At 55.6% G+C, this 68,995-nt stretch overlaps 4 protein-coding genes and 1 long non-coding RNA gene across 8 annotated transcripts; 2 read left to right on the forward strand and 3 right to left on the reverse strand.

Annotated features, from left to right (window-relative positions):
- The first annotated feature begins 2,551 nt into the window (after window positions 1-2,551).
- On the forward strand, window positions 2,552-16,202 carry TTYH1 (tweety family member 1). Of its 2 annotated transcripts, XM_059905731.1 has the most exons (14): window positions 2,552-2,746; window positions 5,064-5,242; window positions 7,133-7,244; window positions 8,058-8,278; window positions 10,659-10,754; window positions 12,028-12,100; window positions 12,428-12,503; window positions 13,011-13,066; window positions 13,209-13,301; window positions 13,546-13,638; window positions 14,938-15,080; window positions 15,208-15,253; window positions 15,665-15,745; window positions 15,869-16,202. In XM_059905731.1, the coding sequence occupies exons 1-13, from the start codon at window positions 2,621-2,623 to the stop codon at window positions 15,701-15,703; spliced, it is 1,353 nt and encodes a 450-aa protein (XP_059761714.1). In that variant the 5' UTR covers window positions 2,552-2,620; the 3' UTR covers window positions 15,704-15,745; window positions 15,869-16,202. The 2 variants fall into 2 exon arrangements, with proteins under 2 accessions (XP_059761714.1, XP_059761712.1); XM_059905729.1 differs by lacking the exon at window positions 15,208-15,253.
- Window positions 16,179-20,270, reverse strand: LOC132354143 (uncharacterized). Its single transcript, XR_009499188.1, has 3 exons — window positions 19,820-20,270; window positions 18,407-18,450; window positions 16,179-18,041 (listed from the first exon to the last, which is right to left on the reverse strand). It is a non-coding gene; the product is annotated as an uncharacterized LOC132354143 (long non-coding RNA).
- LENG8 (leukocyte receptor cluster member 8) lies at window positions 20,001-30,652 on the forward strand. Of its 3 annotated transcripts, XM_059905662.1 has the most exons (16): window positions 20,002-20,130; window positions 21,811-21,903; window positions 22,525-22,699; window positions 23,055-23,156; window positions 23,895-24,005; window positions 24,773-25,025; window positions 25,187-25,328; window positions 25,541-25,729; window positions 26,045-26,323; window positions 26,398-26,538; window positions 26,654-26,939; window positions 27,526-27,627; window positions 27,715-27,783; window positions 27,877-28,006; window positions 28,086-28,293; window positions 30,103-30,652. In XM_059905662.1, the coding sequence occupies exons 2-16, from the start codon at window positions 21,866-21,868 to the stop codon at window positions 30,263-30,265; spliced, it is 2,388 nt and encodes a 795-aa protein (XP_059761645.1). In that variant the 5' UTR covers window positions 20,002-20,130; window positions 21,811-21,865; the 3' UTR covers window positions 30,266-30,652. The 3 variants fall into 3 exon arrangements, with proteins under 3 accessions (XP_059761643.1, XP_059761644.1, XP_059761645.1); XM_059905660.1 differs by having other exon boundaries at window positions 20,001-20,130; window positions 28,086-30,196; XM_059905661.1 differs by having other exon boundaries at window positions 20,001-20,130; window positions 26,461-26,538; window positions 28,086-30,196.
- Window positions 30,653-31,429: 777 nt separating this feature from the next.
- LENG9 (leukocyte receptor cluster member 9) lies at window positions 31,430-33,959 on the reverse strand. The gene has a single exon (XM_059905704.1). It carries the CDS (start codon window positions 33,167-33,169, stop codon window positions 31,451-31,453), a length of 1,719 nt encoding a protein of 572 aa, XP_059761687.1. The 5' UTR covers window positions 33,170-33,959; the 3' UTR covers window positions 31,430-31,450.
- A 262-nt stretch (window positions 33,960-34,221) lies between these two features.
- On the reverse strand, window positions 34,222-38,745 carry CDC42EP5 (CDC42 effector protein 5). Its single transcript, XM_059905791.1, is given in 2 exon segments — window positions 34,222-34,753; window positions 38,584-38,745. Coding segments are annotated over 2 exon segments (624 nt in total). The 3' UTR covers window positions 34,222-34,291.
- Between the last annotated feature and the right edge of the window lie 30,250 nt (window positions 38,746-68,995).

The raw sequence follows: 68,995 nt of genomic DNA on the forward strand, positions 1-68,995 counted from the left end.
ACATATATAATCATTAGTGTACACCTTAAACCTACACAGTGTTATATATCAATTATATCTCAATAAAGATGGAAAAAATAAAGAATATTACAGTGAATACCTAGACACCCACCACCTAATGCTACCATTAATATTTTGCTTTATTACATATCTATCCCCCTGTCAACCCACCTTATTTCTTTTTTGATCCATTTCAAAGGAAACTGCAGACACCACTAAATTCCCCCCCATACTTAAGCATGCATATCATTAAATAGAGTTCTTTTTTCCCCCGAGGCAAAATTTGCAGTGAAATGCAAAATTTGCACAAATCTTAAGTGTACCACAAGTGCCACCCAAAACCTTATCAAGATACAGAACAATGCCATCACTCCTGAAAGTCCCCTTGGCCCCCTTCCCAGTCAGCCCTGTCCCCACCCTCCCAGAGGCAACCACTGTTTTGATTACTGTTGCCACCATAGATTAGTTTTGTCTGTTCTTGAACATCACCTAAATGGACTCATACCATATATACTCACAATCACCTCGTGAACCTGATGAGTCTCCCAGAATTTACGTCATGGGGAGCACATGTGAGTTCTTTAGCTGGGACCTGCCCTTGTCTTTTGTCAAGAGGGGCTGGTCAGGAGGCCTTCCTGGAAGAGGCGGCATTGCTGCCTCTCTCTGGCTTCCTTCCTGCCTCTCTGGGCTGCTCCTTCTCAGCTTCTTTGTGGGCCCATTTCCCTCCGCTTGCCCCTTCCACGGCAGTGCTGCTCAGCGTCTGGCTAGACCAGAGCTTACAAAACAGCCAGCACCAACCCACGGACAGGTTTTATTTGGCCCACACAGTATTTTTTTTGTATTTGAATTAGCTTTAACATTTAAAAGCTGAGGGATTTTGCTTTTAAAAATATCCAGATTTCTGTCGTCTCTTGGAAATTTGGAACATCTGGCGATGCTGTGTCCCTCTCCCCACATGGCAAGAATTGGCTGAAACAAAATATCAATAGCAACAACCTGTGCTCTGAGCCCTCCCCCACGCTGGGGGTGGGGGTCCTAACGCACCCAAGCCCTGAATTAACACCTATAGAGTTTGGGATGGTATTGGAACGGTATTCAGCCAAGAACCCTGGAAATGCTCAGGGACCACCCTGGAATAGCCATTCGTCTTCCCCAGGAGAAGCAGACCCAGGAAACAATGGCAGGAGGTCAAGGAGAACAAATCTCTAACAGACAGCATCTCAGATCTCCCATTCATCAACATAATCCCTGTCGTCACCATCATCACCTTCATCCTCCTCCTCCTCATCCACACCGTCGACATAATCACTCTCATCACCACCCTCATCATCACCTTCATCATACCATTGTCACCATCCACAGCACCATAATCTTCATCATTGTCATGACCATCATTATCCCTAGGACCATCACTACCACCATTATTTTTCTCCCTAGTAATGAGATGGGCAACTACCCCCAGCCCTTTCTCACCAATCGGGAGCAAAATATTGGGATGAGATGGGCGGAGCACTGTCTCCCCTTTCTCCCCCCTGCCCATCACATCCCCCCCCCAAGGGAGGCCATGTGTGGGGACGCCAGGTGGCGAAGTCTAGCCCAGCTCCACAGGGGTGGGGGAACCCCTGGGGCAGATTCCTGGGGACCTTAGTTTGAACTTCAGCAGTGACTGGCCGGGTGGTGACGCTGGAACAGCCAGGTCCCCTCTACTTCCTCCACTACCAGTGCGGTATCAGTGGGTTCCTGTGAGACTCAGCAGAGGTAGCGGCTGGAAAAACACTTTGTAAACCGTAAAGTGAATGACAAGGGCAGGTGGATCCTTGTATACATTGAAGTCTTTCTTAATCAGTTTAGAGAGGTTCTTTAACACATGGGAGGCATCCTTATAAAGATGGGAGGGGGTCCCCCGAATAGATGAGCAAGTTCTTCTTGGAGTGGGAAGAACCCTTCTGCACGTGCCAGGGGTCCTTACTGCAGACATGCGGGTGTACATTCTGGAGTGGTCTATACACATAGGGAGGTTTGTGTCTAGAAGCTGTGTCCTTATACAGATTTTTTTTTTTTTTTTAAGTGGGAGAAGGCTTTTAACCCACATGGAGGCGTCCTTTACAGGTGAGAGTACGCTTACAGAAGTGAGGGGTTTTTATTGATGCAACTGACCATGATTTGTAACTGATCATTATTTGTAAAATGCTGCGCAAACACTAGCGACCTCTGCACAGACACGAAGGTTCTTCCTAAAGATAAAGGGATCGTTATGCTGTGGGGTGATATAACACTATGAGCGGCCTTCTACTGGATGTCGCTGTTCAGCCGAGCTCTGTTGGGCCGCCTATGCGAGCAGCGCGGTACCTGCGCGGGGGCCGCAGGTGGGAGCCGCCACCGAGGGGGCTCGGGGAGCCCGACTCGCGGTGCGGCAGTCCCCCCCTCGGCCGCCAGGGGCAGCACCATCCCTGCCCTGCCCGCGCCTCCCCCCTCCTCCCCCAATCTCCGCCCCCCACACCCTCCCTCCCCCCGCTCGCTCCCCTGAGCCCCGCCAGACCCCGCTCAGCCCGCGCCCCGCTCCGCTGCCGAGGCTTTCGCAGCCCCGGCGTCCGCCCCGCTGAGCCCTCCCCCGGGGGCCATGGGGGCGCCCCCGGGCTACCGACCTTCGGCTTGGGTGCATCTGCTGCACCAGCTGCCCCGCGCCGACTTCCAGCTCCGCCCGGTGCCCAGCGGTTTCGCGCCCCAAGAACAAGAATACCAGCAGGTGGGCGCGGGCACGGGGTCCTGGGGGCGGGGGCTGGGAGCTGGGTGACAGATTCCTGTGTTCTCTGGGGGTGGGAGCCGGGCCGGGACTTTGGGGTACCTGAGGGAGCAGGAGCCTGGCGTTCCCGTACCTGGAGGTTCCCCTGGGACAGGCGCTGGGGAACCAGACCCCTTGCTCCTTAAATAAGGGAGGGCTGGGGCCTGGACCCCTGGATCTCAGAGGAGGGAGGGGACTGGGGGCCCTTGGATTCCCGGGTCTCTGAGAGCTGCGCGGGAAGCTAGGGTCATCAGGGGGATAGGTCCATCGTGTCCTAAAAGACGACCCCTTCCCTCATGGGATCAGGGCAATCCAGTTAAATACGTCCCAGTTCAGGTGGGACCCAGGAGATAGAGGAGCTGACATGGAGAGGAAAAAAGCTGGGGGATGCCCTGATTCTGGGACGGGATTGAGACCTGAAATGGGGAGCGGGGTGAGGGGTTTTAGGGCTGGAGCTGGGAAAACAGAGGAGGCGCTGGGAGAGACTTCCAGCCTGTCCCAGGACGGAAGGGGCAGGCAGGCAGGTCGATGGAGAGGGGTGAGGATGAGGTAAGGTGTGGGGACTGGAGAATGACAGAAACGGGGCCAGAGGGTGGGGCTGGGTGGGAACCTTAAGGAAGCCGGGGTCCCTGGGGAAGGGGGCCCAGCCTGGGTCAGCTCCAATAGGGGCGAAAGAACTGTCCCCTGACCCAGTTTAATTCAAGTCCTTGACTTTGAGATTAATGAGCAAGGCTTGGCTGAGCTGGGGATGGGGTAGGGGGTGGGGAGGATGGTGGAGCCCTGGGATGGGTCCTGGGCCCTGCCTGTAAGGTCTGAGCCCCTCGGATCTGTCCTGGGGGGCTCCCGGGACAGGGGGCTGGGGATTGGCAAGCTGAGAAGGAGGGGTTCCCAGGAAGGCAGAGAGGGGGACGTGTGCTGTATTCTGAGCTATTTGGGTCATGGCTGGGCTGAGCCAGCCGTAAGAAGCTCCTCCCTGCCTACTCCACGCCGCTCTGTCCCCGCCAAACGGGGACTGCCAGCCCCTCTACCACAGCCTGCGGGTTACACAGTCCCAGCCTCCAGAGCCAGTACTCGGCCACCTGCTCTCGGCCAAGGAGACCTCCCCACACGGATGCCACGCGCGGGGCCCCCACCCCAGCCACCGCCAGAGGCACCCAGGGAGGCTCGCTCTGCCCCCGTCGACAATAGTCAGGGTGACAGTGCTGGGACACACACCCAGGAGGGGACAGCTGGGAAAATAATCAGGGACTGGGTGCCTCCGTGCTGGGGGGACACGCTCACACACAATTAGACACACACTCTCACACGTGCATTCACACTCACGCACATATACACGCTCACATATGCACACATACACACCCACATACAGATACACGTGTACACACCCATATACTCACACTCACATGTATACACCCACACCTTCACATTTACACACACATTCTTGCACTCAAACGCTCACACACATGCATCAAGTATACACACATTCACACACTCATATGTTCACATACACACATTCACACATACATTCACACACTACCTCTTTCCCTCTCTCTCTCTCTCTCTCTTTCTTTCCCCCCCCCCATCCTCCTCTCGCCCCTGCTCGGTCTTCACTCTCCCAGCCTCCTGGTCCCCATCTCTGAGTTGCGCGCACGCACACACACACGCGCGCGCGCACACACTGTCACGGAGGCTGTCACGCCCCCTCCCCCTGAGTCCCTGGGTGACAGACTCACGCTGCGGTGGGTGTGCAGAGCTCAGCATCAGGGGAGAGGAAGCAAACAGTGAGTGGGGAGGACCAGCGCGGGGGAGGGGGGTGGGAGTAGGAAGCCTGCCACCCCCAACCTGGCACACATCGCCAGGAACAGGTGCCCCCTCCCGACCCCTGATCCCACAAGGGTCTGGGGTCCAGGTCTTGGCATGTCCTTGGATGGTGCTTCATTCCAACCAGCTGGTTTTGGTGAGGAGAAAACCGAGGCTCAGAGAGGGGAGGGCCCCTGCCAAAGGTCACACAGCCTTTGGAGGGCAGAGCAGAAGTTGAACCCAAGACTTGGGCCTCCTAGTTGGAAGCTCCCTCCAGCCCCAAGTCCCAGAGCCCTGGCTGCCAGCCTGGGAGGGGCTGGGAATGCCGTCTTTGCTCACAAACCTGAAAACCATGGCTTGGGCTCGGCCCCCCAGCTAGCCAGGGATGCCTTCCACCCAGAGATCCCAAACCCAGAACCTCCAGCCACACAGGGAGGGAGCCCGGAACCCCTGTGATGCCTGATGTCACCCCCTTCCCCAGGCCCTGTTGCTGGTGGTGGCCTTGGCAGGCCTGGGCTTGGGCCTGAGCCTCATTTTCATTGCTGTCTACCTCATCCGCTTCTGCTGCTGCCGGCCCCCAGAGCCGCCCGGGGCCAAGAGCCCTCCGCCTGGGGGAGGCTGTGTCACTTGGAGCTGCATTGCTGCCCTTCTCGTCGGCTGGTAATGGGGCCCCAGGGTGGGTGGACACTGGGGATGGGGCTCCCCAAGCTCTCTATCAATCATTCTTCCTGGTGGTGTCCCAGCAGGGGAGAATTGCTCCCATTTGATGGATGGAGAAACCAAGGTCAAGAGGAGAAGTGACTTCCGAAGGGCAGCCAGCCTGGCAGGATGGCCTAGGGGTTAAAGGCTGGGCAGTCAGACTGCCTGGGTTTGGTTGCTCTGCCGTGGAACAGCTGTGTGACCTAGGCGAGTGGTATAGTTTCTCCAGGCCTCGGTTTCCACATCTCTAAAATGGGCACTGTAGTCACACCCACCTCCTAGTTGTGTGATTAAATGCAATGTACAGTGCCTGGTTCACAGCTGGACTCCATAAATGTGAACTAGGGATGTCATTCATTAACTCATTCATTCATTCAGCAACTATTTCCTGAGTACCTACTATGTGCCAGGAAATACCAAGCCAGACGAGGTCCCTGCCCTCATGAAGCTGATGTCCCGGTCAGGCACAGTAAAGGGATATTTACAATCCAGGAGCAGCCCTGAGTTGGTCTAACTCCTTCCCACGGTAACCCTGCTGGATTCAGAGTTGTCACAATCAGTTTTCAAGAGGGAGGCTCAGGGAGAGGCAACTTTTCAAGGCCAGGTGGGCCAAGTGGAGATTCAGACCCCAAAACCCCTAGGAGCCCAGGGGCCACCACCTGGGACACCCTCAGGGGTGGGAGGAGCAGGGCACGTGAGGGCGCACCATTTACCAAGAGCCAGCTCTGAGCGCTGCCCTTCCCCGGCAGGGCAGCACCCACCCCTCAGGGCAGATCTGGGCACTCAGGACCTGGGGCTTGGGGGCGGGGAGGGCGGGCAGCAGCCGGAAAGCCGCTGGTGCCCCCCCACCCCCGCCAGACCGGGCTCCGCCACTGCGGGGAAGCAGCAGTGTGGGGGGGTGTGGGGGTGGGGGAGGGGGACCGGGAGTCCCAGGACGCTTCCTCGTCGGGCTCTCCTGAGCGGAGGGGGGCGGGGAGGCGGACAGAGGCCCTGTGCGGGAGAGACACGGCCAGCCCCCGTGGCCAGGGAACAAGAGCAGCTTTGTAGCCCTGTGAACAATGGGTACGGGCCCTGGAGCCGGCGCCGTCGGATCCCAGGGCAGGGGGTGGGGGCCTGCGGAGCGCGGGGCTGGGAACTGCGAGGGCGTCCGGGCGTCCGCCGCCCCGCTCCAGGCCTGGCCCCCTCCGCGGAGGGACCCAGTGTGTTGCGGAGGGAGAGGGAGGGGGCCCGTATTCAGGCCCCACAATGGAGCTCTGTGTGCCGGCAACCGAGGGGCGGGGGCGCCCGGCTTCTGGCCCGTCGGGCCCACATTCCCTTGCTTCCCTCCCAGCCGTCCAGAAGCTTGGGTCCTGTGGGTGGGGGGAGGCTGGGAGCTCCAGGCTTGGGGTCCCCCAGGAGTTGGTGGAACCAACTCCGTGGAACCCCCCAGGAGGCGGGGGAGGGGACGGCTGCATCCTGAAGGGACAGGTGCTGAGGACCCCGGATGCTTGGGGAAAGGATGGAGAGCCTGGGTGTGGGGTGGCAGTCACTAGGGGGGAGGACTTCCCGTCCTGGGGCTGGGCATGGCAGGGTTTCACTCCGGGGAGGTGCGAGTTAAATCTGGGGGCCTGTTCCCCTCCACCTCTCCACCCACCATTAGCATCACAATGACGTCCCTGGGCCGGGGGAGTGAGACCTTCCCGTTACCTTGGCAACTGGTGGGGGCCAGGCTGGAGACGTTCCTTTCCCACGATGGGCTGGACCAATGGGATGGGGTGGGAGATGGGATTGGGTGTGTGAGGAGGTGGGGGGAGCGTGGCGGCCCCCAGGGTCCCAGGACCGGTTGTGATTTCCCTTCCCTCCTCCTCTTAGCGCTGGCATTGGCATCGGTTTCTATGGCAACAGCGAGACCAGTGATGGGGTGTCCCAGCTCAGCTCTGCACTGCTGCATGCCAACCACACACTCACTGCCATTGACCACCTGGTGAGGGGCCAGGCACTGGCCAGACCCCAGATCCACACCCAGACTGGTTCCCCACACCTGGGCAAAGGGCCCCCTCCCAGGGAAACAGGGTCTAAACTCAGAGCCAAGACCCCAGACCCAGAATGTCAGGTTCCAACATGCAGATCTCAGACTGTATGCCCAACCCCCAACCCTGACTGCAGATTAGGGCCTCACACATGGCACCATCAGAACCTTAGCCCAGATCTGGGATTCGAGCCTAAATCACACGCAGCCCCAGCCTTGGACTTCAGCTCACAGCCCAAACCATTCAGAGACCAAACACCAAAACCCAGCCCCTGCCCTCAGGTCAGATCCAGGACGGGAGACCTGATCCTTGGCCCGGGTGCAAGGTTAGAGACCTCAGGGCTCAGACCCAGGACTCAGACGAGAAGCCTCACTCTGATCCGCAGCCCCAGGGTTCCAGACCCGGGGCTGAGACCCAGCCTGACCTCAGACCTTAGATTTCATGTCCAGTTGCAACCCTGGAACCCAGACGTGAGACCCCAGACTCAGGAAGGCAGATGCCAGCGTCAGACCTAGGATTCCAGACTTAATCTCAGTCCTGGGGCTCCAGCCACGGACCTCTCCGAGCTCCTGACAGAAGCCACAGGACTGCATGAGCTGGACCGCAGAGCCCCTTCCTTCCCTTCCTCAATCCTCAGATGCCCTAGCGCCCAGATCTCAGATACCCGCCCCTGCTCGCTCCTACTTCGCCCCCCCAGCCCTGTCGCCCAACCCCTGGCCACCCCAGAGAACGCCCTCCCCCGACTCCAGGCCCACCCCTGTGCGCAGGTGTTGGAGATGGTGGAGAGGTTGGATGAGGCCGTGAGGACAGAGCTGACCACTCTGGAGGAGGTGCTGACGCAGCGCACGGAGCTGGTGGCGGCCACCCGGGGGGCTCGGCGGCAGGCAGAAGCCGTGGCCCAGCAGCTCCAGGGGCTGGCCTTCTGGCGGGGAGTGCCCCTGAGCCCCCTGCAAGTAGCCGAAGATGTGTCCTTTGTGGAGGAGTACAGGTAGGTGACCGCTCTTCTGCTCCGTGTGGCAGGGAACCTTGCCTGGGTGATTGTGCCCCCAGGGGACCTTGGGAGACATATCTGGGTGTCACAGCTTGGGGAGGGGCATGCTACTGGCACCAGGTGGGCAGAGACCAGAGATGCTACTGAATATCCTACAATGCACAGGACAGCCCCCGACGGTAAAGGATTATCTGTGCTAAGTGCCAGTAAGTGGCAGCAACCCTGGCGTAGAGAGAAGGACCCAGTGATCCCGTGCCCACTCAAGTATTCATCCATTTACTCCCTCCCTCAATGTACTCACTCCTTCATTCATTCATCCTTGACTCAGCCATTCATCAAGTCACTCTTGCACTTCACTCATTGAATCTCAGACTAACTAGTTCACTTCCTCGGTTGTCCATCTGACGCGTGTATCCACCCAACAGATATTTATTTACACCTTCTGGTGAGAGAGGTGTACCCAAATGGTCAGGACCATGAGCTCAGACGGCCACTCCCTAACCACGTGATCTTAAACAAGTTACATGCCAGCTCTGTGCCTCAGTGTTCCCATCTGGTACCCGTGGCAATAATGGGTAGCAGTACCCTCATTGGATTGTGGAGGATCTGTTGGGTCATTATCTGTCAAGTGCTTACAGGGGCGACCAGCACACGTTATATAGGTGTCTGTAAAATATGGGTTTTTTTAAGATAGAGCGATGAACAAAACAGAGGGATTCCTGCCTGCCTCACAGTGGGCGGACCAATAAGAAACAAATGCATGAATGAGATATTGTCTGTAAGGTGGTGAGTGTTAAGAGCTCTGGAGAAAATTAGGTGGGAGATGGGAATGGGATGGTCTGGGGACAGAGGATGGCAGTTTTGGGAGTGGGGGGTCATCCGGAAGGCCAGACTGAGAAGGTGACATTTGAAGGACATCTGGGACGGCCATCTTTCCCAGCAGCCAACATGACGGAGTCCTCACTGCTTCGTCCGCGAGGAATTATTTCTTTTGTTCATCCGACAACTGAGGGTCCCAGCCAGACATGGGAGCAGAGACAGGGAAGACTTGGTCCTGGATTCTGTGCTCCAGGGGGAAGGCAGACCTGGGCTGAAGCAGTCCGCAATGAGGATGCCCCCTGCAGGGCATCAGACAGGCCTGGGTCCCAGTGAGTTCAAGTTCTGGGTTCTGGCCAAGCTCAGGGGTGCAGGCCCTGGGCCTCAGCCCTGTTTCAGGGGGGCTGGGGGGTGACTACACCCGAGTGAGGCAGACCCATCATTAACAGGAAGTAGCTTCTGGATGCACCAATACGAGAGTGCCTGGCACTTGGGAGTCCTTCAAGGAACATGGCCGGTTTCCTGGAAGGAAATCGGGGCCCCCAGCGGGAGAGCTTTGCTGGGGGAGTTCTTGGTGGCTGAGGGCAGAAGTGCTACCTGCCCCTGACGGAAGTGAAGTGAAGCTGGGGCACAAGAGCTGGCGGTGGGGACATGGGGAGCAAAGGCCTGGAGGTCAGCTGGAGCAGTGGGCCCAGCTTCTCCTTCCCGGGGAGAGCCTGACCCTCCAGCAGTCCGGGAAAGAAGGGCACAGTGAGTCCCCACAGGGGTCTGCGCAGAGGCTGCCACGGAGCGGGGTGGCGGTTCCCTTGGCGCTCTGGCGACGTGGGGACCGCTGAGAGCGATGCTATTTATTGATCATCTCCGAAGTGCCAGGCGCTGTGCTGTGGTCTCATGTACGTCTTCCTCTCCCACCAGAGTGAACTGATCGTTAACTAATACTGAATTCTTAAATGACATTAAAAGTTTCCTGACGCGTGTTCAAGCTAATATTCAAGCGCGTCCATGTTGGCACTCTTCTCGGTGCTTTATGGTTTAGCCTCACGACAACCTTTGGAAGTAGGTGCTGCTGTTCTCCCCGAGTCACTGGCGGGGAAGCCGAGACACAGGAGGCGAGGTTACTGAGACCAAGTTGCAGGCAGGCAGGAAGTGCAGGGGCTGGCATTGCGACCCAGGCCGTCTGCCTGCAGACCCTGAGCCCTTGGGTCGTGCCCTGTGTTGCTGAGTACATGCCTGGGAATGAGTCCCTCTGCTTTCCAGGCTGGGGTGGAGGGGCCGGGGCCCTGAGAGCGTGCCACTCACAGGGCTCATGCGTGGTTCGGTCAGGGTACAGTCCTGGGACCTGTGCTCTAAATGGCTACAGTGGCCGGCCTCCCAATGCACCCATTTCACAGATGAGCCTGGCTGTGGCCTGGAGACTGGGCATCAGGGAGATCACATGTCCAGGCAGAGCCGGGAGAACGTGCAGGTGCTGTCACCCTCTGCCGAGTCCCGGTCTGGGAGCCTGGGCACGTGAAAGGCTGGAGTTGCTGCTTCAGCCTCACCCCTGTCACCCCCTCCCCAGGTGGCTGGCCTACGTTCTCCTGCTGCTCCTGGAGCTACTGGTCTGCCTCTTCACCCTCCTGGGCCTGGCGAAGCAGAGCAAGTGGCTGGTGATTGTGTAAGTCTGGCGGCTTCCTGGCAGCGGCACGTGTCACTGAGATCCCACAGCGCTCTTCCGAGAGGGGCCACGGTCCTTCCCAGGCCCACACTGGTTTCATTCCCTTGTCCCACGAACCTCCATGGAGTTCCTGGGCTGGGCTGGCACATAGAAATCAGGCTCAGAGCTGCCCAGGAAGGGGGCGGGCAGGAAACAGGCTGTCCTCACAGCAAGAAGTGCACCAAAATCCTAGAAAAGCAACGATAGTAATGCTTGTGCTGAGGATTGGGGTGATCACTGACCCTCTCAGTTGCCATGACAACCCTGTGAAGGAGGTGCTTGTCAGATGCCTCTCTGGAAGATGAGGGCCCTGAGGCAGAAAGCTATCACGTGGTGTGGCGGAATTAAGGACCACACTCTTACTTAAAGGTTCGTTCTGTATGCCCGATGCTCTTCTGGAACCCTCGCACTAACCCTATGAGGAGGTCCTTTCCTTCTCCCCATATAACAGAAAGGGAGACGTGCTCAGAGAGGTTAGGCCACTTGCCCAAGGCTGCACAGCCAGAAAGTACTGGAGCTGGGATTCCACCTAGGCCAGCCTATCCCACTTGGAGGAGCCTTTGTATCCTCCCTGGCCCTGAGGGGGGCCACGCTTGTGCCCGCCACCATTCCCACACTCCCCCCGGGGTGAGAGCTCCTGCCATCCCATCCAGGCCCCCTGAAGCTTGAAGATGGTAAAGCACAGTGGGCAGGGCAGGTCTGGGGCTTGCGGCCAGGCCTTCAGTTTGGCCCCCTCCAGGTGCCCTTCTTTCTTGCTGACCACCCTCCAATGCGGATCCCCCCCCAAACCCCATCCCCAGAGAAAACCTGGAAGGTGATTTCAGCCCTGGAGCTGTCTCCACTCCTGGGAGGAGGAGTCTGGGCTGAGAGGGAGGCTGACCAAGCAATGGGTGAACCTGGGAGCAAGCTCCTGCGGAATTCAGAGCAGGGAAATGGGGCCCAGGGGTGGGCGGTCCGGAGCAAGGCGGGGACAGACGCGGGCTGGATCCGGCCAGCCCCTCACCCCGTATCCTCCCCCAGCAGGGCCAGATGTTCAGTTTGACGTCAGCAGCCTCGAGTCCACACCTCTCCCCCCACAGCCTCTCTGCCCCTAGTTGTTACCCTCTTGGCTCCAGAGGTGGGTGGAGGGTAGGGCTGGGGCTGTGATGGGATTAGGGGTGGGGGGAGGCAAGAGGCGAGGTGGGAGATTAAGAACCCCAGAACCCCCAAGTCCAATCCCTCCTCCCCACCGTAGGATGACGGTGATGAGTCTCCTGGTTCTTGTCCTGAGCTGGGGCTCCATGGGCCTGGAGGCAGCTACAGCCGTGGTGAGTGGTGCGGGACAGGCCCTTGGGCTCCAAGACTTATGGGTGCCAAAGGCCCGTAACTCCTGGATCCTGGGGCAGGATGGGAATAAATGCCTTAGGTCCTGAGAGGGAAGACTTGGGGGCCAGGAACGCAGGTTCTGAAGTTTCCAGCCAGTTTCCTAGGTCCTGAGGGACTGGACTTCTGGACACTTGGGTCTGAGGGAGGAGGGACTGGGGGTCTGGACTCCTGGGTCTGGGGTGGGGGGGGCTAGAGAGCACTCAGTTCTGTGGGAGTGTGGAATGGGGGCCGTTTCTGTTCTGAGCCTCCTTTCCTGCTGCCCCTTTCAGGGCCTCAGTGACTTCTGCTCCAGTCCGGACACCTACATCCTGAACCTGACCCGGGAGGAGACTGGCCTTGGCTCAGGTGATCGCATCTCCAAGCGCACGCCCTGGGTCCTCGGGCCTCTCTGCGCGGTCCTCCTGGGATGGGGTGAGGGTGCGCAGCCGGCAGCCAGGCCCTGCCCAGTTCAGCAGAAGCTCTCGGCACCTCCCCTGGTGCGCTGGAACAGAGGGAGGGCTAAAGATGATGGAGTCAGAGAAAGGGGTCCTCAGGCTGGAGCTGAGGGATGGGAGGATTTGGCCACTTGGAGAAAATGGGGGGGAGCACAGTTGAGTCAAGGGGAGGGTGGCAGAAGCAGGGGCTCGCCGGGAGTGTGTAGATCAGCATGTTTCTGGCTGTGGCTGGAGCAGAAGGGATTAGGGGCTGGGAGGGCTGCCAGTCTCAGAATGCGAGGTCATTGGGACCGCAGGAGGGTCCTGAGCTGGGAGGGGTGGAAAGTGTGGCCTTGCCCCCTCCCGCCTTTCCCCAGGGAGGCCCCGGGGCTCAGGCTCACAGCCTCCCCCCTCTTCCCCTCTTCCCTTGCCGCTTCAGACATCCTGAGCTATTATTTCCTCTGCAACCAGGCCGTCTCCAACCCCTTTCAACAGGTTAGGGCTGCGGGCAAGGGAACCGGGTGGAGGAGGGCGCGGCTGGGGCCTAGACTTAGGGATCCCGGGGGAGGATGAAGGCGCCAAGTGGGCTGGGGGTGTCAACCGCTGGCTCCTCCTCCCTCCCTCTGGCTTCCCGCAGAGGCTGACTCTGTCCCAGCGAGCTCTGGCCAACATCCACTCCCAGCTGCAGGGGCTGGAGCGAGAAGCTGTCCCCCAGTTCCCTTCTGCGCAGGTCGGCGGTCCGGGTGCTCCTTCTGCACCCCGACTCCCAGGGGAAGGAGGGGCGGGAACCTGGGTCTGTGGGCGGAGCCTTCGAAAAGGGGGCGGGGTGGTGGCTGTGGGCGGGGTCCGCAGAAAGGGGCGGGGCGGTGGCTGTGGGTGGGGCCCTGGCTTGTGAGCCCGCAGAAAGGGGCGGGGCCTGAAGAGATGGGCGGAGCCTGAAGAGTTCCTGGGATGACAACCCCCTGCCACCGCAGAAGCCTCTGCTGTCCTTGGAGGAGACGCTGAATGTGACAGAAGGAAACTTCCACCAGTTGGTGGCACTGCTGCACTGTCGTGGCCTGCACAAGGTGACCCCTGTCGCCCTCCCCGAATTCTTCTCGCAGGGGAGCCTCTGCCTAGACCCAGAAACCCAGGAATATCCTTTCTGCTTCCTGTTCATTCGTCCAGCAAGTTCTGCTGGCCCTTCTGAAGCCCCTCTGGACTCAGCACAGCTCAACTGTCACCGCTGCTCCCGACGGCCGCAGGGCCTCTTCCCTGTTGCCTGCTTGCCTGCCCCCTGCTTGCCTGCCCCCTGCTTGCCTGCCCCCGTCTGTCCTCCGCACAGCAGCCAACAGCCCAGTGAGCCTTTTAAGCACAATCGGGTCTTCTTCCCGCGCTGAAAACCCGCAATTACCCCTGCAGGCGGATTAAGGTCCTGGCTTCTCGCCTGAGCTCCGGGGCCTGTGTGGTTGGCCCTGGCCGGTTTCGGCCTCAGCCCTTTGCTTCCCCCTAGCCCGCACCCTTTCCCCCAGCAGCCTGGCGGGTCTCCCAGACGACAGTCCCCCACCTCCCATCGGCCGGGTTCCTTCCTGCTGGTGCCATCTTGCTGTCGGGACCCCAGTACTGCTTTCCAAACCCCCTCTCTCATTAGCTCATTGTGTTCTGAAGCGACCTTCTGGGGCCTGGTTGCTGAAGTTTCCCCGGTACTTGGAGCAATGTCTGGCACAGAGCAGGCCCTCGGCCAGCCCCTGCTGAATGACTTATGGCTGGCCATTCAGGAAATGGTGCTTCTGCCGGTTTCCGGGGATGACAGTAATGTCAGCCAGTGTTGACTGAGTGTGCGTTACGTGCAGGCGGCAGTTCTACACCAGTTGTTCTTCTAAGCCTTGTTCTCAGTGTTGTTCTAAGCCAGAGATTTTGCCCCAGGGGACGGTGGCAACGTGTGGGGAGACATGTTTGGGTGTCCCGGCTTGGGGAGGGGGTGCTACTGGCATCTAGTGGCTGGAGGCCAGGGCTGCTGCTCAAGGACCTGCAGTGCAGGTGCCACCCCGTTCAGCACACACACAGTGATCTGCCCCCGTGTCAGAAGTGTCCAGGCTGAGACGCCCGGCACTCAACCAAGGCGGAGCTGCTGTGGCGTCTGGTCGTGGGGTGGGGGGGTGGGCTCTCGGTGATGGAGAGGAGGCCGCAACTGGGGTTCCCGCTTGCAGGTGTGATAATGACAGTGACCACAGCGCCTACCGTGTGCTGAGCGCCTTCTGCGTGCCAGGCCCTGTGCTGCGCACAGGCGACGGGAGGAAACTGAGGGACGCGTTCAGCGTTGCACAGCCAGGTGGACGGTCTGAGCCGTGTGCATTGCCCGCTGACGCCCTCTCCCCCCGCCCCAGGATTATGGTGCAGCCCTGCGGGGCCTGTGTGAGGACGCCCTGGAAGGCCTGCTCTTCCTGCTGCTGTTCTCCCTCCTGTCCGCGGGGGCCCTGGCCACCGCCCTCTGCAGCCTGCCCCGCGCCTGGGCCCTCTTCCCACCCAGGTCAGGAGGGGAGGGGGGCAGGGTCTTGGCGGAGGGGATGGGGGAGAACCACTGAGCCACTGTTAGGGGGCAGCCTCCTGATGGACCCCCATCCTGTTTCTCTGCCACTCCCCCCCTTGCACCCCAGTGACGACTATGATGACACAGACGATGACGACCCTTTCAACCCTCAGGTATTGGACGCCTGGGTCTGAGGGGGGAGGGGCTGGGTCCTGGACCCCTGGCTGTGAGGGGGGAGGGGCTGGGGGCCGGACCCCTGGGTCTGAGGGGGGAGGGGCTGGGGGCCTGGACCCCTGGATCTGATGGGGGAGGGGCTGGGGGCCTGAACCCCTGGGTCTGAGGGGAGAAGCTGGGGGTCTGGACTCCTGGGTCTGAGGGAGGAGGGGCTGGGGGCCTGGACCCCTGGATCTGATGGGGGAGGGGCTGGGGGCCTGAACCCCTGGGTCTGAGGGGAGAAGCTGGGGGTCTGGACTCTTGGGTCTGAGGCAGGAGGGGCTGGGTCCTGGACCCCTGGGTCTGAGGGCCCACACTACAAAGCCAGATTCCCTAGTCATGCCCTCTCTCGCCCCACATCTCCCTGGCAGGAATCCAAGCGCTTCGTGCAGTGGCAGTCATCTATCTGAGCCCTTCCTCCATGCCAGACTGGAGCCTGTTCCCCATCTCCGGTGAGCATCTAGAGTGACACCCCAGCTCCCAAAGCCAGCCTCTGCCCTCCCTCCTTCCCTCCCTATGGGCTCCAGGGCGGCCCTTCTGCCTGCATCTGGTCCGATCTTTGCCTCTCTCTGCAGTTCCTTCCCCAGCTGCCGGAGAAGACCCCACTAACCCAGCCTCACTGGGCTCCCACCACTAACAATGCCCTGGCTACGGACACCTTAAACAGGACTGCCTTCCTGCCCGCCCTGCCCCCTCTATGTGTCCTTAGCCCTGGAAGTAAGCCGAGGGGGTAGGCCAGGGCCCGGAGCTGGCCGGGCAGCGGGCAGACAGCCAGACCCACAGCCTCTCAGCCCTGAAGGGATGTGAGTGCCCCCGCCCTGCCACACCCCAGTGGGCTTAGGGCCCCTGATCTCCACTTGCAGCACCAACTTGGGAAAGGGTTGATTTGAAATAAAAGGGACGACTTTATTTTACAAGCAGCTGGGTCCTTTTTTCTCCCCTCCCCCAATCTGGCCTTGTGGTTGGGGGGGTGGAGATTCTCTTCACCTCTGCTCTCGCCCTGCCTCTTGGCCGCCAGGTGTTTCTCTCCTGTCCAGGCTCTGCAGCAGTTCCAAAGGGATTGTTCTTTAAAAAAAAAAAAAAAAAAAATCCCCCCCACCCCTGATCTAAAAGCAGCACACGTCCTGACGCAGGAAGAGACGCATATCCCTGGAACAGAAGAGACAGCCTAGAAATAGATCTCAGTGTGTGTGTACATATGACAGAAAACAGATTTCAAGTCAGGGTGAAAAGGACTGGTTTCGAAGGAATGCTGACATGATTAGCTCTCCAGCTGGAAGAAAACAGTCTACATACAATATGGGTGGAAAACCTAAATGTAGACAAGTAAAGGGACAGAAGTGTTTCAAGGGAAAAGAGGAGACTTTTGTATATTGTATATCTCGGTTGGAGGGGGAGGATTTTCAGCAAGGTATCCTAAAGACTGAAAGGAAAAGATAACTTATTTGACAACTTGTGGAGTGAAAAAAATACCGTAAAGTCAAGAGGCAAAATGACAGTCTGGGGAAAATAGTTTGTTTTTCTAAAAACACACATGGCAAAGAAATAGATAATTCTTAATACATACGTATAATCTGCAAAGCTTCCACAAACCAAGAAAAAGATGACCCAACTTGAAAATAAGCATCTAAGATGAACATTCAGTGAAGTGAAAATCCCAATGCCAGTGAACAGACTAAAGGGCATTCAAATTCTAATAATTAGGAAGCGCACCGTGAAACAAGCAGAAACTTTGTTTTCACCACCCAGTGAAAAAGAATTATTATAAAATTAAAATTATAAGATTATCATATAAGGAAAGGAGGGCTCATGTCCCGTGCTGGCCAGGATGTGGCGGAACAGCTCGTGCACCACTCCTGAGGCTATGAGCTGCAGTCCAATGAAAAAAATAGTCTGCTCACATGTGACAGACCCTTTGACCCGACAGTCCTACTTGTGGGAATCAATTTATGGAAATAAAGCAGAGACACGTAAGGATGTATTTTAGGCACTGTTTGCTGCAACGATACTTCGATCAGCTAAACTCTGGAAACTAAAGTCCATAGAAAGAGGACGAGCCCAGTAAACCGCTGTACAGCAGGGCTCTCGGAACGTGACAGCTCTTGGCTGGGTTTGGAATCTTGGGAGAAAGCCTGAGAGAGGAGAAATTTGAGGTGGGAGTGACAGACAATGGCTGCGGAGTGGGCAAATGCAGAGCGGGATCCCTGTGGTTAAGAGCCCAGGCCCGCTCCTGACCACCAGGTGGGCGTGGGTCGTCGCTCGACTAGCTGGACCTCAGCTATGTCATCCATCAGAGAGTGTCAAAGACAGCTCCCCAGTCCCTCCTCAGCAATTCCAAAATCCAAAGAGCTCCGTTAGACCAAAAGTCTTCCCTGAACTCACTGGGCAGCAAAGCCCAACCTGGCACGAGGTTACTTACAGACTATTTCCCTGCCTGGTGTGAATGTCCATCTATTTCTCTACAGAAACACTGATGGGGTTACTTCCAAGTGCTGGGCAGGGTACTGAGGGTACCGTGTCCTCTGTGGAATATACACCATGTTCTCTCTTGAAAGTCTGAAAGATCCTGAATCCCCAAACACGTAAACAGCCCCAAGGGTTTCAGGTCAGGGCTTGTTGGCCCAGAGTGCCAGATGTCAGGTGTCCAGTGGGGGCCTGCCGTAGGGGACAGCTCCATGCTTGCTAATCGTTTCCATCTTGTACACCGAAAGGAATGTTCCAGGAAGCCTTCGATGTGTGGGCCTGAAGCTGGGAGAGAGAAATGGATCACAGTTACCAGAGAGGGACACCGGGGGCCACCCTCATGGACTCACTAATTCTCATGACTGGGTGAGCTGTCTGGCCCTGGGGTTGGCCCATCTGCGCTTCTAGCCGCTTTGCTCTCAAATACTGCCCTCTAGTGACTCTGAGTCTGTGTCCAGAAGCTGGTGCTCCCTGAAGTGTAGGATGCTCACAAAGTACCCTGAGATTCAGGCTGCCTGATTTCCTGCCAAGGGGCCTGGGAGTGATCTTTAATCACGAAGCCCTAACCAAGAAAAAAAAGACCATTTTGGCCTAACCTTTACAAAAGGGAATTCTATTTTCATTTTTAAGTGACACACATGAGGACTTACACTTCTGAACAAGATGGAGTAACGGACTGGATTTGCTGTCCTTCCTGAAACGACCAAAATGCCAGACAGAATATGTGAAATGACGGTGCTCAAGACTTGACATCAGGCAAAGAGGGAGGAGGGAGGGTGATTGCTGAGAATTGGAAAACACCTAGGTGACCCCTGAAATCGCCACAGCCTATGAGTTTCTGACCACAGGGCAGGGGACCTCCCTAAGGCCCCACCTAAAAGTGCTCTAAAAAATAAAGTCTATTTTTTTAAAATGCTCAAGCCAAAAGAAGGCAGAAAAAGAGGAAAAGGGGAACAAAGAAAGATGGGACAAACGGAAACCAAATAGCAAGACGATAGATTTAAATGTAACCTTACCGGTGATCACATTACAATAGTTATAAACACCTCTTTTAAAAGGCAGAGATTGTACGCTTGGGTAAAAAACAAAGATCGAACTATCCGCTATGTATAATAAACCCACCTTAAATATAAGGGCTAAAAGTAAAGGGATGCTAAACGCAATGGGGTACCCTGGATTGGGCTCTGGCACAGGAAGGAGAAAGGCACATAAAGGGGAAAGTGGTGAAATTCAAATAAGGTCTGCAGTTAACAGTAGTGTGCCAGTATTGGTGTCTTAGTTTTAACAAACATACTACAGCATTGGGGGAAACTGGGTGTAAGGTAGGAAGGACTTTGAATTATCTTTACAACATTTTTGTAAGCCTGAAGTTACTCTAAAACAAAAAGTTTAATTAAAAAACAAAAGGATGGAAAAAAAGGTCAACTGTGGTAACAGTAACAAAGTGACACGCAGTTATCAACAGAAAAGTTTTTAATAACAGAAAATGGGAAGGAAATCGCTGCATCTTAAATACCACCTGCTATAACTACAGTGACCGGCGCGTGAACTGGACTGGATAATTCTAAATCAGAGCCCTGGGTGGAAACAGCTGGCATACTCAAAAGATTAGTTGCAAGGAGTTTAAAGAAGGGCCTTTTTAACTTGGGATGGTCCCAATTCCTCAGCCGGACATCGATGGCCTTTCAGGATCTGCTACCTGCCCACCTCCACAGATCTATCTCTTGACGCCAGGACCCCGCACACTTCTGTTCTGCCACAGCCACCTGGCCCCCGCCGTCTCCCCAAGGTACGCTCGTTTCCCGCCTCTGTGTGTTAGCACACGCCATTCCCTCTGCTAGGTACGCCATTCCAGTTTTATTTACTAGGAAAGCTCCCCTTTCCGGCTGGAGGCTATTCTCATGTTCTCTTGCCTTCTTTGGGTCCATCATTCTCTTCCCTCGTCTTCCACATCACTACACGATGGGTAGTCTTAAAACTCTCATCACACTAATTTGTGTCTAGGAATAGTAATGGCTACCACCAACTGAACCAAAACAAGGATGCATGGAAGGGCGCGGAACCTGCGAACTATGCCGTGCGTGTCCCCTCGGAGCCACCGTCCCCACCCCGGTTTCCGGCTTGCATTAAGAACGCCCACCGCGTGGTAGCGTAGGCGGAAGGGGGGGGGGGAGGCTCAAATCAAGCTCGTGGCATCTATTGGCTGCCTGGGGACGAGGGAGGCGGGGCGAGGCCTTCGCGTGACGTCAAGACGCCACGGTCCGGGCGTCGAAGCCCAAGGAAGGCAAGAGCCAGCCGGGTGGGGAGCAGTCCTGCGGCTGTGCTGCTATCATTTGAAGCCGCCGCTGATGAGTCCCGGGGGCTTACGGACGAGGTGGGTGTACTGAGCGGCGGCGGCGGCGGCGGCGGGCGGGCGGAGGCGGTGTTTCCTTTTGGCCTTACGCCCCGCGGGCCCCGAGGCCTCGGCGACGGTCGCACCAACGGACGCCGCGCGCGAGCGACGACAGGGTGTGGCAGAGCCCGCGCCACTGGGCCTGCGCACGAGTGGTAGGGAGTGCGGCTGCGCACCCTCGCGCCTGCGCCGTCGGCCTTTGCTCCCCACCAGCGCGCTCGGAATTCTTGGGCTCAGAGCACCCCTTTCTTCAACCCCCATTGACTCGTCACTTTCTTCGGGAGGACCACGTTGCCCCTGGCGACGGGCAGCCCTTGCGCCGTCTTCTCCCCGCTCCCCGCCCCCCCCGGGGACGTGGTGCGCACGCGCGGCTTGGCCGGGGCGGTGGCTCCGGGGCCGGTGGCGAGGATCCGGGCGAGCTCTTCCTCCACCGGGAGCCCTCCTGTGCCTTCCCCGGGCCTGCGGGACGGCCAGGTGCCCCCCTGCCTCCGGTTCTCGCCCCCGCCCAGAAACCTCCCTCCAGGCTCCCCCAGACCTTACCCCCACATTTCTTCCTGTCCCGGGGCTCCCCCCACTATCCCCGCTCGTGACCCCCCCCCCCCCGCCTCCCTGCCCCCCACCCTTCCGCCCAGTTTCGTTCGGGCTCTTCTTTATGGCTCGTCTTCTCTAGGCTTTTTCCCAGTTCCAGACTTTTGGTCTTATTTCTCCACTTCTTGTAGGATTTTCGGGTTCTCCAGCGGGACTCGCCTTTGAGCACCCCCATACTTCTCAGTTCCTTTCTCAAGTCTAGGTCCCCCAATTCTTGCCCCCAGGACATTCCTTCATGTTCTTGCCGTCCTCTTCTCTTCACCCCATTCCAAGTCCCTAAAGATGTTTTGGATCTCTTGGGGGCGTCCCCAAAGTTTTCCCTCCAGACCCCCAACCAAGGGGCTCGCTTCTTCTCTCTCCCAGGTTTACTGCTGCTTCTAGGAATCTCCCATGTACGGTGTTCTCTATCCTTAGGGACCTTCCTGAAATCAGTCGTCTAAGAGCTTTCTAAGAAGTCATTTCTTCACTCCCGGGGTTCCTCTCTGGCACCCTCAACTTCTTCCTGCTCCAGGAGTAACTTCCAGAAATCCGCTTTTCCTCCCAGACTTCTCCATTCTCCAGTGTTCTCTTTTCTCAAGGCTTCCTCAAACGCTTCCCTCTTTACAGACTCTCTCTCAGGGGTCTTTCCAGGTCTCCCAGCCTGGAGGTTCATTTAGCCCTTGTTTATTAGAGCTTCTTCTCAGAAGCCGTCTTCCTCCTTGCTCCTTGCCTGAGGTCCCCCACCCTGCTCTCTGACCCTGTCCCTGTTTCGGGGTTTCCCTCGAACCCTTCCCTTTTTTCACATGGGCTTCCGATCCTTCTCTTTCTCTTTGGTAAACTCATTTGGACTTCCCTGTTTTCAAGTCCTTTGTTTTCCACCTAGAGCATTGCAGAGGGGCCAGGGTCTTTCCCTCAGGCTGTAGCCCTTTAATTCCACACCCAGAATTCTCTTCAGATTGTTTACCCCTTGGCTCCTTCTTTTTCAGATTCCCTTTTCTGTCTGGCTTCTCGTGAGCCCATTTGCTTCTCTTCCGTATTTGTTGACATGTTTCTTGCTCCTTCTGGAGTCTCCCTAATTCGTTCTTTCTCTTGCAGGCAGTGAAAAAGCAGTCTGGCTCCCGAGGTCCACCCCGTACACCCCAGGGTCCAGATGGCGGCCAACGTGGGTGATCAGCGTAGCACGGATTGGTTAGTGAGGCTAGAGGGACGGGGGTCAGAGGGGAGGGCGAGAGGAAGCAAGACCCAGTGTTGTCTTCTGGATGGGCCGTCGCACAGCAAGGGGGGACATGATACCAGAGCCCCTGGGGTAGGGGTGCGGATGAGGCACTCCTTTGAGCTTTCATCTTTCGCAGTACAGTGCTTGTTTCTCAGAAGTGCGATGATTCATTCCATGGGTTGCGATTAAGGGGCAGCCTCCGACGCTTAATACTCAGTTATTTATTTTTTTAATTCCTCGTTTTTTCCAAAACAGTGTGATGATTTTCTGACTGAGGTGGTATCAGACAGAATTTGTGGTTTCATAAAGCATTTAGATCTGCTAAGTATCAGGTCTTGTTTTAAGTCCTGTGGTTACTGGTAATCCTTTTGTTTGATTTTTAACATCTGTATGTAGCAGGCATCTGGAAAAGTACCTTAGGTAGGTAATCGCATCTATCGCTCACTGAAAACTGTGAAGCAGAAACTGGCTGTCGGTGTGTCACAGATTAGAAAATTGAGGCTCTGGGATTCAAGCCCTGGTGTTTGCCTGCTTCCATCCTGCCCACCGTGTGCAGTGGGAGAATGGGCTGACTCGATGTCCTCTGTCTGCAGGTCCTCTCAGTACAGCATGGTGGCCGGGGCAGGCAGAGAGAGTGGCATGGAGACCCCCATGCACGAGAACCCCGAGTGGGAGAAGGCCCGCCAGGCCCTGGCCAGCATCAGCAAAGCGGGAGCTGCCGGCAGCTCTGCCAAGGCCAGCAGCAGCGGGCCCGTGTCCAGTGCACAGGTGAGCAGCGTCCCCAGGGGACCGCGTCCCCTGAGCGGGCGTGGGGCACATGCACACGCTGGGTGTCCTCTCGCATCACCAGGGCAGGGTGCTCTGAAGATGTCCTAGGAGCCCTTGCGTAGGGGAAGCAAGTCTGTCTGCTTGAGTCTAGGGCACCACGTGGTCGTGTTCCCGGGGCATCCAGCCTGAGGAGGGAGGGGTGCTCGTGTCGGTGGTAGAGGTGGTGGCTCTCTGTGGAGAGATGTGGACCCAGTTCTGTCCCTTGGCAGTTAACCACCAGTGAGCAGACCTGCCCTGGCGGGGCCCTGGGCTCCTGCTTCCAGCACTGATGGCACGTGGTTCTCTCCCCGCACAGTATGTGTCACAGGCAGAAGCCTCAGCTCTGCAGCAGCAGCAGTACTACCAGTGGTACCAGCAGTACAACTACGCCTATCCGTACAGCTACTATTACCCTGTGGTGAGTGCCCGCCCCGCCCGGCAGGGGCAGGCGGCGGAGGGGCGGAGGTGGGATCAGCCGGGCAGGGTCCAGGGGCAGTGGGTGGGTTGACCACAGCCGTGACAACTGCTGGAAAACCCTCCCTTAGCTCGTGGTCCACAAGGTAAATGCCCAGGTCCTTCCGTGGCCACCCACCCTGCCCTCCCCGTGCTCACGTTGCCACAGACTCCTCCACCTCAGCACACACCAAGTCCACCCTTGCTCCCGCCTCAGCCCTTTTCTGGTGTCCCGACACTCACTGTGTCCTTGCCCAGCAGAGGGCTGCCCGAGAGCGCCTGCAGAGTGCCCTTCCTGGGACAGGCTTTACTTAGGGTGGCATTCCCTCCGCTCACCCTGCCACTTGGTTTCTCTGCTTGGCTTTTTTTCTTTGCTTACTGTTGGCTGTGTTGCGTGTCTACTGTGGCACGTACTTTGAGTGCAAAGTTCATTTTGTCTTTACTTTCCATTGTATTGTAGTGTTTAGATGGGTTGGTACTCAGTAAATAGTTGTTGAAGAGAGTGGAATGTGGGACAGATGGAGGTGATCATTTGGTAATTTTTCAGCATGAGGGAGTTGGGCGCTTTTAGGCGGTGGAGAGAGGGAGGGTGAGAGATCGGTAAAGGATCGCAAACTGAACAGCTGGGAGAGAGGGGCAGGTCTCGGCCTCCGGGGAAGGAATCGGGCCCGCCGCTAAGCCCTCCTTGCTGTGCCCTCGCCAGAGCATGTACCAGAGCTATGGCTCCCCCTCCCAGTACGGGATGGCCAGCTCCTACGGCTCAGCCGCGCCGCAGCAGCCGTCCGCACCGCAGCACCAGGGGACTCTGAGCCAGGTAACGCCCGAGCCCCGCCCCGGCTCCTGTCCTGCGCGCGGGGGGATGGTGGGCCAGCGGTGCGGACACCTGCGTTACTTAAGCTGCTCCTGCCGAGCAGTTCCTGATCTGAGAACGAGGAAGGCAAAGCATCATGTTTGAAACCAGGGTGGGTTCGGGGCTTGGGCACGGCCAGGGGGCTGAGGTGTCGGGGTGACGGTGGGAGCACTTGTGGCGTGGCAGCCTTTTCCTGTGCTTCCCCTCAGCACGTGGCCACACGCGGACAGTCTCGCTCCCACACTCCAGCCTTGCGCTTCACGTGCGGCTGGGAGGCGCGGTGGAGCTTGCGCCGGGGAGGTGGGCAGACCTGGGTGTGAACCCCAGCGGCCCCGGCGGCGAAACTACAAGTCACGCTCTCTCTGCGCCTCACGCAGTGCCATCCGGGGGGAAGGATGGTGGCTTTATCGCGGGGCTCCCGCAAGCGTGTGCCACGCGTGTGTCTTGACGGGCACGTGACATGTGCTCGGACGGTGACCGCCGGGCGGGGGTGCCGTCGGGGGCGGACGCCGCCGCCCAGCAGCGGGAGCCGTGGGGGAGTAGCGCGGTGCCTGAGCCGCTGGGCCGTGGGCGGGGCGGGGCGGCTGTCGTCGCCGAAGCCCCCCCTCGAGAGGCGCTCTGCGGGTGCGGGTGGCGAGGTGGGGAGCGTCCGGCCGCGGAGCTGAGCGCCGAGGTGGGCGAGGGCCAGCCCGGGGCACCCGCTCCCGCCTCAGCGGCCGCTCCGCCCGCAGCCCCCGGTCCCGGGCATGGACGAAGGCCTGTCCTACCAGGCGCCCCCTCAGCAGCTGCCAGCGGCCCAGCCCCCTCAGCCCTCCAACCCCCCGCGCGGGGCTCACCCTCTGAGCAGCGGCCCGCAGCCCGGGACGGCCCCTGCCGCGCAGCACGGCCAGGCAGGGTCCGCCTCGGGCCAGGCCTACGGGCAGCACGGCTACAGCGAGCCCGCCAAGCCCAAGAAGGGCCAGCAGCTGTGGAACCGCATGAAGCGTGAGTGGCCTTGGGCCGTGGAGGGCAGGGGGCCCCCCGGGACTCCCGGCGTCGGAACGGGCGCCCTTCTCTGGAGCTCACAGCTCCTGCCCCGGGGGTGGGGCCGGGGCCGCCCATGTGGGCCTGGGGGGGCCTCACCCCAGCTTTCGCTGCCCTCACAGCGGCCCCTGGGACTGGTGGGCTCAAGTTCAACATTCAGAAACGGCCTTTCGCTGTCACAAGCCAGAGCTTCGGCTCCACCACGGAGGGCCAGCACGGCAGCTTCGGCCCCCAGCCCAACCCCGAGAAGGCCCAGAACCACAGGTGAGGGCCACCCCCTTGCCCTGCCCCAGCCCCGGGGCACGGTGCTCAGCATCTGCGTGCGGCCGCCGGCACCGCCTGCTGCTTAGAAAGCAGAGAGCCCCCCCGCGGGCTCCCCCGCGCGCCCGCCCGTGAGGGGCGGCGATGGCGGTCCCGGCTGGGTCGTGGGGTGCCGCTCCCCAGCCGAGCGTCCGCAGCTGCCCTCCCTCCGCCAGGGGGAGCTTGTCCGGGAAGCCCGACGACTGGCCGCAGGACATGAAGGAGTACGTGGAGCGCTGCTTCACCGCCTGCGAGTCGGAGGAGGACAAGGACCGCACGGAGAAGCTGCTCAAGGAGGTGCTGCAGGCGAGGCTCCAGGACGGCTCGGCCTACACCATCGACTGGAGCCGGGAGCCCCTGCCGGGGTGCGTGGGGCCGGGGCGCGCTCGGGAGGGGGCCCCGAGGAGGGGGAGCGAGGAGATCGGGCCCCGGGGGCGGGAGGCTGCCAGGGGTCGGGGTCCCGGGGGCGAAAGCGCGGAGGCGGGAGGTGTGCTACTCGGCGGCTGCGAGCAGCCTCTAGACACGCAAAACCCTGGGATTGTCTCCCACCTGAGCGTCGTGTTAGCCGAGTGGCCTGGGTAAGTGCCCTTCTTCCCGAGCTCGCGTGTGCAGGGGCGGGTGGCAGGCGCCGGGGACGTCGGGGCGCCGGGTGGTGATGCCCTGCCCTGCTATATCCCCAGGCTGACTCGGGAGCCTGTGGCTGAGAGCCCCAAGAAGAAGCGGTGGGAGGCCCCTAGCAGCCTCCACCCTCCCCGGGGGGCAGGCTCAGCGACCAGGGGCGGGGGTGCCCAGTCCCAGCGAGGGACGCCCGGGGCTGGGGGTGCTGGCCGAGCCCGGGGCAGCAGCTTCGCCAAGTTCGGCAACCGCAATGTCTTCATGAAGGACCGCAGCTCCTCCTCCAGCACGGACTCACGCTCCCGCTCCTCCTCCCGCTCCCCGACCCGCCACTTCCGCCGCAGGTGCGCAGCCTGCGCGGTGGGGGGGGCGGGGGGCGGGGCCGCTTCAGGCCTCACCGGTGTGCTCCTCCGCGCAGTGACTCGCACTCGGACTCCGACAGTTCCTACTCAGGGAATGAGTGTCACCCTGTGGGCCGCAGGAACCCGCCCCCCAAGGGCCGGGGAGGCCGGGGGGCCCACATGGACCGGGGCCGAGGCAGGGCGCAGCGTGGGAAGAGGTGAGGCTGTGGGGGGCCGGGGAGGGGGAGGGCTGTGTCTGGGCAGCGGGGGAGAGGCGGGGGGTGGTGCCACGACCGCCCCCTCAGGGCCCCCTCCTCCCTCCCTCCCCCCCAGGCACGACCTGGCCCCCACCAAGCGCAGCCGCAAGAAGATGGCGGCCCTGGAGTGTGAGGATCCCGAGCGCGAGCTGAAGAAGCAGAAGCGGGCGGCGCGCTTCCAGCACGGACATTCCCGCCGCCTGCGCCTGGAGCCCCTGGTGCTGCAGATGGGCAGCCTGGAGAGCGGTGGGGCCGACCCCGACTGGCACGAGCTGCAGATCGTGGGCACCTGCCCCGACATCACCAAGCACTACTTGCGTCTCACCTGCGCCCCCGACCCGTCCACCGTGCGCCCCGTGGCGGTAAGTGCCCCCTGGCAGCGAGGGCAGGTCCTCCCTGTGAGGCCAACGCTGCGAGGAGGTGGTGGGGCGGGCAGGGGTCTGGCTCGGGCAAGACCCTGACCTGCCTGTGCACAGGGGGCCTGTGGCTGACCGGGCCCCGGAGGCCGGAGGCACCGAGAGGTGAACTGAACCCAGAGCTTGTGCTTCAGAGCCGAGTTCAGGGCCTGTGGCCTCGTCGGAAGGCTGGGCCGGCCTCTGAGCCTCTGTCTCCTGCTTAGGAGACGAGGAGAAGGAAGCCGGTGTCCCCGGCCAGTGCCTGTGAGACACTGGGACATCCATGTCCCGACATCCCCTGAGGCCCGAGCTGGGAGCAGGGCTGATGTGTCCCCCCGGGGCACACGCGCGGCCTGTGCTGACGCAGAGACTGTGTGCGCGCTCTTAACGCTTTAGGTTCTACTCCCTTTAATGTCAGGATCGAGCCACTGGGTGGGTTGAATGTTGCAGCCCCCGCTCTAGGACCCCGAGTTTGTGGAACCGTGGCAGGTTTTAGCACATCCTTGCTCTCCGTGCTCAGGTCACGCTGAGCCACGATTCACCTCTTTCCCAGGTTTTGAAGAAGTCGCTGTGCATGGTCAAGTCCCACTGGAAGGAGAAGCAGGACTACGCCTTTGCCTGCGAGCAGATGAAGTCCATCCGGCAGGACCTGACGGTGAGGCGGGTGCCGGGGACCGGGGAGGGGGCCGCACTGTTGGGTCCCGCCCTGCTCCGGTGTGACTCCTGCTCTCCCGCCGCCCAGGTGCAAGGTGTGCGCACCGAGTTCACGGTGGAGGTGTACGAGACCCACGCCCGCATCGCCTTAGAGAAGGTGAGGGGCTGACGGGATTCCCTTGGCTTCCCCCGCCTGCCCCCCGCCCCGCCGTCCTGGCCTCACTCTGCTCCTCCCTCCACGCCCCCCCAGGGTGACCACGAAGAGTTCAACCAGTGCCAGACGCAGCTCAAGTCACTGTATGCTGAGAACCTGCCAGGCAACGTGGGCGAGTTCACTGCCTACCGGATCCTCTACTACATCTTCACCAAGAACTCAGGAGGTGAGGCGCAGCCCCGCAGAGCGGGGCGGCCACGGGCCCCCAGGTCCCGCCCTGCTCACCTCCTTGTCTCCGGCCGCAGACATCACCACGGAGCTGGCGTACCTGACGCGGGAGCTGAAGGCGGACCCTTGTGTGGCCCATGCCTTGGCGCTCAGGGCAGCCTGGGCTCTGGGCAACTACCACCGCTTCTTCCGGCTCTACTCGCACGCGCCCTGTATGTCTGGCTACCTCGTGGACAAGTTTGCAGACCGGGAGCGCAAGGCCGCCCTCAAGGCGATGATCAAAACGTATGTGACGCTGAGCTCTCCCCCTGGCCCTCTGCTCTGCGGCCTCACCGCCGCCCGCCGCCCCCCTCCGTTCCCCGCTCCCCTCTGCACCTCCACCTCCGGGTGCCAGGCCTCCGGCTCCCCGGGCCTCCCTGCGTCAGGTCCTGGTCTTCTCTCCCCTTCTCTCTTTTCCGCACTCGGCCCTCCCCTCTGGTCCCTCCACTTTGCAGCGCACGGCGGGCCCTCCTCCGTCGTCCTCTCTCACTGCTCCGGGGTCCCCTGCCCCTTTGCCTCTCTTTGCCTTTTGCTCGTATCACTCTGGACCCCACTTTGTCTCCTCCGGGCTCCGGGCTCCCCTGCCTCCAAGGCCCCTGCCCACCTTCGGCGCTCCTGTGGCTGGGCTCCCGCTCTGTGGGGACGCCCAGCAGAGGCGGCCCCGCCCTTGGCAGCCGCGGTCTCAGAGACGAGGCCCCGCTCCCACCCGAGCTGTTTTGAGAGCCCGGGCGCGCTCAGGGAGCAGGCGTGAGGCAGGGCAAGCTAGGCCGGGACGGGACCCTGTGCCCACGTTCCCAGTCAGGCGGGAGCTGCCCCCAGGCCACGGCAGGACACCTCTCCCGTTGTTACAGCCAGGGCTCCTCCTGGCCTCTGCAGCAGGGTGGAGGCCGGGGGAGCTGCGCCGCGTCCTGCGGTGCACGGGGCGCCCCCCCGCTGGCTCCCCTGGCCGCAGTGTCGGTCTTGCTGAGGCTGGGAAGCCCTGCTCAGAGGACGCGGGGCCTCGAGTGCCACGTCCGTTCGGTGGGAGCCGTGGGGATGGCTTGCAGCTGGGGAGGGACACTTAACCTAGGAGACTCCTAGGATCCAGTTTGGGTCAAGCCGATTTAAGGGCGAGGTGCGGGCAGGGGCCCTGGGGAGAGAGAGGAGGGAGTGGGGCAGACACAGAGGAGGCAGGGCCGCGGGACCCGCTTTCTAAGCCAGGAGGGAGGAGGAGGCCGGTTACCTGCAGGACCCTGGGCTGCCCCGGTGTGTCCTCCGTGCGCTTCGGTGCCGCCCCCGGGCCGTGGCCGGGCGGGCCTCCCGTTGCTGCCTCAGCTCGCGTGTGCTTGGCCTGTCGTTGGCCTCCCGGTCTTGTGTCCCCCTGCTCCGGAGGGTGGCGCGGCTTCTCTCCGGCTCGCTGGCCCGGGCCAGCCCCGTGTTGGGGGACAGCAGGCTCCTGAGCCCCGCCCCCCACGGACTTGCAGGGCTGTGAAGAAGTGGGGGCTTCAGGCAGGACGGGTTTGAGCGTTTTCTGCCACTTACTTACTTCCTAGGTGACAGCGGCCAGGTGGCTCTGCCACTGCGCTGTCCTCGGTGTGTGTCTGTACAGGGTAGGGTGACAGTTCTGGGAGGGAGCTCAGCGAGCTCACGGGGCACGTATAAGAGCCGTTTCCTGGCACAGGCCAAGCCTCCTCTTAGCACTCGGACCCAGGTCAGGGCAAGCGGGGGGGCGGGTCCCCGAGTAGCCGCGCCCGGCCCCTGCCCCGGGCCACATGGGCCCTCTCCTGAGGGGCTGCCCAGGCCCCGGCCAGCAGAGGAGCCAGCCGGGCCCTTCCCTCCCGTCCCCTCTCCTCCCGCCCCCCGCACAGGTAAGTGAGGGGGAGGGGGGGCGCAGCCGGGGTTTGGGGCCCCCCCACCCCGGGCCCCCCCGAGCCCCTGAGGGGGGAGGCCGGGGCTGGGGAGGGGCCGGCAGGTGACGCGCTGAGGAAACCTGCGGGTGCCCGACGGGGGCGCCCACTCCCTGCTCGTGGGGCCCTCCCGCACCCACCTCATCGTGCTCTCCTCTTGTCTCCGTAGCTTCCGCCCTGCGCTGCCAGTCTCCTACCTGCAGGCCGAGCTGGCCTTCGAGGGCGAGGCCGCCTGCCGGGCCTTCCTGGAGCCCCTGGGCCTGGCCTACACGGGCCCGGACAACTCCAGCGTCGACTGCCGCCTGAGCCTGGCGCAGCTGCCGGCCTTCTGAGCACCAGCGCCGCCGGGGCGGGGGGCGGGGGGAGGGGGGCAGGGCTGCAGCCCCCCAGCGCCGCTTTGGCGGGTTTTGTTTTTGAGCCGTGGACTTGGGGTGTAAATTAATTTGCGGGGAGTGGGCTCCAGGAAGAGCCACCAGCCCGGCCCCCATTTTCCCACCAGGGAGTCTGTACAGAGATTTTTCTACATTTTTATTTTTTGCCTCCGAGGGATGGGATTGGGCGGGGGGGACAGCAGAGGGTTGGGGGCATGGTCTGTAGGGTCGTCTGTGTCCACCTTGCACCTCTACTAATGCTGTCTCAGTGTTTTTTCTCTCTCTCTCTCGAGCTTGTACTCCGGTAGCGACCCGGCACCCTGGCCCATCCCATGCCGGGGGAGGGCCAGTGGAAGAAGACAGGCCGCTCCGCCCGTGCCCGCCTGCGGCGGGGGCACCAGCACACCAGCCCGCCACCCGCCGCCTCATCTGCCTCACCACAGACTCTTGTTGCCCAGCCCTCCGGGGCCTCAGTGTTTGGGGCGAGGGGAGCCGCGTAGAGACTGTGCCCTGCCCGCGGCCCCCGACCCCAGAAACGCCAACGCCTCGCCACCGCCAGATCCGCACTGCCACCCTGCACTGAGGACTCCGGAGGCCATCGCGGGACCTCGACAGCCGGGCCGCCTCGTCTGCAGTTGTATTTTGTCTCCGTGTCCCTTCCTCCCTCCACCCCCAGTGTTTCTTCTGGTTTTTTTTCCCTTCCCTCCCTCCCCCTCCTGCTCCCGCTCCCCCCTTGGTTCAGCACAGGTAAACGGTTACCCTCCCTCCCCGCCTCATGGATCACCAGCTCACGTCATGTTTCCTTCTCTTTTCTTTTTGTGTGTGTTTGTTTAAGTTATTTTTTCTTCCTCCCCTTTTCTTTTCCGTCCTCCCTCCCTCTTCTGCCATGTAACTGGAGGATGTGCAATGAGTTTGCAAACAGCTGGACTGTCGGGCTGCTTTTTTTCCAGATGTTCCTCCTTTGCCTCCCCTCCCCCTCCTCTCCCCTTCCCCTTTCCTTCCTTCATTCTTTCCTTGGAGCACTGAGCACCATTTGGAAGCTTGAGAGAAATCAAAATTAAAGAGAGAGAGAGAAAACACGCGTGCACGCTTTGTCCTTCTGCCTTGAGCTAGATTTCCTCTGGGTGTCTGTCTGGGTCCTGGCCTTTATTTCTTTTGGGGTTGAGATACCAGGGGGATCTCAGCAACGGCCTGGTAGGTGCCCCCTGACCTCCCCACGCGGCACAGCCAGAGTTTCCCCAGAGGCTGGCTCCCCAGCTCCTGCCTTGGGCTGAACCCAGGCTTGGGGAGGCCGACTTGGGAACCCTGGGGCACCTTGGCCAGGGTGAGGTGGGGGTGTGGCCCCCTGCAGGGCTGCAGCACTCTCAGCCCCCCGGCCTCCAGCCTCTGGCTGAGCACTCGGGCCATGTTCTCCAAAGGGGGGTCGGGGGGCGCACAGAGCACATGAGAGCCCAGGAATACCAGGCGCCTGAACCTCAGCCTCGGAGGGACCTGAAGCCCGGGGTCGGAGAGCACGCCTCTGAGTGCGTCGACCGCAGCCGCCAGCTCCCCGGGGCCCGCCAGCCTCAGCAGGGCCACTGTCAGGTGCAGGGCCTGAGCAGGCACTGTGAACGCCGCGCAAGCTGGTGCATTTCGTACCAGTTCTTCTTGGACCTTGGCCACCCCGGCCTGCAGCTCAGCCTCTGTCACCATGAGGGCCACGAAGTGCGTGGGGCGGGGCTGGCGAGGGCCCACAGCCCCGGCTGCTCCACCGTCCACGGGCCAGACCACGGGACCCCACTCCACTTCCGTCTCAGAGAGGCCTTCCGAGGGCCTTCCCGGGGCTACCACAGCCGGCAGCTCCCCACCCGGGGGCTCCAGGTCCCCGGTAGCGGCGGCGGCTGGCTTCAGCGCCCTTCTTGGCTGCATCCACGGGGAACCTTGGCCTCCAGGGCCGCCCAACCCCCGCTCCTGGATCCTCGATAATGTCCCCGCCAACCCCAGGCGCCCAGCTTCGGGGCCTCCGCCATCCTGGGCCAAGGCGGCCCGGAGTCCCGTCCAAGTTGGCTGTACGCGCCCTCCCGCACCGGTGCCAAGGCAGGTCGCAGCTACGCCGTCCAGTGCGCCTCCGGCCCCGGCCGTGTCCCCACCGCTGAGCGCACCTCCGGCCCCGTACGCGTCCTCGCCGTCACTCTCGTCCCCGGTCCCGGTCCCGGTCCCGTGCACGTCCCCGCCCCTGTCGCCGCCGTCGTGCGCGCCCCCGGTCCCGCGCGCGTCCACGCCGTCGCTCTCACCTCCGGCTCCGTGCACGTGCTCGCCGTCGCTCGCATGCCCGGTCTGGTGCGCGTCCTCGCCGTCGCCCGCCTCTCCGACCCCGTGCGCGTCCCCACCGTCGAGCGCGTCCAGGATGGTGGGCCCGCGGCCCGCAGCCAAGCCCGAGCCGAAGACGAGGTCCGTACGCGAGGCGCGGTCCCACACCAGACGGCCGCGGAAGCGGAAGTAGCGCACCCGGTGCTGCGGCACGGCCAGGACGCCCGGCCCGAGCGCCGCCAGAGGCTCGTCCCAGCAGAAGGAAAGGAAGGGCTCCTCGCGCGAGCCCAGGAAGCGGTCAACGTAGCCCACGGAGAAGTCGGCCGGGTCGAGGCGCGGGTCCCAGCGGATGCGCTGGATGACGGCCGCAGCCGTGCGCAGCGGCGGCTTCTTGGTTTTGGCCTCGGCTTCGGGCTCGCCTCTAGGCTGCGGCGGCGCCGGCGCCCCGGGGTGGGGCTGGCGGCAGCGGGCACCGAAGCGGCAGCGGCCCTCCAGGAAGAAGCGGCAGGCCGGCGGCGGCGCGGGCTCCGCGACGGGGGCCCCCACGGGCGACTCCGGCCCCCCGGCAGCCGCCATGGGAGTGGGGTGCGTTGGCGCGCTCGCCCCGCTCAGGCCGTTCCGCACCTGGGCCAGTCCTGCCGGCACGGGCGCCAGGCGCCGCTGTGACGTCACAGGCGAGGCTCAGGCCCCGCCCCGACCTGGAAAGCAACTCGCGCGTGGGACGGCCCCCCGCGGTGCCCTGGGGGCGCCTGACCCTTGCAGCCAAGCGGTTTTTATCTGTGGCCCCGACCCCGGCCCCAGTAATTTACATATGCGGCCCCGCCCCCAATCCAAATACCTTACAGGTGCGGCCCCGCCTCTTCTGGCCCCTTAGCGAGCTTGGCTCCGCTCCCTAATGATTTACAAGTGCGGCCCCGCCACTCTTGCTCCTTAGAGAACCTGGCCCCGTCCCTAGTCCAGTGCTTTAACGATGCGGCCCCGCGCTCTCTTGGCCCCTGAAGAGCCTGGCTCGCACCGCCCCGACACGCCTAATGATTTGCATGTGCTGCCACGCCCCTCCGGGCCCTCGTTGGGCCGCGCCCTCCGCGGGACAAGCGGACGCCTGTACGCTCAGAACGAACTTCGTAGCCCGGATTTGGGACGCAACTGTCGCCCTCGGGATAACACATCTTTGGGGAGTCCTTTTTCTACGGGGACCACGCCTCTTCCCGGCCATTTTTCCTGTGCGGCCGCTCCCGGGGTAAAGGACAGCTCGCCTGGGCTGGGTCCACTGGAGACACGGAGCTCACGGGGTCACAGCCGTAGGCCGGCCCGAGGGAGCGAGTCAGGCCGGGCCCGGGGCCGCGTCCGGCAGGCGGCGGCTGCGCGCAGCCAACACTGCTGAAAAAACCAGGCTGGGGGAGCGGCCACATCGGGACCCCGCCCCTAGGAGGGGCACCGCCCAACCACGCCCCTAGCTCTCTTAAAGGGGCCGCATCCCATTACACCAGGCTAATGCTGAGACCTCCACCCACCTGGCTGGGACCGGAACCCCACGTGACACACCTAGCTCTTAAAGGCACCAGGACCCCATCACCCCTCCCCGTACCCCCTTCCCACATGCAAAGTGAACAGACAATACCCTGGGGCACAGACCTTGTCGGTTTATGTATAAGGAAGTGGGGCGCTGGACGGTAAGGGCGCAGGGAATGGGGGTGCCTACAGGCCGATGACGTCGTCCAGCTCGAGGTCCGCGTTGGGGAGGCAGCGGGCGCTAGGGTGCTGCGCCCCGGGGCCGGGGTCCACGTCGGGCTTGGCGGCGGCGGCGCCCGGACGTTCCGCGTCCATGACGCCCAGCACTGCGTCCAGCATGGAGGGGCCCAAATCCAGGTGGAAGGACAGCAGAGGGTCGGCGGGCGCTGGCGCGCGGAGGGCGGGCGGCGGGGGCTGCGGCACGGCGGGCGGCGGCGCGGAGCGCGGGGCCCCCGCGGGCGGCGGCCGGGGCTCAGGGGGCGGCCCGCCGCCGTGGCGGCTCAGGAACGAAGTGTCTCCGAAGGCGTCGCCGCCGCGCCCCACGTGCAGAGTGTGCCGGAAGTCGCCGAGCGGCGCGGAGATGGACAGAGCGCCGCGCTCCGGCCGCTTCTTGGGCTGCGCGGGGCCCAGCTGCTTCAGGACCGGCATCTGCGGGATAGGGACGGGTTAGCACGGCCTCCCCCGGGAGGACGCTACCGAGGCCTTCCGCGTTCCCAGCCCTGGGCCTAGCACGCCGTTCAGAGGATGCTCTCCATAAATACAGGATGATGGTGGTGGGATTGCTCCCATTTTACAAGTGGGGAAACTGAGGCTCCCAGAGGTCCGAGGTCACAGCTGCTTGATTCAAATCTCAGACTCAAATTTAGGTCTGCCCATATGTTAATTCCACCAAGAACTAACGTTTGAGCTTCTTATAGGTCAGAGAACAAGCAACATGCTTCACCAAACCTTCTGGACTGCTTCCCAAACTTGACAGAAACTACAGCTTGAACACAGGGCCATCCACCCTGAAGACAGGGCAGACTCTGTCCTTTAGGTGCAGCAGACACAGTGCCCAGGGCCCGCCACACTTCTAGAGGCCCGCACACATGTTTAAACATTTTAATTTATTATTATTTTTTTGAACCTCTTGTCCTTTATTGAGGCCACTGGTCCGCAGCTCCCGCAGGGCAGGGACACAGGCCCAGGTCTTCCTCTCCAGCCTCGCCTTTGGGGCCTGCAGAGCCCACAAAACCCCGGGGAGCGCAGATGAGACCCTCCCCCTCAACACATGGTGTACAGAAGCCCCTTCCCAGACGGGGCTGCCGTGTTTTATTTTAAAGCGTCTGGATTATGTTTGTCTTTATACCAACGCAGTCGTAAAATATAATTATGATATATATACATATATAATTATCTCCATGAAAGCTTTGCCTAGAACACACAAAAGTCATCATGTAGGCTGGCCTGAGAATTGTAATTTGGGAGGTTTAGGGTGGGCCTGGGAAATCTATATACTTGCACAGTATTTTATAATTTGAATTATCTGGTTTTGAAAGAAACATGTAAGTCTTACTTCTTGGAAAACAAGAGTAACAATAATAATCATGCAAATTTTGCTATTTTAAAACATGGCAAGAATGGCATAAATTCCAAACTGGCAGCTCATGAACTGTAAACTAGGTGCCCTATAGCCACATGACTGCATCAGACTCGATGGTAAATAGATATGCCTGCCAACCTTTGCCCATATCCTGGAACTTGGCTGTTTCTATGGAACTTCTGGGAGGGACTTTGATGACCTTGTACTTTTGTTTTAACAGTCACTGTTATTATAATAATAACAATTTAAAAAAAAACAAAAAACCTTTCCATTTGAATTGAAGCCCCACCCTTTGCCAACTGTATGAATTGGGATAAATTATGTGATCGCTCTCTGTTTGTTTTCCATCTGGAAAATGGATAAAATAACACTACCTTCCTTGCAGGACACACAGAAATACTCACTCAAAGAAAACTATATTTTTAACAGTTCCAGCTAATTGATAGTGATAGAGTTGGGGAGGGGCATGTGTTCCCAAACAAAACTGTGGAACAAAATTTAGATCAAATCCTACGAAGCAGGCAAAGCAGCCAGCCTTGTGCTTTTAGTGACCAGCACCCTGGGAAAGATCAGTGATAACGTGGAGAAAAATTAAAGCCAAAAGGATTTGAAATAATCATAGATGGATATGTTCTGAGAGCTGCCCTCTCTCCTACCCAAACACACACACACACACTTTACAGTTACTTCTCTGGAAAAACCAGTCTTGATTTACCACCTCTGTTGTGTTTCTCAAACTTCCCTGACCTCAACCTAGATGAATAAATATATTTTATTGCAATCTGGCACACAGTCACCATTCCTTCCCCACCCCCCACCCACACCCCCTACATAAGGGAAACAAACATTTTATGAATTGAGACCTACTCTTATCACGTGCTAGGCACTCAGTTTCAATTCTATTTTATAAATATGAATGAATGAATGACGCATTTATCCTGCACCATGCAGGATCTTAGTTCCCGGACCAGGGATCGAACCCACACTCCCACACCGCCCCCTGCAATGGAAGCACGGAGTCTTAACCACTGGACTGCCAGAGAACTCCCTATTATTCTTTTTTAATGCCGACCTCTGCTCATTAATGAATCTCAATCCTCAGTTTAAAAAAAAAAAAAAAATCCTGTCTCAGAGCTAGCGGCACCCCTTATCCCTGGGCAGTGAGTCATAGTTCAAAACAGTAGAACTCAGAAAGCCAACTGCCCAGACTTGGATCTGACTGTGCCCACTGCTGTGTAACTTTGGGCAAATTACTTAACCTTTCTGACCTCACTTCCTCATCTCAAAAATGGAATGACGCTCATATAATAATTCAGTCTCTTTGCAAGAACTGGGGAGATGTTGCCCATGGAAAGTCTTAGCACAGTAGCCAGCGCACAGCAAATGCTCAGTAAATGCTCAGTGGAGTCCTACTTTGGATCATTCTCCCCTGTCCCAGAGAAGGAAATAGATGCTCAGAGATGGTACATGACTTGCCCAAGGTCACAAAGCCAGCTCTGTGGGACTCCAGAGCCCAGAGTTACTGCTTCCACTGCCTGCTGCCCCTTGAACTGGCGCCTCCCTGGACGGCTCTCAGCTACTGCCTCTTCTCCCTGCCCACCCCCTACCTTGCCCCTCATCCCATCCTCCTATCACCCTACAAGGTGACATCACTGCCATTTTCCAGCACTTAGCAGCATATTAAGATCTTGGTTTCTGACACCAAACACAACAGGTTTGCCATTGCCTTTCTGTGGGACCCGGCACTAACTTCCTCAGCCTTAAGCCTTAGTTTACTCCTCTGAAAAATGGGAAATCAGAATGCCTGTTTGCAAGCGGTTGTCGTAGAGTATACTCATCATGCTGACATTTTATTTCCCGAGCACTTATTCTGGGCCAGGCAGGGGTCTAAGTGCTTCACACAAATGAATGAACTCATTTAATCCTCCGAACAACCCAGTGAGGGGACACCGTTGTTATTTTGTCCGTTTTACAGATGTGGGTGGCACCTGAGGCACAGAGAGGTGAAGTAACTTGCCCTGGATCACACAGTAGCAAATGTTGGGGGCTGGATTTGGAACCCAGGCAGACGAACTCCGGAGTCAAAGGATGATATGAGATTGCTCACAGCCCCCAAAGGAGAGGGTGTGCAGACCCATGGAAAAAATAACGCTTTGGTATCAAAGCCAGGGATTTCCTACACCCTTGACTGTGTTTCTTTGTTTGCTTTGCTTTTTTCTTTTTCCCATTCTAGATAAGAACAATGAGTTCAAAATTGTTTTTGAAAGCTACCACTTCTCCTCTCTAGCTCTGAGACCTCGGGGGCCAGCCACTCCGCTTCTCCGAGCCTCAGTGTCCCCTTGAACAGAAGGCTCTATCTCCCTTGTTGTGTGCTTGATGCAATGAGGTCATACTCGGAAAAAGGCCGTCACAGGGCCAAGCTCCATACAGAGGGGCTGTTGTGACAATCTTAAAGCAGGCAGAGAGCAGGAGCCAGGATGGAAGCCTGGGACGCGGCGAGCGCGCGCACTCGGCTAGGCCGCCTTCCTCCCGCCTCCACCCGCCTCCACCCGCCCCCTCTCTTTCCGGGCCGAGGCTCCAGCTGCAGGGGTGGGGGGCACAGCTGGCTCACCTCTGTCCTCTCCGGGCCCCAGCCCCGCCAAGAGGAAATAACAACCCGCTCCAGATCCAGCCCGACTGGTTCTCAGCCCTTTAGGAGAGGCAATAAGGAGGGTGGGACCCAGACGGGACAGGGGGACCCGCGACTGGGAGCCCCCGACCCCCTCGGGGCTCCAGTGCGCGCTTCCTGAGGCCACGTGGCTGCGGCCCAGGATTTCAGCGGCCGCCGTCCCTTTGGCCGGCTGGCCGGCTCCCCTCCAGACCTGACCGGGGACCCTGGGCCACCACTGCCCCTTACCTCGTGGTCCTCGCTGAACCGGGCAGGCAAACTCTCAGGCTCCGGCTCAAGCTGGGAGCCCCCTCTTCTTGGTTCGGAGCCCGCCTCCGCCTCCTAGTCCCAGGCCCGCGCCTCCTTCCTTCTTCCTCCGGGCGGGATCTCACCTGGCAAAGGAAGCGTCATGCGGAACCTGGAGGGGTATCCAGGACCCAGGCGGCCGGGCCCAGAGTGCCACCGCCTTCTCTCTCAGGTTCCAGGAGTCCTGGCTCCTAGCTCTCTTGATCCTTAGCCTCAGGAGTCCAGACCCCCAGCCCCTCCTCCCTCGGACCCAGGGGTCCAGGGCCCCAGTCCCCTCCCCCCTCGGACCCAGGAGTCCGGGCCCCCAGCCCCTCCCCCCTCAGACCAGGAGTCCGGGCCCCCAGCCCCTCCCCCCTCGGACCCAGGGGTCCAGGTCCCCAGTCCCCTCCCCCCTCGGACCCAGGAATCCGGGCCCCCAGCCCCTCCCCCCTCAGACCCAGGATTCTGAGCCCCAACCCGGGCAGACCCTGGCATGGAGCCCCTTCTTTACCTGCACCGGGATCTGAAGTGTCAGCCCCTCTCGGGGGCCATGGTAGGAGCCCAAGGGGGCGCAGAGTCACCGCGCAGTCCAGCTCAGTCTGTCTGGGGCGGAGAGGGTTAAGGCGTAGGCCCCTCCCAGCCTTCCTTATCCCCCAAAAGTTTGCCTCTAGGATTTAAAGGACTAGGAAGTAGCAGTGGAAAAGCTGAGGCCCCTCCGGGCTGAGTGGGGGGGTGGGGGGTGGGGAGGAGGCTGGCACTGGGGGTGCGCCCGCCCGAGAACACGGCAGACGGGGCGGCCCCCAGCTCGGCCCCTCCCCCTGCCAGCCTGGAATTTCCTGAAACTGGGGAAGTCTGGCTGTGTAGAAGAATAATTTCTTCCAGATTGCAGCTGTTGAGGGAGTACGTGTGGGATTGAAAGAGAGAGAGAGAGAGAAACAGACCAGGTCGGGCAGTGAGACCAGCAGAAGGATGGATGTGAGCTCGGAGGCGCAGCTCTCACCCCGCTTTGGGGAGTTCCCCGGATGAATATCCCTGCCTGGAGCTCCTCGTCCGCAGAAGGGTCATTACATCACCGAGGGCCAGTGCCCAGCGGCGCCAAGAAGAGTCAGATTTGGGTGTGAGGAAGATCCCTCAGCGGCCAGCGTGCCAGACGGCCCGACCTGGGGGAGGCAGAGGCCCCGGGGAGGCGGCTGGCTCAGCTGTGCGCTGGGGCTGGGGTGCTGGGGCTGGGGAGGGAGGGAGTGAGTTTCACAGATAACAGGGAGGTGTGGCTTGACCTGAATCTTGAAGGAGGAGCGGGAGTTCACAGGGCTGGAGACAGGAGGGAGGATATTCAGAGCGGCCGGGCCGCCGGGTGGAGCGGAGAGCACTAGAGCGCCGGCTGGAGTTCGCTTTGCCCGGAGAGATCGGCTCGAAAGCCATGGGGAGCCCACGCCTTGTCCTTTGTCCTGGGCAGGGTGCTGAGCAGGAAGAACAGGGTCGGATCCAGGTGGTAAAGGGTCCCCTCCACGATCCAGGAGGGGGGAGGAATGGAAGCAGGCTGGGACTCACACCCGAGGCAAAACTGAAGGTGGGGGTGGGGGAGTGGTCACCTGAACCTCGGTAACCACGACAAATGTTTAAATGACAGAGACAAAAAGTGACAACAACCCGGGGACTTCCCTGGCGGTCCAGTGGTTAAGACTCCGCACTTCCACTGCAGGGGGCACAGGTTCGATCCCTGGTCTGGGAACTAAGATCCTGCATGCCACGTGGCGTGGCCACAAAATAAATAAATAAACAAATAAAAGTTCTAATTATTTTCTATAGACGTTAGCTTCACATAACATAAAATGACTCATTTTAAAGTGGTATTTAGGGGACTTCCCTGGTGGCGCAGTGGTTAAGAATCTCCCTGCCAATGCAGGGGACACGGGTTCGAGCCCTGGTCCGGGAAGATTCCCACATGCCGCGGAGCATCTAAGCCCGTGCGCCACAACTACTGAGCCTGTGCTCTAGAGCCCGCGAGCCACAACTACTGAGCCCGCGTGCCACAACTCCTGAAGCCCACGCGCCTAGAGCCCGTGCTCCGCAACGAGAGAAGCCACCGCAACGAGAAGCCCTCGCACCGCAACAAAGAGTGGCCCCTGCTCGCCGCAACTAGAGAAAGCCCGTGCGCAGCAACAAAGATCCAACGCAGCCAAAAATGAATAAATTAATTAATTAAAATAAATAAATAAAGTGACATTTAGTACACTCACAATGTTGTGCAACCATCACCCGTATCTAGTTCCAAAACTCTTTCATCACCTCAAAAACAAAAACAAACAAAAACAAAACAAAAAACTCTTGTACCTGTTAAGCTGTCAGCTGGGGGCTGGTCTGCTCCAAGAGGCTGCCTGCATCCTCCTGGTGTTTTCCCTGTGTCTGTCCTCTGGCAACGGTTAAGTTGAGCCCCTCTTATGCTTCAGGTCTCCCTGATTTGCAGGCCTGCCCCATCTCCCTCTTCCCTCCAGCCAGAGAAGGTCCTCTGCTTTTAGGGCTCATGTGATTCGGCTGGGCCCACCTGGAAAATACAGGCGTTATACATATATCACCATCGGTAATGGATATGTATTAATATATTACTTGGTAATCAATCAGTACAAGTTAATACAGAAGTATACATAATTTATGTCAAGGAATTGGACTTTGCAATGCTAAGGACTGGCAAGCCTGAATTCCATAAGGCAGACTGGAAACTCTCAGTCAGGCTAGGAGCTGATGCCTCCGTCTTTGTTTCTGGTTTGGTTTGGTTGTTGTTTTGAGCCCCGCCGCGTGGCATGCAGGATCTTAGTTCCCCAACCAGGGATCAAACCCATGCCCCCTGCACTGGAAAGGCAGAGTCTTAACCACTGGACTGCCAGGGAAGTCCCTGATGCTGTGGTCTTTAAGGCAGAATTTCTTCCCCATTTTGCAGTGAAGGCCTTTCAACTGATTGGGTGAGGCCCACCCACATTCTCGAGGGCCACCTCCTTTACCTAGAGTCAGCTGGTTATAGATGTTAGTCACACCTACATAGCGTCTCCCCAGCCATACCTGGGTTAGTGTTTGGTTGGACAACCAGGTACTAGCCTGGCCAAGCGGGCAAGTAAAATGAACCATCACGCCAGGATAATCTCCCCGTCTTAAGGGTCCTAACTTTAATCTTGAGTGCAAAGTCCCTTTGCTACATGATACAACATATTCATAGGTTTCAGGGATTCATGTCTGGATATCTTTAGAGGTGCATTCTGTCTACGCCAAGGACCCTCAGAGGGCAGATCCCGGGGGATGGTGGGGTGGCCACCAAGCTGGAGAGGCTGGGAGGAGAAGCAGGCATACAAGAGATGCTAGAGACCACGCCCAGAGGAGAAGGAAGCAGGATCAGCTTCATGGGCAAGCGACCTGTGCAGTCACTGGGGTCGCCATGCCCAGAAGGGCCCTCTGCACTTGGTTTAATGGTTTCCTCTATCTTCACAGTATTAATCATTTTGAACAAGGGACCCCACATTTTCATTTGCAATGCACCCCGCAAATTAGGTAGCTGGTTCTGGACTGAAGTGCGGGAAGAGCAGGGTTCTGGGATGAAGCAGCTGAGAAAGGGTGACACTGAGAGATAAGAAAAGGGGAAGGAACTTGGACCGGGCCCGGGCAGCAGCCAGAGAAAGAGAAGGAGGAGGAGGAGAGAGATGGGTTGCAGAAGCCCGGGGAGGACGCACAGGTCCCCTCTCTGCAGTCTCAGTCTGATTAAAAAAAAAAAGATCCACTGGATTTAAAAGCAAACCAGAGGTCACCGGTGGCCAGAGTGAGAACTGCCCATGGGGGCTGGGCGGGCGTAAGCCAGATTGTAGCTGGGGAGGTGAGGGAGGGAGGAGATGAAAAAGTGCAGAGGACTTGGGAGTCCGCGAGCCCGCTGTGAAAGAAAGGAGAGCAAGACAGGATGGATATCTGGCGGGAGAGGTAGGGGTCAGAGAAGGAGTTTTGTTTCTTTGCTTGGTTTGGATACATTCGCTGCTATTTTGTTTCTTTTTTGAAAAAGTAATTTTTAGTTACATAAAGGATATCCTCCTTGTAAAGAGAGAGAGGAAAATAACCCTAACTAATATGGTTTTTTGTTTGTTTTTTTTACATAGACTTTTTTTAAACATCTTTATTGGAGTATAATTGGTTACAATGGTGTGTTAGTTTCTGCTTTATAACGAAGTGAATCAGCTATACATATACATATGTTCCCATATCTCTTCCTTCTTGCATCTCCCTCCCTCCCACTCTCCTTACCCCACCTCTCTAGGTGGTCACAAAGCACCGAGCTGATCTCCCTGTGCTATGCGACTGCTTCCCACTAGCTATCTATTTTAGGTTTGGTAGTGTATATATGTCCATGCCACTCTCTCACTTTGTCTCAGCTTACCCTTCCCCCTCCCCATGTCCTCAAGTCCATTCTCTAGTAGGTCTGTGTCTTTATTCCCGTCCTGCCCCTAGGTTCTTCATGAACATTTTTTTTTTTTTTAGATTCCATATAAATATGTTTTAGCATACGGTATTTGTTTTTCCCTTTCTGACATACTTTTGATGACCTTGTCCAATCCAAGCCCCATGAAACTAGTTTGCAGTATACACCTTCCAACTGGGCTGGGCTCTTATAAACACATACACCAGTGCTTCTGCACCTCGGAGCTACTGGCATTTGGGGCTGGATCATTCTTTGTGGTGGGAGTATCCTGTGCACTGGGGGATGTTCAGCGGCGTCCCAAGGCTCCACCCACTAGATGCCAGTAGCTTTGCCCTCCCCACGATTTAGGCGGCCAGCATTGTTTCCAAGTGGCCCCTGGAGGGGGGATATTGCCCCTGGTTGAGAACAGCTGATCAACGTGGTGCTCTAAGAAAACACATATTAAACACACAAAGGAACTTTTACTGGATGGTTTTGGGCTACCACTTTTTTCCCACTTATCAGTTTCTGTTGGGACTCATTCATTGCTACTACATACCGATTTAAAAAGGGGGCTTGAGCTTACTTCAGCATTTTGAAGAAAGTATATAACAACAATAATAGCAGCGAACATTTATCAAGGGCTTAGAATTTTTTAGGAGCTGTTCTAAGCTCTTTCCATATGTAACCTTAATCTTTGCAATAACTCTATGGGCGAGAGGAGGTTGGTATTATTATTCCCATTTTACAGATGGAGAAACTGAGGCACAGAGAGGGTTTTTTGGTTTGTTTGTCTCTTAATTTTTAGGTAACTTAGCTAATGCAGCCCTAAAGTTGCGCAGGCAGGATTTGAACTCAGGCAGGCTGACCCTGACTCAGAAGGAGAGATGGAAGATACAGGAGAGGTAGGTTCTATAAAGGACAGGACCCCCAGGAGCAGGGAAGAAAAGGATCTGTCCAACAGAACTTTCTGGAATGATGGGACTGTCCAGTACAGTAGTCACATGTGGCTGTTGGGTACTTGAGATGTAGCTAGTGGGGCTGAGAAAGTGAAATTTTAATTGGATTTAATTTTCATTGATTCTACATGGAAATAGCCACTGGGGGCCAGTGGTCCAGGTATTGGGTAGCCCATGTCTAGAGCACTTGAGGAGGGTTTAGCCCAGGGCAGCGGGGGCTGCCTCTTGAAGGAGCAGGAGGCAGGATAGAGGGGTGACTGCAGCCTGGGTCAGTGTACAGGTGGGGCGGTGCTTCTGGGGCTCTACCCCACTGGCCTGGATCTGGGTGAGGCAGAGGCAGGGGTGGAGGAGGTGAGGCGTTCAGCTGTGCTGGGAAGGGAGGGGAAGCTGGTTCAGATCTGAGCCCCAGACGAACTGCAGGGCAAGTCTACTGAACACTTGCTGTGTGCGGGCTCTGTTCGAAGCACTCTTTCTTATTATCTCATTTAGTCCTCATATCAACCTATGAGGCAGGTGCTGTTATTATGTCCATTGAGCAGATGAGGAAACTGAGCAAGCATGGCAGGGCCTCTACCAAAGGCCACGGAGAGCAGAGACCATAAGCAGGGTGACCTATGCGTGGAGTTGCGGGAAGTTCCCCAGCTGCTCAGGAGTGTGGTCAGAGAATGCTGAGCGGGGGGTGACCCAGGGTTCGGGTTTTCCCATCAGGAAGTATTTCCAACAACCCAAAGGACTTTGAAAGAGCCTCATCTAGATGCAGCGGGAGAGGAGAGGAAGTCAGAGAGGGTAGGGACAGACGGGGTGAGAGAGAGAGCGAGGGAGGGAGGGAGACAGAGAGACAGAGACAGAGACAGATGACTTCCCTGGCGGTTCAGTGGTTAAGACTCCACGCTTCCACTCCAGGGGGCGAGGGTTCGATCCCTGGTCGGGGAACTGAGATCCTGCAAGTCATGCGGTGCGGCCAAAAAAAAAAAAGAAGAAGAAGAAGAGCCGGAGACGGGATCTGTGCCAACAGAGGGAACCCTGGGACTGCAGCCAGTCTGGTCTGAGCTCTGTCTCTGCAGCTCCCTCCTCCTTCCAGCTGAGCTGGCTCCCAGTGCATTGCCCCCCCCCACACCCCCCCTAACACACACACAGCTTGGAAGGAGTTTTATTTCCTTCCTTGGTTTGGATACATTCGCTGCTATTTTTGTTTCTTCTTTTGTAAAGTAATTTTTAGTTACATGAATGATACCTGAATACATCCTTCTTGTAAAGAGAGAAAGGAAGGATTTTTTCTTTTTTCTTTTTTTTCTTTTTTTTTTGGCCACACCTCATGGCTTGTGGGATCTTCATCTCCGACCAGTGAGAGCACGGAGTCCTAACCACTGGACCTCCAGGGAATTCCCCCCCCCCCCCACCCCTTGTAAAGAGAGAAAGGAAAATAACCCTAACTAATAAGGTTTTAATGACCTCATCCCATCCAAGCCCCATGAAATTAGTTTGCAGTATACACCTTCCAACTGGGCTGGGCTCTTACAAACACAGAGACCGGCGTTTCTGCACCTCGGAGCTGTTGGCGTTTGGGGCTGGATCATTCCTTGTGGTGGGAGGGTTGGGGGCCATCCTGTGTGCTGAGGGATGTTCAGCAGCGTCCCAGGGCCCCACCCACTAGATGCCAGTAGCTCCCCCACCCCACGGTCTGGACAACCAACACTGTTTCCAAATGACCATCTGCAGTTCCCTCCCCCTCTGGTTACAACCCCAGCAGGAAAAGTTCCTGGGATCCTTTGCAGGTTCTGTGAAGGAAAGGAGTAGCCTGGCACAACTGGCAAAGTTGAGGAAATAGGGAAGGGCCAAGAGATAATTGCTGCAAACTCCTGGCCAAAGTACCACGAGCCTCGGTCTTCCACCTGAGGGTGGGTCGGGGATTCCTAAGGTCCTTCCTGCCCTGCTGCTAAACGTGGGCAGGCGGGAATGCGGCCAAAGCCCGTGCACTGGTGTCAGACAGCCTTGGCTTGGAGCTCTTGCCTGTGTGACCCAGGCAAGTCACTTTTCAACTTGTAGCTTTAGTTTCTTCATCTGTGTCGGAGTTCCAAGGACCCTCACAGAAATCCTAACAATAATTCATAAAAGCAGCTATCGTTACCAAACCCAAGCGGTTTGCCAGGCTGTGTCTAGGCACATGATGGTGACGGTAATAGTCATAGCAGCTCACATCCTTGAATGAGTGCTAAATGCCAGACACTCTACTCCACACATCTCGTGTATGAACTATTTAGTTTCTTACCAAAACCCCACAAAGCAGGTCCTGGCATTATCCTCATTTGATAGATGACAAAGTAGAGGCAATCGGGTGACTTTCCCTAAGTCACAAAGTTAAAAAAAGGCAGAGCTATGATCAGATCTCAGGATGCCTGGCTCAAGATCCTGTGCTCTTAGCCAAACTGCTTGCTTCCTGTGAGAAGCAGAATAGAATAATCTCTGATCACCTGCTTCCTTTGAAGCAGACACCATTATCATTGCCATTTTCCAGAAAAGCAAAGTGAGCCTCAGAGAGGCAGAATGACATTCCCAGGGACACAGCGCTAGCAAGAGGCAGATCTAGGTTTTGAAACCGGTTTGGTGTGAGCCCAATCCATTTTCTTTTGGTCATACCCAGTACCTGGTATCCTGAACCCAGTCTGGTAAAAGATAGTTCTGAGGTGGATGGGGGAAAACGAACATTATATGACACGCTGGTCTGCTCCAGTGCCTGTGATGCTGAGTGCGGGACCAACATCCTGGGCTTCTGAGCTTTATCCCTATTCTGGATGCACAGATTGTGAAGGGAGTTTGAATCATTGCCAACTACAGCCATCCCCCGTAGTTTTCCAATTTACCCTCATGCTCTGACTGAATATGTCTTATCTGAATCCTGCACGGAGTCTACACAAGAGGACCAAAGATGGGGCTCAGCTGATGCCTACTTGACAACCGAGATATCGGGAAACGGGGGAGGCTGTGTTGCCTTCCCAGACGCTGGCCATGGTGCTGAAACTAGACTCGACAGTCAAATCCCCATCAGCACTGTGGACAGCAGCCGCAGAACCTACCTTCCTGGGGCTGGGTCCTGATGGTGAAATAGGGAGGGTGTCCAGATACAGGTCCGGCGGTGCTGGGGCCACGCAGAGAAGGAGCCAGAATTGTTCAGGAGGCAGGGAAGCTCAATATGCAGAGATCAGACTGACCACAGAACGCTGTCATCAGGAGAAGACAACTTCTTTCCTACTCTACACTGGGGGAGGTAGAGAGGCAGCAAAATGGACGCACCCTAGACTTGGCTTGGTCATAAGGTTGTCTTTTATGGATATGCTATGGGTGCATAGTATGAGAGCAGGAAGAATGCACTCATGAAATGTCAGGGCTGTGCTGCCTCCTTTACAAACATCATTACTGTTTTTCCTATTGCAGTAAGGGTCACATAACATAAAAGCGACGGTTAACCATTTGAAAGTGTACAATTCAGTGGCATTTGGTGCATTCACAGTCTTGTGCGACCATCACTGTTAACTGGCTCTAAGACACTTTCATCACCCCAATAGGAAACCCTGTACCCATCAGCCAGGCTTTGTCATAGAAACAAGACCAGTAGGATGCATGTGAATATATATATATCATACTCCACACACAAATACACAGACACACACACACACACAGATTGTATGGAATATCGTCACACGATTATGGAGGCTGGCAACTCCAAAAGCTGAAGGGTGGGCTGCAGGCTGGAGACCTAGGAGAGCTGATGCTGAGGTTCAAGTCCAAAGGCAGTCTGCTGGCAGAATCCCTTCGCGCTCAGGAGAGGTCATTCTTTTGTTCAATTCAGGCCATCAGCTGATTGCATGAGGCCCACCCACATTATGGAGGACAATTTGCTTTATTCAAAATCCAATGATTTAGGGGCTTCCCTGGTGGCGCAGTGGTTAAGAATCCGCCTGCCAATGCAGGGGACGCGGGTTCGAGCCCTGGTCCAGGAAGATCCCACATGCCGCGGAGCCACTAAGCCTGTGTGCCACAACTACTGAGCCTGCGCTCTAGCGCCCGTGAGCCACACCTACTGAGCCCACGAGCCACAACTACTGAAGCCCACTCACCTAGAGCCCATGCTCCGCAACAAGAGAAGCCACTGCAATGAGAAGCCCGTGCACTGCAACGAAGAGTAGCCCCCGCTGGCTGCAACAAGAGAAAGCTGGCGCGAAGCAACGAAGACCCAGTGCAGTCAAAAATAAATAAATAAAACAAATTAACTTTTAAAAATTCTTTTAAATCCAGTGATTTAAATGTTAATATCATCCAAAAACAGCCTTGCAGAAACATCCAGAATGTCTGACCACATAACTGATCATGGCCCAGCCGAGGTGACACACAAATTAAACCTCACAAATCCACCCTTTGTCAACTTGACATCTATATGCATCTCCTTAAACCACACTTAACCTCCAGATAAAGACAATAACCACAATGAATGAGTGAGTGACCTCTGCCAGCCCCCTGCCTCTAAGGGGGATTTTGCTGAATGTGAGGCCAACTTCCTGTTTCAGGGCTACAAACCCGCTCTGCCCCCTGCCCTCAGGCTAGTTGAGACAGATGGGGTTTCCAGAGCCTCAGTAACAAGGAAATGCGAATACACTGAGATGAAGGTAGAAAATACAGAGAAAACCCAGGCATGATTTCTGCACAGGGAACTTACACTGGACACAGGGATCCTCACCTGCCGGGGAATGTGGGACCAGAGCTGTGCTCCAGCTCCTACACACACACACACACACACACACACACACACTTCCACTGCCCCTCTGCAGACTGCGCCCCTCACCCCACACAATTCCACCTGGCACTGGCAGCTGCCCTTCAGACCCAGCCCAGATCATTCCTACCGACTCCAGACCCCTGCTTTCCTTGTCCCAGGGATGACCCGGTCATTCCCATCCTATGCCACCCTCACAGCTCTCTCTGTCCCTCTAGAGTGGCCGTGGGCAAGGAGGGAGCCGCCCCCTGCAGCAGACATGCCCGGGGGCCCAGCCTGCTCTGACACCTCCCACGCCATCCTGAGCAAGATGTGACCAAGTCTCAGGGTCCTTAAGTCAAGTGGGGAAAATAACTCTGCAGTGATGGGAATTTACATGCTCATAGAATGGATGTGGGGAGGTCTTTTGGGAAGGATGATGAAAATGGTCTAAAATTTGATTGTGGTGGCTTGCACAACTAAGTTTGTCAAAAAAAGAAAAATTGAACTGAGTCACTGAAAGGAGTGAATTGCATTGTGTGGTGGTTTCCTCATAACAGACCCTGAGGTCCTGCTCTCACCCCTCCTAGGGACCCTGCCCAGACCCTCTGTCTGGGGGCAGGGTTCTGTGATCTCCTGAGGGCAGCTGACCTTCGTGTGCCGGGGCCCTGATAGGGTTAAGAGATTCCACTTGGAGAACAAGGACAACAGAAATGACTTCAAGAATGAGGATAACACGTCTCAACTTGGCCCACACCAGACGGAGGCCAGATTCGGCATCACCGCTGTGCGTGGCGACACTGCCCAGCTTTATCAGTGCCTCTACCGGACAGGTAGTCTCTGGTCTGAGCCCAGGGGTGCCCTGGAGCTGGCGGGGACAGGTGAGGAGCTCTCTGCCCTGCCCTCAGGTTTGCCCCAGGTCCCTGGACCCTGTCCCCAGCTGTGTCCTCCGTGCACAGGCTCGCCTGCCCCCTCCTGACCCCCAAGCCCTCTGGCTCCCTCTTCCCTCTGCACACACGTCCGCCCTCACACCTGGCTCGGGTCTCTAGAGCCTGGTCTCACCTGAACACCACAGTGGCCTGGACACTCAGCCCCAGCATCAGGGTGGGCACAGAGCTGGCCCTGCTGGGCTGGCGGGGAGTGGGCTTCCAGAGATGGGGTGGGGACAGACCCCTTCAAGGGAACCTGTGTCTTCTCCCTCAGGATGGTGTTGACTGTCCTTTCCACTGGGTGAGAATCTGTGGGGCCCGGAGGCCATGTGTCCCACCCTCCATCGGGCACGTCACATGGTCCTGGACCCCTGACCAGGGCTGGATGGTGCTTTGGGGGACCTCTGGGATGAGGCCATCCCTGTCCCTGTGGGTGGTCAGCCCTGAGATGTCCTGGAGTCAGTGCCCATCCAGGACACTCTGACCCCCTCCACACCCTCCTGGGGCCTCAGAGCGGACATTCCACATGGATTCTGGGCAGTAAAGCAGGGCGCAGCTGTAGGAGGTGCAGAGGGCGGGACGCCCCAGCAGAACGGAGCAAGGGCACTCTCCCTGGTCTCCTGGCCCCGGCCCCACTTTCTCAGGAGTCTCAGGGTGTTGTCTGGGATTGAGTGATGGCCAGATGTGGCCTGCTGTCGGATGCTCAGGGTGGGGAGGGGCCGGGGGACAGACCCTCGGCAGCCCCCACACAGCATCAGTCCCCCTCCTGCCCTGATCACAGGACCCGTGGAGACTTCAGCTCCGCCCACACTCAGCCCTACTCCTCAGCTGGTGAGTAGCAGACCTCAGCCTGGAGGGGTTTCTGGGGGGGTCTGTGCTGGGGATCAGGGCCTGGCCCTCTCCTGGGTTTGGATCAGGGAGTGGTGAGACCACAGGAAGGGGCTGGCCCGCACAGGGCACTGGGGTGTCTCTGATATTCATAAGGTCCCTGATAACAACACCCACGGGACTGAGAGAACCCTACCCCAGGCACCTGATGGCAGTAATGCCACGACAGGCCAACGTGGGAGGCACTTCCCAGACCTTCTGAGAGCCGCCACTCCTTTTATTAATAATATGCAGAAACGAAGTTAAAGTTTCTCGTCCAAAGGCACAGGGCTCTGAAGGGGAGGAACCAGCCCAGGTCAGCCAGACCCCAGACCGCGGGGTTTGGCCGCAGCTCCGCACCGCCGCCTTGTGGGCAGCGCCCGCTGCCGGCCCCGCTCAGCGCTGAGAGGGACGGAGGGACTGAGAGCTCATCCTCCACACCTGGACACTAGGAGCGAGAAGGGACCCCTGATGGTTATGTTTGAACAGCCTAGAAGGGAGGGCACTCTTGCAAAAGCCTGCAGTGGGCATTTGGAGGGTTTCCCTGTGGAATCATCCCTTTCTGAAGTCATCCAGTCAATTATCCTGCAGGCAAGAGCTGGAGTCCTGAGACCCCCAATCAACTTCTAGGAGATTCATTCACCATGTGGCCCCTCCCACAATCAACTAGCTCCTTGGAGAGAACGTGTAGCACTTGTTTCCAGAGACCCAGCTGTGGTCCCTTGGCTGTTTCCAAGGACCCAGCTATGGTCCTACAGTCGCCCAGCTGATTCCAGACATGTCCTGTGAATCTTCCCCTGCCCCCAGAGATCCGTTTTCATTGTCTTCTCAACTGACTGTACAAACCTTCCTAGAGTTCATTTTTTGACCTTGAATCTGGGCTACACTTATGCAGCTGATAGCTAAGACCATGTTTTCTGGATCATGCTTCACCTTGTTCATCAATAAATGTCCTCACGGGCCCAACTGCGTTAGCCCTGCGTGTGGCGCTGGGGTACACATGTTCTAGGTCCTAGTCTCTGCCTCCACAGTGACTCAAAACTTAGTGAGGGAAACGACAAAAAGTGCATCCGTGTTTTGTGATCCAAGTGTGTGTCTCAGGGGTGAGTGAGGGGGATGTCTGAAGGGACTTGTGTCTGGGTGAAGGCACAGAGCAGCCCCGCCTGCATACAGCACCAATCCCCCCAAATGCACATGGCCATGAATGCACAAACGCACACATATGTACACACACACCTGCACACACTGTAAAGTGTATACAGGCATGCACAACCCATGAATGCTCGCATACACACACAGACACACATGCACACACCCACATGTACGGACACGTGTGGAGTGGGCGAGGGAGATGATGAGACCACGACTGCACACGGAGGGTCCCTCAGGCTTTAGGTCCACCCAGAGGAATATGCAGGTCCCCATTTCCCACCCCTACTCCAGTTCATCCCCACTGGACGCCATGCGTTCTCCAAACACAAGAGGACCCATCAGCTGTAGGACACTGTCCTTGATCTGACCTTCACCCCATCACCTGGCTAATGCCCTTCAGGTTTGGGATTGGAGGCTGTTCATCCCAATAAGCTTGCAGTTGCTGCTGTAACGAACCACTCACATAGTGGCACCAAACAACACAACTTATTATCCTACAGTTCAGGAGGTCAGAAGGCTAACATCAGTTAAACTGGGCTAAAATCAGGGGTCAGCAGGGCTGCGGTCCTTCTGAAGGCTCCAGGGCAGAATCCATTCCTTTACCTTTAGCAGCGTCTGGGGGCCGTCTGCATTCCTTGGCTCGGGGCTCCTTCCTCTGCCTTCAAGGAGAACTGTAGCCTCTTCAAATCCTCCCTCTGACTAGGACTCCTGCTTCTGTGGTCACACCTCCTTCCCTCTCTCTGACCTGCCTCCTCCCTCTTACAAGGACCCTGGTGATTACATTGGGTCGACCTGGAACATCCAAGCTCATTTCCAGCCCTCCCCCCCGCCCCCGCCTCAAGATCCTTAACTCAATCACACCTGCAAAGACCCTTTTTGCACCTAAGGTAACACAGCAGCTGGCTCCAGGGAGGTCGGATGTGGACATCTTTGGGGCTGTTATTCTGTCTACCTGAGTGGGTGTTGGTCCTCAGCACCACCTCTGCTTGTGGGCTCCTCTGGGCTTGAATGCCTCACTCTGAATTCTAAGTATCTCCTTGCAGGAATGTTTCCTTCTTCCACTAGCTTGTGAAATGATTAATGTTTGAGAGTCTATTTCTTGTGTCCCTAGAACTTCTATGTAAGAGGAGGTCGGGTAGGAAGCAGTGGAGACTGGAAACGCGCCCCACAACCCGTTAGCCCCCCGCCCCACCCAGTGCTCAAAGTGACAGGTGGTCCCTGTGTGACAGGACTGCGGCTGCTCACCAGCACCGTGTCCTCCCTTCCTGGGCTCCCAGCGAGATGATCTCCCCAGCCTCCCTGCAGTTATGTGTGTCCTGGGATGAAGTTCACAGTGGCATGTGAGCTGGACGGACGGAGCTTCTTCCAGGCCTGGCCCGTGAACCTCCCACACAAGATCCTCACGGCTCTCCCCTTCTGCTGATGGCTATGGATGCCCCGGGTGACCCTGGAACCACACGCTCAGTGTGGTACCTGGTTCCCAGATAACCCTATAGAATAGAGCCTGCGGTACCCCTTGTACTAGTCATATTTCAGGTTTCTATAAAGTTGATGCTTTAACGTGTGTCATACATGCATATGCTAGTGTGAAAATTAATAAAGGGAAACCTAATTTAAAACGGAGTTGGGAAGCCCTCAAGGGGAGCTCTCTCACCCCTACCCTCTGCTGCAGCTTACTTTACATTCCTGGGCAGGACGAAGCTTGATTTTCAGAAGAAGGATGATTTTCTCCTCGCCCAGCAATAGCCCAGCCAATGAGAGACAGCAACAGCTCAGCTAATGAGAAACAGCAACAACTCAGCCAATGAGAAAACAGCCTCAGCCCAGCCAATGAGAAACAGTCACAACCTAGCCAATGAGAAACAGCCACAACCTAGCCAATGAGAAACAGCACCAGCCCAGCTAATGAGAAACAGCAACAACTCAGCCAATGAGAAAACAGCCTCAGCCCAGCCAATGAGAAACAGCCTCAGCCCAGCCAATGAGAAACAGCCACAACCCAGCCAAGGAGAAACAGCACCAGCTCAGCTAATGAGAAACAGCAACAACTCAGCCAATGAGAAAACAGCCTCAGCCCAGCCAATGAGAAACAGTCACAATGTAGCCAATGAGAAACAGCCACAACCTAGCCAATGAGAAACAGCACCAGCCCAGCTAATGAGAAACAGCAACAACTCAGCCAAGGAGAAAACAGCCTCAGCCCAGCCAATGAGAAACAGCCTCAGCCCAGCCAATGAGAAACAGTCACAACCTACCCAAGGAGAAACAGCAACAGCCCAGCTAATGAGAAACCACCACCACCCTGACCTCTTGGTTTTCTCCAAGGGACTTTCAGTCAAAGCAGCCCCTTCCAGCTTCCTCCTTTTTCTCTGTAAAGTAACATTCCTCTTCCTTGTTCTCTGGACTTGACTGTGGTTTGCCATAGTTTGAATGTCCTGAATCGCAATTCCTCTGCCATTCCTAAATAAACTCATTTGCCAGTAAAATAACGACATTTAATTTTAAGGTTGACACTGGACACACCTTTTCCTAGATGACCCGATAATATGCCTGAGTCACTTGCATTGTCCTCCCGCCTCCTCCCTCACTGCCCCCCACCCTGCCCCAGCTCCTGAGCAAGAATCCTCTTCTTGGGGTGCACTTATCAAATACAAACTAGTCAATCCAGAGTCCATACCCGCACTCCCTCCTTTATGAGGGTCCACAGTCTGGGCCACGATCCACCTGCCCTTGTCACGCTAGGGCCAAGCACATGACAACTAGGGACGCCCCCTCCACCCCAGGACCCGCTGAAATCATTAATCCAGCCAATCCCATGCCTGCTTACCCTTTCCTGCCCATTCTTGCTTGTGGAAACCACAGTAAAGGCTCCCATTTTCCCCTCACTCCATCTCCTTTCTGTCTCCGGTGCTTCCCTACGTGGCCCTGGCGGGTGGCATGCATGCCCCCTCCTCCTGGGAACTGTGATGAAATATCTTTTCAATGGCAGGCGTCTCCTGATCTGCTCCCTCACATTTTAAAATTAATACACAGTATTTTAAAGCACCTCCCTGCTGAGCTGGAATCAACTTCACCTGTTTCCTGGAAGAGGAACTAATTCCTATCACGTGAGTCGTTACACTTTTGGGTCTATTGGCCGTAATAGTTACACAGCTGAAACGCACAGTGAGACGGCCTCCGCCCGGGTAAGGGCTTACCCTGCCTTCGCTGCGCAGAAAGCAGAGCCCCACACCTGCCTAAGTCTGCTCTTCATCTTCTGTTCCAGGTGCACAATGTCAGTCCGCCCAGCGTCCTCTGAATTCCACACCTGGGAGACCTCATACCTCTCTCCCTGACCCCGCCCCGCTCCATCACTGACACGTGGGCGGGCCTCATGGACGTGTTATATGAACAGATATAACCAAATATATTCTTTCCTAATGTCAGTTCACACAGATTTAGGTCCGTCCACAATTGCCCACTTGAGCCTTGTTGCTGAAGCTACAGGGCTTCTAAACAAGGCCACTCCGTGCTGTCTCAACATGGAAACACTTGGGATCTGCACGACCACGTCTCCGGAGCGGGACCAGCTGCGCCGCCAAGGACGTGGGGTCACCGGGAGCCCCTCGCCCGGAGAGCCCCGATCCCGCTGTGAGTGGGACGTGTAGGTGCTCACCGCCCTACTTATGGGCTCAGACCTGCGGTTCCCACTCGGATTAAAACGAAACGTTACCCTGAAGACCCGCTAGGGGCCGCCAGCATCCAGTTCTCAATTTTTGCGTCTTGTATATTTTTTTGATAGAAACAGAAGAAACCTGCTTGCCTGTTACAGGCCTGGTATTTGAAATGTTCTTATATATCTTAAGAATATTTTAAAACTTCAGCCAGCTCTTACAATGGTGAAATGGCTATTTTAGTTCTATGCAAACATTAGCATACTTAAACTTTGTACAAACCCTCCACAGAATGCCCTATTCTTTTCTTTCTTTCTTTCTTTCTTTTTTAAAGAAACTAGGGACTAAAACATTAGTTAACCTGCCCAAGGTCGGCCAGCTCTGAGTGACGGGGGCTGCAGGCCCATGTGGGCACCTGACTCACTGCTCTGACCTCAGGACCAGCTGCATCTCACCAGCTGGGAGGTTTCTGTCCTGGCTCAGAGGGGGCCCAGCCTTCCAACTCAGTTTTCATTAGTACTGATCTTTAATTTCCTATTTGTACTCAAGGTTAGTTTCCTCCAGAGATCTGCTTCCTAACTCAAGTCTTCATCATTGTTTCCTTGGTTCCATTCTGGGCTGAATTTCTCTGTTTCAGTCTCTCTCTCTCTCATTTTCCCACTATTACTGCATTATTCAGGATTCTCCAGATACATGGAACTGATAGGTTGTTACATAGGTTGTAAGGGTATCTGAAAGAGGAGATTTATCATGTGAACAAGCTCACAGGGTTAAGGAGGTGGAGAAGTCCCATGACCTGCCATCTGGAGCTGCAGACCCGGGAGAGCCGGTGATAGAATTCAGGGTGGGTGTGAAGGCCGAGACCTGGAGTGTGGCTGGTGTAATCCCAGCATCCGGAGGCCCGAGAACTAGGGGCTCTGAAGTCTGAGGGCAGATGCTGGACGTCCCAGCTCAAGAAGAGAAAGGGGATTCACCACCCTTGCCCTTCTTGTTCTATTGGGGCCCCCAGGAAATGGGATGGAGCTGCCCACATTGTGAGGGTGGATCTCTTCACTTGGCCACTAAACCGAAGCTAATCTCTTCTAGAATCTCCTTCACGGACACGCCCAGAAATAGTGTTTTACCAGCTCTTGGGGGTCCCTTAGCCCAGGCAGGTTGACGCATAATTTCACCATCACAGTTGGAATGGTGCATTTCCCCTAAAATCTGGCCTGACTCTGACCCCAGGTAGACCGGTGAACAGGTGGGCACGTGGCAAAAAGCAGTGTGGAGAGCTGGCGTTCCTGGAGAGGATTCCTCATTACTCTACCCCCTGGAGCACGGATGGCTGGCCAGGTCCAGCGTCTGCTTCACTGAAAAGGATCCCTATGAGTCCGGGCAGTGAGGCCACCGTGGGGAGCAGACAGGGTTTGGGGGCAAGTAAAACAAAAAGAAAAGAAAAACCTTTCCCATCTCGGGGTATCGGTGGGAAGAGGAGGAGGGCCCAGGGAGAGGACGGGAAACGGGACGCCAGGACTAGTTTCTTCTTCCTGACCCTCTGACCCAGCGGACACAGAGCACAAGCTCAGGGCCCTGGGGTGTAGGGAGTTGCCTGCATGGAAGGACATCCTCTCTGCTCTGAGGTCCCCAAGTGCCAGCTGGAGGACAGCCACGTGGTGGCGCTGCGTGGCCAGGGAGGGAGGGTCTACCTTGCGCTTGGACACCTCACCCCCCAGGTGTGTCCAGGGGGGCGACCACCGGGGGGTCACAGTGGGTCCTGTCGTGGTGGGAGGAGAGATCCCACCCGGACCAGATGGGGCAGAAGCAGATGCTCAGACACTGAACCCCTGGACACAGTGGACACTGGGACGACCTGAAGGGTCCCCAAGCCCTTAGGGAGCACAGCGAGGAGGGACCCCCTGCCCACTGGGCCCAGACGTCAGCAGGGCCTCCAGCCACCCAGCGAGCAGACCCCACAGACCCAGTCAGCTCCGCCCTGGGGCCTCAACAGTGCCATCGGACAACTGCTGCCTCTACCCTGGACACCATCCTGGGAGGAGTGTGGACAGGGGGACGCTGAGACGGAGTAAATGCCAGCGAGGCTGTTTATAATGATTGGGAGGGGCTAAGTATCAAACTCCAGTACTGTGTGTGTGTGTGGGTGTGTGTAGGTGTGTGTGTATGTGTGTGTTGCCATTAAGTGGGGGCAGCTCCTGAGACCAGATCACTGACAAAGACTTTTCATTTCTTCTGCTGAACTGCCTTGCATCATGATCTTCTACACACACACATGCACACACACGTACACACCCATGCACACAAATACATGCACACACAGGCACATGTGCTTGCACACATACACACAAATCTAATTCATACCAATGACAGTATGTTCATTTATATGCAGTACCATCTAACTTCTCCACATTTTAATTTCCTAAGGAATGACATACACCGTGTAGGGCTTTTAATGGCGCTTTGATAACACAAAGCAGAGTCCTGTCAATGAGAAATCAGTGATTCCAAGAAGGTGGTACGTTGTTTCATAATATAATTTAAAAAAGATTAAATGATCAAAACAAATGATTTTTCTGAATTATAGAAAGGATTCAACAACAATATAAAATAGTATAAAATCCCTATTTCAGATGACTGTGCATTTTGTTCTGATGGCATCAAGTACCATCAGCACTCAGTAACAGAACCTCTTCCCCAAACCTGGAGCTTCTTGATAAAGAGTTAGTGATTAGGGGAAGGAGGGATAAATTAGGAGTTTGGGGTTAACAGATACACACTGCTATATAAAAAATAGATAAACAACAAGGACCTACTGTATAGCGCAGGGAACTATATTCAATATCTTATAATAACCTATAATGGAAAAAATCTGAAAAAGAATATATATATATATAAAACATACAGGGGCTTCCCTGGTGGCGCGGTGGTTGAGAGTCTGCCTGCTAATGCAGGGGACACGGGTTCGAGCCCTGGTCTGGGAGGATCCCACATGCCGCGGAGCAACTGGGCCCGTGAGCCACAATTGCTGAGCCTGCGCGTCTGGAGCCTATGCTCCGCAACTAAGAGAGGCCACGATAGTGAGAGGCCCGCGCATCGCGATGAAGGGTGGCCCCCGCTTGCTGCAACTGGAGAAAGCCCTCGCACAGAAACGAAGACCCAACACAGCCAAAAATAAATAATAAATAAATAATAAAATAAAATTTAAAAATTAAAAAAAAAAAAAAACATACACACATCTGAATCACTTTGCTGTACACCTGAAACTAACACAACATTGTAAATCAACTATACGTCAATTAAAAAAATTTTTTAAAGAGTTAGTGATTAATGGTTTGTTTAAATCAAATTATTCAAAATCAATAACTCAAATAAAAATGCCCAGTTTGAATAATAAGTTTGACACCATTGTTCTAACAGGGCTTGTTGAATAAGAGACCATGTTGTCTGAACTCTCTGAGGTCTTGGAGAAGAGAACCAATACTGAAGGTCCAGGGGCAGAACGTGAGTGAGAGTGAGGTTGGGTCGCTCTCTGAGTCTGAAACCGAACTGGACAACAGAGTGAGTAAAGAAAACGATACTCAGACAAAAAAGAAAAAGAAAAAGAGCTAGACAAATGCACACTCTTGTTATTATTTCTCCCAGTTTTTTTTTTTGAGTGTACATATCATTGTTTTCTTTCCCACCAAGAAAAATAACTGAGAGGCCACTTTTACTGCTTTTTCACTTAAAAATCCATCCACGGCGCCCTTGCCTGTGTGCTGCTTCCATGACAGCACTCGTAGGTTTGGGGCAGGTTCCATGGAGTACGGCCCTCTGTCAGTAACGTCCCCCTGCCCCTCTCCCACCAGCCTTCCTACCTGGGGTGACTTCGTATAAAAATGAGTGACGGGTCTGGTTGGCAGTAAACAGTGCTGCAGAGCTGCTGTGTCTGAGTGTCTGTACAGGCACGAGTTTCAACAGAGAGTGTGTCGCCAGCCTTCTCATCCTGTTTTTTGGGGAAATGAGGGTGGTTGCTTTCACACAGAAAGGGAAGTGCTTTTCAAAGGAGAGTGACTCTGGCCGCAGAGCCCACATTCCCTGCAGCATGTGGGGCAGGCCCTCCTGCCGCAGCCACACCACCCCCGAATCTGCAGGACGCCTCCCTGGGTTCTGTCTCAGGGCAGAGCCCAGGGCTCTGGACCTTCTGTTTCTTAGAGGCGCTGGTCAGCTCGGCTGGGGGAACTGGGGGTCTGGGCAGATATGGGGGTTTGGGCCAAGAATCATAAAGCACACGGACCTCGACGCCCGGAAGGATTTCAGACACCAAGAACCTGGCTCTCTTCTCCTTGAACGAAAGCGACCACTGGGGCTGGGTGTCCCCCGGGGTTGAATGTAGAGCCTGGGATCAGCCTCAGGTCTGAGCCCTTGGACGGGTTGAGCCCCACCAAGTCCCAGGAAGACATCACAGACGGCGCTGCAGACCCTTCTCCGTCTCTGTTAGACCTCACCTTGCTGACCCCAGGACCCTGAGGAAGTCCCTCCCTGAACAATCCAGCTCTGCCTGTGACCCCACCTGGTACCGTGGGCTCAGCCAGCCCCTCCCTTGGGCTGTGACCCTGGGAAACCCCAGGTCTTTCCCTCCCTCCGTGTCCTGGCCCCTCCCCTGGTGTCATGCTGGTAGGACTCAAAGTCCTCGGGGTGGGAGCCGCAAGACCACCCATGCCAGCCACAGTGCCTGTGTCCTGTGACCCGCACCGGGGTCCAGACAAGAATCCAGCCACCATCCCAGGCCCTCCTGGTTCTCTGCACACGTAACAGTCCAAGAAGCCCCGCCCACCCATGTTGGACAAACACAACTTTTTCTTTAGTGCATTCACACCCGTAGAGTAAGAAACTTTCAGTCTAGAAATGACCTGAGCCAGCTTGGAGGCAGGGGTGAGAGTGGAGGGCACAGCCTAGGGTCACAGGATACACAGGGGCACAGAGACAAAGCATTGTACCTGACGGGGTGAAACCTGCCCTGGAGAACCTGAGGGAGGCCTGGACTGAGTTTCTCCCAACGAGCCACGTACCTCTCTGTGCACTTCCCAATGTAGTAACATGAAGTTGTCGGGAGAAGTTTGTTTCTCCTTTTGCATGTGGGAAACCGAGGTGTGTGGGTGAGGAAACGTGTGCTTTGGGAACAGTCAGCCTGTGGGGACCAGAAGTTGAGCAAGGTTCCCCACCGATATTCTCCACTGTGATCTGTTTGTCTATGTAACCATGTATCTGTGTATTTACCTATGGAGCTGTGCATGTATCTGTGTAGCTAGCTATCTAGTGTCTAGGTATCTATCTATGTAACTGTCTGTGTGTCTATCTATGTAACCATGTATCTGTGTATTTACCTATGGAGCTGTGCATGTATCTGTGTAGCTAGCTATCTAGTGTCTAGGTATCTATCTATGTAACTGTCTGTGTGTCTATCTATGTAACCATGCATCTGTGTATTTACCTACGGAGCTGTGCATGTATCTGTGTAGCTAGCTATCTAGTGTCTAGGTATCTATCTATGTAACTGTCTGTGTGTCTATCTATGTAACCATGTATCTGTGTATTTACCTATGGAGCTGTGCATGTATCTGTGTAGCTATCTATCTAGTGTCTAGGTATCTATCTATGTAACTGTCTGTGTGTCTATCTATGTAACCATGTATCTGTGTATTTACCTATGGAGCTGTGCATGTATCTGTGTAGCTATCTATCTAGTGTCTAGGTATCTATCTATGTAACTGTGTGTCTATCTATGTAACCATGTATCTGTGTATTTACCTATGGAGCTGTGCATGTATCTGTGTAGCTATCTATCTAGTGTCTAGGTATCTATCTATGTAACTGTCTGTGTGTCTATCTATGTAACCATGCATCTGTGTATTTACCTATGGAGCTGTGCATGTATCTGTGTAGCTAGCTATCTGGTGTCTAGGTATCTATCTACGTAACTGTCTGTGTGTCTATCTATGTAACCATGCATCTGTGTATTTACCTATGGAGCTGTGCATGTATCTGTGTAGCTAGCTATCTAGTGTCTAGGTATCTATCTATGTAACTGTCTGTGTGTCTATCTATGTAACCATGTATCTGTGTATTTACCTATGGAGCTGTGCATGTATCTGTGTAGCTAGCTATCTAGTGTCTAGGTATCTATCTATGTAACTGTGTGTCTATCTATGTAACCATGTATCTGTGTATTTACCTATGGAGCTGTGCATGTATCTGTGTAGCTAGCTATCTAGTGTCTAGGTATCTATCTATGTAACTGTGTGTCTATCTATGTAACCATGTATCTGTGTATTTACCTATGGAGCTGTGCATGTATCTGTGTAGCTAGCTATCTAGTGTCTAGGTATCTATCTATGTAACTGTCTGTGTGTCTATCTATGTAACCATGTATCTGTGTATTTACCTATGGAGCTGTGCATGTATCTGTGTAGCTAGCTATCTAGTGTCTAGGTATCTATCTATGTAACTGTGTGTCTATCTATGTAACCATGTATCTGTGTATTTACCTATGGAGCTGTGCATGTATCTGTGTAGCTAGCTATCTAGTGCCTAGGTATCTATCTATGTAACTGTGTGTCTATCTATGTAACCATGCATCTGTGTATTTACCTATGGAGCTGTGCATGTATCTGTGTAGCTATGTATGTAACTATCTATATATCTAAGTATCTGTCTATGTATCATCTATTTATCAATCTACCTGTTTATCTACCTATCACGTTTCTATCTATCTCTGATGAGTTAATACCATGCTTGTTTCATTTGGACTTGAGTTGAGTCTGGTTATGACACATCTAGCTAGAAACACCTTCCAAAAACCATGGTCTTTGTGACCCAAACAGGGAAATCTAGAGTTGGGCCTGTGAGCACCCACTTCTCTCCTGTTAGACCAGTGATGCAGGCCCCACTGTGGCCCCTGGGAGCCTGTCCTGCTCACTTCCGGACCTGCAGGGCACTGTTCCCACCCCTGGGACAAGCACGGAGAAAATGACGAGAGGCCGGCCATATCCCCTGATGCCGCCCCCTTCCTGGGCTCAGGCCTCCAGGGACAGGGGGGCAGGAGATACTGGGTGGGGTCTAGGCCCTGCGTCCGTCCAGCCTCTACTCCAGGACCTGCTAGGCTCCTGGGGGGGCGGACAGTCACCCCTGCAGTCCCTGCTTAGCTCTGTGTCGCCTGGGCTGACCTAAGTTGGGAGGGTCAATCTCTGCATTATGTCCCTCCCGTCCCTCGAAGGGCAGGAACGTCTATGTCGTCACAGTGGACCCTGAGATCCTGTTGTGCTTCTCTCCTAGAGTCCCTGCCCAGACCCTCCATCTGGGCCGAGCCAGATTCTGTGATCCCCTGGGGGTGGCCTGTGACCAATGCGTGCAGGGGCCCTGCTGGGGTTAAGGTGCTCCACCCGGAGATGGAACAGGGTAGAAATCCCATCACATCCCAATTCAATCCACACGAGGCAGAGGCCAGATTCCCCATCACTGTAGTGAGTGGAGACACTGCCCAGCATTTTCGCCGCCTCTGTTAATAAAGGTCCACCTTGACTGAGCACAGAACCCCCTGGAGCTGGTGGTCACAGGTGAGGAGCTGCCATAGTGCCCTCTTCCCTTCCCACCTATTCCAAGCTATCATGGTGTCTGGAGGATCCTGCAGGCCTACCTCTCTGGACGCACCAGGTCTTTCCCCACCTCTGCCCTCCTCGGCGTCCAGGGACCGCCACCTCCCACTGGGCTCCTGTTCCAACAAGTGGAAGGCATCGTTACCGAAAACCCCAAAGTCCTTCCAGCTCCTCCCTCTCCTCCCCTCCTCCCCTTCTCCTTCCTCTCCTCTCCTTTCCCTCCCCCCTCCCTTGATCCTCCCTCTCCTCTTATTTCTCTACAGGAGCCATGTCTTGAGGAGTCCTGGATCCTACTCTGCAGAGGCAAACAGCAGCAATATGCCTTCCCTGTCACCTGTTTTCAAGCCCCTGTTTAGGTGCAGAGGGATTTTTACTCTTTGGATACATGCCTCTAATATCTGGCTGGTCAAATACTACTCCAGACATCTGGTGGTTTGACCTCTATATTGTCTGGGTGACTGACAGCAGAGTGGGTGTGGTGGTAATAAATCGAATGAGACATGCACAGAAGAAAATGGAAATCAAGGGAGCCAATCCATCCTCTAAAAACTTGGAGATACTGGGTGCTCTGGAAACATGATGTGTGTGGTGTGGAAGTGACACAGGGTGAGAAAGATGGACACCGTCTTTATGGAAAACTGAATCCCATTGCTCTCCTACACTCAAGAGATAGTCCAAAAACTTGGAGTATCTTTTTTTTGAAAACATGAGAAAGTTCTAGAGCAAATTCTTCCTCATACTGTCTTTTAGGCAATCCTACTGTAACATCTGCTTGAACATCTGGTCAACCTAACCTGTCTCTGGGCATGCAATGAGCACCTTGCAAATGAAGAAAAATAGGTTTAAGTCAGAGAATTTCCCTGTCCAAGTGCCAATAGCCTTCAACTGAAGGAATTTTAAGTACTCTGTGCTCCATTATTAAAAAGTATACAAACAATAAATGCTGGAGAGGGTGTGGAGAAAAGGGAACCCTCCTACACTGTTGGTGGGAATGTAAATTTGTGCAGCCACTATGGAAAACAGTATGGAGGCTTCTTAAAAAACTAAAAATAGACCTACCATATGATCCAGCAATCCCACTCCTGGGCATATATCCAGAGAAAACTCTAATTTGAAAAGATACATGCACCCCAATTTTCACTGCAGCACTATTTACAATATCCAAGACATGGAAGCAACTTAAATGTCCATAGACAGAGGAATGGATAAAGAAGATGTGGCACATATATACAATGGAATATTACTTAGCCATAAAAAAGAATGAAATAATGCCATTTGCAGCAACATGGATGGACCTAAAGATTATCATATTCAGTGAAGTAAGTCAGAGAAAGACAAATATCATATGCTATCACTTACATGTGGAATCTAAAAAAATGATACAAATGAACTTATTTACAAAACAGAAATAGACTCACAGACCTAGAAAACAAACTTCTGGTTACCAAAGGGGAAAGGGGGGAAGGAAATCAGGAGTTTGGGATTAACAGATACACAGCAATATATATATATATATAATATATATAAACAACAAGGATCTACTGTATAGCACAGGGAAGTATTACTCAATACCTTGTAATAACCTATAATGGAAAAGAATCTGAAAGAGTATATATATATATATATATATATATATATATATATATATATATATGTATAACTGAATCACTTTGCTGTACACCTGAAACTAACACAACATTGTAAGTCAACTATACTCCAATAAAAACAAACAAATAAAAGAGTCTGTATAACAGCAAATCCAAGACTAAATGCACTCTTATGCTTTCAAAATGGGAGTAAGATAATCAATCTAGACTTTAGGGTCCCATCGTCCACTGGGTCCAGTTAAGCAATGGGGGTCAGGCACAGGATTTACTCTATCCTGAGACAAATCTCTTCTCAGCTCCACTCAACTGACAGTCTGCAGAAAGGCAATGAGGATGTTATGTACAGAGTGGAGAAAGCCAGAGTCTGGAACATGCTCAGAATGACCCAACTGATGGGAGAGTTGACCTACCGTAGAGAAGACTCCACATGTTGGAGTTCTGGGGTTCCCCTCACGTATCAATGAACTCTGCAACTGATCACCCTTAACTAAATCCAATCAGAACGCGAACCTCACTCTGGAGATGCAACTTGGGGTTAGAGTTGGGACCACCCTCCCCAATGTCACAGGACACGTGACTGACCATGAAACATGGGTTCCTGTGGATCCCAGAACACCCATGCTCCCAGAGTAAACTGGAGGTTAACCATGCATCCCAGTTAGATAGCGTTTTGTGTATCTCGTAAAGACTTGATTGTAGAGTGAAACGCATTCAGGAATCAATCAGGGTTGAATATGCCTGTGATATTTTTATTTCTTCTAATGTGTTAAGATTCACCCATTTGAAGACTTGCCCATGACAGTCTGTAATGTTTCCTTCTCTTTCCTTATAATGTACTTAATTTAGAAAATGCTGATTGATTCTGGGCATTTAGCTATAATTTAAATAATTTAGCTTTCCTTTATCACCTTCAAATCCAAATTAATAAAATTGGTTATTTCTTTATTTTTCTTATTGCTTTAACCTGTTCTCCCATAGGACTAATCCTTCTTCCCATTTTAGATTTATTTGTGTAATTGTTTTGTTAATTTAGTTTTTCCTACGACACCAGACCTTCCATGAGGGCAGAGAATACATCTGCTTTGCTCAACTTTATCTCCTCATTTCCTGGGATGGCCATGGGTTGACATGCTTTAATATTTTTTTAGTGAACAGGGATAAGATTTGTGAAAGGTGAATGGATGCATAAATGGGTAAAGTCCAAGAAGTCATGGAATGGTTAAGGTGAGTGATCTCGAGCAGTTAGACAAAAGATCATGTCATTGGAAAAAAACAAGAACAAAACACCTCATGGCATTTTCCCCATCCTTGAATTACTGTGAGTTACTCTGAAAGCAGGACCTAAGACAGGGATGTAAGTGTGGGTAGTTTATTTGAGAAGCAGGAATGAGGGAGTGGGATAGGGAAAGCTTGAAGGAAAGGAATTCCTGAAAAAGGGATGCATTACTGAGGTCCCTGCATGAGGTGATGTGAACAAGATTCCACCAGGATCTCAGAGTGTACAGAATACCCAGCAGGATCTTCCTTCCAAAGGACGAGACACTTGGGAATGCACTCATGGACACTTGGGAATGTACTCATGGACACTTGGGAATGTACTCATGGACACTTGGGAATGCACTCATGGACACTTGGGAATGCACTCATGGACACTTGGGAATGTACTCATGGACACTTGGGAATATACTCATGGACACTTGGGAATGCACTCATGGACACTTGGGAATGTACTCATGGACACTTGGGGATGCACTCATGGACACTTGGGAATGTACTCATGGACACTTGGGAATGTACTCATGGACACTTGGGAATGTACTCATGGACACTTGGGGATGCACTCATGGACACTTGGGGATGCACTCATGGACACTTGGGAATGCACTCATGGACACTTGGGAATATACTCATGGACACTTGGGAATGCACTCATGGACACTTGGGGATGCACTCATGGACACTTGGGGATGCACTCATGGACACTTGGGGATGCACTCATGGACACTTGGGAATGTACTCATGGACACTTGGGAATGCACTCATGGACACTTGGGAACGCACTCATGGACACTTGGGAATGCACTCATGGACACTTGGGAATGCACTCATGGACACTTGGGAATGTACTCATGGACACTTGGGAATGCACTCATGGACACTTGGGAACGTACTCATGGACACTTGGGGATGCACTCATGGACACTTGGGGATGCACTCATGGACACTTGGGGATGCACTCATGGACACTTGGGAATGCACTCATGGACACTTGGGGATGTACTCATGGACACTTGGGAATGCACTCATGGACACTTGGGAATGCACTCATGGACACTTGGGAATGTACTCATGGACACTTGGGGATGCACTCATGGACACTTGGGAATATACTCATGGACACTTGGGAATGTACTCATGGACACTTGGGAATGTATTCATGGACACTTGGGAATGTACTCATGGACACTTGGGAATGTATTCATGGACACTTGGGAATGTACTCATGGACACTTGGGAATGTATTCATGGACACTTGGGAATGTACTCATGGACACTTGGGAATATACTCATGGACACTTGGGAATGCACTCATGGACACTTGGGAATATACTCATGGACACTTGGGAATATACTCATGGACACTTGGGAATGCACTCATGGACACTTGGGAATGTACTCATGGACACTTGGGAATGCACTCATGGACACTTGGGAATGTACTCATGGACACTTGGGAATGCACTCATGGACACTTGGGAATGTATTCATGGACACTTGGGGATGTACTCATGGACACTTGGGGATGCACTCATGGACAGTTGGGAATGCACTCATGGACACTTGGGAATGTATTCATGGACACTTGGGAATGTACTCATGGACACTTGCGGATGCACTCATGGACACTTGGGAATATACTCATGGACACTTGGGAATGCACTCATGGACACTTGGGAATGTATTCATGGACACTTGGGAATGTACTCATGGACACTGGGGGATGCACTCATGGACACTTGGGAATGTATTCATGGACACTTGGGAATGTACTCATGGACACTTGGGAATGCACTCATGGACACTTGGGAATGTATTCATGGACACTTGGGAATGTACTCATGGACACTTGGGGATGCACTCATGGACACTTGGGAATGTATTCATGGACACTTGGGAATGTACTCATGGACACTTGGGGATGCACTCATGGACACTTGGGAATATACTCATGGACACTTGGGAATATACTCATGGACACTTGGGAATGCACTCATGGACACTTGGGAATATACTCATGGACACTTGGGAATATACTCATGGACACTTGGGAATGCACTCATGGTCACTTGGGAATGCACTCATGGACACTTGGGGATGCACTCATGGACACTTGGGAATGCACTCATGGACACTTGGGAATGTACTCATGGACACTTGGGAATGCACTCATGGACACTTGGGAATATACTCATGGACACTTGGGAATATACTCATGGACACTTGGGAATGCACTCATGGACACTTGGGAATATACTCATGGACACTTGGGAATATACTCATGGACACTTGGGAATGCACTCATGGTCACTTGGGAATGCACTCATGGACACTTGGGGATGCACTCATGGACACTTGGGAATGCACTCATGGACACTTGGGAATGTACTCATGGACACTTGGGAATGCACTCATGGACACTTGGGAATGCACTCATGGACACTTGGGGATGCACTCATGGACACTTGGGAATGCACTCATGGACACTTAGGGATGTACTCATGGACACTTGGGGATGCACTCATGGACACTTGGGAATGCACTCATGGACACTTGGGGATGCACTCATGGACACTTGGGAATGTACTCATGGACACTTGGGGATGCACTCATGGACACTTGGGAATGTATTCATGGACACTTGGGAATGTACTCATGGACACTTGGGGATGCACTCATGGACACTTGGGAATATACTCATGGACACTTGGGAATATACTCATGGACACTTGGGAATGCACTCATGGACACTTGGGAATATACTCATGGACACTTGGGAATATACTCATGGACACTTGGGAATGCACTCATGGTCACTTGGGGATGCACTCATGGACACTTGGGGATGCACTCATGGACACTTGGGAATATACTCATGGACACTTGGGAATATACTCATGGACACTTGGGCATGCACTCATGGACACTTGGGAATGCACTCATGGACACTTGGGAATGTACTCATGGACACTTGGGAATGCACTCATGGACACTTGGGAATATACTCATGGACACTTGGGAATATACTCATGGACACTTGGGAATGCACTCATGGACACTTGGGAATATACTCATGGACACTTGGGAATATACTCATGGACACTTGGAAATGCACTCATGG

The sequence above is a fragment of the Balaenoptera ricei genome, chromosome 19, assembly GCF_028023285.1.
Source record: "Balaenoptera ricei isolate mBalRic1 chromosome 19, mBalRic1.hap2, whole genome shotgun sequence".
NCBI classification, from domain to species: domain Eukaryota; kingdom Metazoa; phylum Chordata; class Mammalia; order Artiodactyla; family Balaenopteridae; genus Balaenoptera; species Balaenoptera ricei.

What these genes read in the sequence shown, in the direction of transcription:
- TTYH1 (XM_059905729.1), top strand. Translation starts at nt 2,621, where the DNA reads ATGGGGGCGCCCCCGGGCTACCGACCTTCGGCTTGGGTGCATCTGCTG. An exon ending in TCACTGCCATTGACCACCTG is followed by an intron (nt 7,245 to 8,057) that starts GTGAGGGGCCAG and finishes CCCTGTGCGCAG; the next exon opens with GTGTTGGAGATGGTGGAGAG. An exon ending in GGAGACTGGCCTTGGCTCAG is followed by an intron (nt 12,504 to 13,010) that starts GTGATCGCATCT and finishes TTGCCGCTTCAG; the next exon opens with ACATCCTGAGCTATTATTTC.
- LENG8 (XM_059905660.1), top strand. Translation starts at nt 21,866, where the DNA reads ATGGCGGCCAACGTGGGTGATCAGCGTAGCACGGATTG. An exon ending in GATCAGCGTAGCACGGATTG is followed by an intron (nt 21,904 to 22,524) that starts GTTAGTGAGGCT and finishes CTCTGTCTGCAG; the next exon opens with GTCCTCTCAGTACAGCATGG. An exon ending in CCCGCATCGCCTTAGAGAAG is followed by an intron (nt 27,784 to 27,876) that starts GTGAGGGGCTGA and finishes ACGCCCCCCCAG; the next exon opens with GGTGACCACGAAGAGTTCAA.
- LENG9 (XM_059905704.1), bottom strand. Translation starts at nt 33,169, where the DNA reads ATGGCGGCTGCCGGGGGGCCGGAGTCGCCCGTGGGGGCCCCCGTCGCG.